This window comes from Phascolarctos cinereus, unplaced genomic scaffold, assembly GCF_003287225.1.
Source record: "Phascolarctos cinereus isolate Bilbo 61053 unplaced genomic scaffold, phaCin_HiC Scaffold_4;HRSCAF=312, whole genome shotgun sequence".
In the NCBI taxonomy this organism is placed as follows: domain Eukaryota; kingdom Metazoa; phylum Chordata; class Mammalia; order Diprotodontia; family Phascolarctidae; genus Phascolarctos; species Phascolarctos cinereus.
The window spans coordinates 523949296-524021384 of record NW_027555847.1 but is presented as its reverse complement, the minus strand read 5'-3'; the positions used below and the strand labels follow the sequence as shown (position 1 = coordinate 524021384).

At 35.4% G+C, this 72089-nt stretch overlaps 1 pseudogene; it reads left to right on the top strand.

Moving 5' to 3' along the window:
• Positions 1 to 39073: 39073 nt before the first annotated feature.
• On the top strand, positions 39074 to 46885 carry LOC110207843 (protein FRG1 pseudogene; annotated as a pseudogene).
• Positions 46886 to 72089: the final 25204 nt, after the last annotated feature.

The following is a 72089-nucleotide window of genomic DNA, read 5'->3' as shown; positions in this document are numbered from 1 at the left end:
CAGCCAAGATGTGAGAGGAATACATCATCACCATTCTTTTGAAGATGTAATTGGTCACTAGTTTGGTCAGATTTCTGAGGTTTTTCAAATATGTATCCCAAAAAGTATGATTGTTGTCATCTTACTCTGCCTGTTTCACCCTGGATCTATTCAAACAAATCTTTTCATAATCTTCCATATGTTATAGTCATCATTTCTAATGTTGCATATACCTTGTTCCATGTATCAAAATTTGTTCAGACATTCTGCAATTGAATTCAAATGATTTTATTTACAATTTTTTTAAATTTTTTAAAATTTTATTAAATTATTTTCATTCATCAATAATCACTTCCATATGCTTTTGAGTTGAAAATTTTTCTCCCCCTTCCTTCCCACCACCCTCCCCAAGACAGCACACAATCTCATGTAGGCTATACATTTACATTCCTATTAAAAGTATTTTCACATTACTGAAGTTGTAAGTAAAAATTAAAACCAATACAAGGAAACATTAGAAAGAGGAAAGAAAACTCAACAGAAGAGAAAAAAAAAATGATAGCGATTCAGCTTCCATAGTTCTTTCTTTGGACGTGGATAGCATTTTCCATCACGAGGCTTCTGGGGATGTCTTAGATCCTTGTATTACTGAGAAGGGTTAAGCTTATCCATATTAGACATTGCACAACCTGGCTGTTATTGTGTACAATGTTCCCTTGGTTCTGCTCACTTCAATCAGCATAAGACCATACAAGTCTTTCCAGGTTTTTCTGAACTCAACCTGTTCATCATTTCTTATAGCACAATAGTATTCCACTGCATTCACATACTACAACTTGCTCAGCCATTCCCCAATTGATGGGCATCCTCTCAATTTCCAATTCTTTGCCACCACAAAAAGAGCTGCTATGAATATTTTTGTACATGTGGGTCCTTTTCCCATTTGTTTGATCTCTTTGGGATATAGCCCTAGAAGTGCTATTGCTGGATCAAAGGGTATGCACATTTTTATAGCCCTTTGGGCATAGTTCCAAATTGTTCTCCAAAATGGTTGGATCATTTCACAACTCCACCAACAATGCATTAGTGTTCCAATTTTCCCACATCTTCTCCAACATTTATCATTTTCCTGTTTTGTCATGTTGGCCAATCTGATAGGTGTGATGTGGTACCTCAGAGTTGTTTTGATTTGCATTTCTCTAATCAATAATGATTTAGAGCATTTTTTCATATGACTATAGATGGCTTTAATTTCTTCATCTGAGAACTGTCTGTTCATATCCTTTGACCATTTATCAATTGGGGAATGGCTTGTGTTCTTATAAATTTGTCTTAATTCTCTATATATTTTAGAAATGAGGCCTTTATCAGAGAGACTGGTTGTAAAAATTCTTTCCCAATTTTCTACCTTCCTTCTAATCTTAGTTGCATTGGCTTTGTTTGTGCAAAAACTTTTCAATTTAATGTAATCAAAATCCATTTTGCTTTTCATAATGTTCTCTATCTCCTGTTTGGTCATGAATTCTTCTGTTCTCCATAGATCTGATAGGTAAACTATTCCTTGTTCTCCCTACTTTTATCAGCCTTTATATCTAAGTCATGAACCCATTTTGACTTTATTTTGGTATATGGTGTGAGATTTGGGTCTATGCCTAGTTTCTGCCATACTCTTTTCCAGTTTTCCCAGCAGTTTTTTTCAAAGAGTGGGTTCTTATCCCAGAAGCTGGGGTCTTTGGGTTTATCAAATAATAGATTACTATAGTCATTGACTACTGTGTCTTGCATATTTAACCTATTCCACTGATCCACCTCTATTTCTTAGCCAGTACCAAGCAGTTTTGATGATTGCTGCTTTATAATACAATTTAAGATCTGGAATTGCTAGGCCACCTTCCCCTGCATTTCTTTTCATTAGTTCCTTTGATATTCTGGACCTTTTGTTTTCCAAATGAATCTTATTATTTTTTTCTAACTCTATAAAATAATTTTTTGGTAGTTTGATTGGTATGGCACTGAATAAGTAAATTAGCTTAGGTAGGATTGTCATTTTTATTATATTAGCTCACCTACATGAGCAACTGATGTTTTTCCAATTATTTAGATCTGATTTTATTTGTGTGAAAAGTGTTTTGTAATTGTGTTCATAGAGTTCCTGGGTTTGTTTCAGGTAGACTCCTAAATATTTTATAATGTCTACAGTAAGTTTAAATGGATTTCTCTTTCTACTGTTGGGCTTTGTTGGTAATATATAGAAATGCATGATTTATGTGAGTCTATTTTATAGCCTGCAACTTTGCTAAAGTTGTTTATTATTTCAAGTAGTTTTTTACTTGATTCTCTAGGATTCTCTAAGTATATCATCATGTCATCTGCAAAGAGTGATAGCTTTGTTTCTTCTTTGCCTATTCTAATATCTTCAATTTCTTTTTCTTCTCTTATTGCTAAAGCTAATTTCCAGTACAATATTGAATAACAGTGGTGATAATGGACATCCTTGTTTCACCCCGATCTTATTGAAAATGCTTCTAGCCTGTCCCCATTACATATAATGCTTGCTGAAGGTTTTAGATAGATGCTATTTATTATTTTAAGGAAGACTCCATTTATACCTATGCTTTCTAGTGTTTTTAATAGGAATGGGTGTTGTATTTTATCAAAAGCTTTTTCTGCATCTATTGAGATGATCATGTGGTTTCTGTTGGTTTTGGTGTTGATATGCTCAATATGCTGATAGTTTTCCTAATATTGAACCAACCCTGCATTCCTGGTATAAATCCTACTTGGTCATAGTGTATTATTCTTGTGATAAGTTGCTGTAATCTATTTGCTAATATTTTGTTTAAAATTTTTGCATCTATATTCATTAGAGAAATTGGTCTATAATTTTCTTTCTCTATTTTGACTCTTCCTGGTTTAGGTATCAACACCATATTTGTATCATAAAAAGAATTTGGTAAGACTCCTTCTTCACCTATTTTCCCAAATAGTCTATATATTGGAATTAATTGTTCTTTAAATGTTTGATAGAATTCACATGTAAATCCATCTGGCCCTGGAGATTTTTTCCTAGGGAGTTCATCAATGGCTTGTTCAATTTCTTTTTCTGAGATGGGGTTATTTAAGTATTTTACTTCCTCTTCTGTTAATCTGGGCAATTTATATTTTTGTAAATATGTATCCATTTCACTAAGATTGTCAAATTTGTTGGCATATAGTTGGGCAAAATAATTCCTAATTATTGTTTTAATTTCCTCTTCCTTGGTGGTAGCTTCACCCTTTTCATTCATACTAGTAATTTGGTTTTCTTTTTCTTTTTTTTAATTAAATTAACCAAAGGTTTATCTATTTATTGTTTTTTTTCATAAAACCAGCTCTTAGTTTTATTTATTAGTTCAATAGTTTTCTTAATTTCAATTTTATTTTTCCTTTGGTTTTCAATATTTCTAATTTGGTGTTTAGTTGAGGATTTTTAATTTGTTCTTTTTCTAGTTTTTTTAGTTGTATGCCCAATTCATTGATCTCCTCTTTTTCTATTTTATTTATGTAAGCATTTAGAGATATAAAACTTCCCCTAAGAACTTTTGCTGCATCCCATAAGTTTTGGTATGTTGTCTCATTATTGTCATTCTCTTGAATGAAATTATTGATTGTTTCTATGATTTGTTGTTTGACCCAATCATTTTTTAGGATTAGATTATTTAGTTTCCAATTATTTTTTAGTCTATCTTTCCATGGCCCTTTATTACATATAATTTTTATTGCATCATGATCTGAAAAGGATGCATTTAATATTTCTGCCTTTCTGCATTGGATTGTGAGGTTTTTATGCCCTAGTACATGGTCAATTTTTGTGTATGTGCCATGTACTGCTGAGAAAAAAGTATATTCCTTTCTATCCCCATTCAGTTTTCTCCAGAGGTCTATCATACCTAACTTTTCTAATGTTCTATTCACCTCCTTAACTTCTTTCTTGTTTATTTTGTGGTTAGATTTATCTAGTACAGAGAGGAGGAGTTTCAGGTCCCCCACTAGTATACTTTTGCTGTCTATTTCTTCCTGTAACTCCCTGAACTTCTCCTCTAAGAATTTGGATGCTATACCATTTGGTGCATATATTTTTAGTAATGATATTATGTCATTGTTTATGGTGCCTTTTAGCAGGATGTAGTTTCCTTCCTTAGATCTTTTGATTAGATGTATTTTTGCTTTTGCTTTGTCTGTGATCAGGATTGCTACCACTGCTTTTTTTTACTTCAGCTGAAGCATAATTTTTCTGCTCTAGCCTTTTTACCTTTACCCTGTATGTTGAGTCACTCTTTTTCAAATGTGTTTCCTGTAGACAACATATCGTAGGATCATGGTTTTTAATCATTCTGCTATCTGCTTCTGTTTTATGGGAGAGTTCATCCCATTCACATTCACAGTTATGATTACTATCTGTGTCTTTTTCTCCATCCTTTTTTCCCCCTGTTTATGCTTGTCTTTCTCCTTTCTCCTTCCCCCCCCTCACTAGTGTTTTGCTTTTGACCACTGTTGAGCTCTGGTCTTTTTATCAGGAAGGTTAGGAAGTCCCTTATTTCATTGAATATCAGTCTCCTTCCTTGAAAACTCATGCTCATTTTTGCTGGGTAGTTGTTCCTTGGCTGCATTCCAAGCTCCTTTGCCTTATGGAATATCATGTTCCATGCCCTGCAGTCTTTTAATGTAGAAGCTGCAAGGTCCTGTGTAATCCTGACTGTGGTTCCATGATATTTAAATTGTTTCTTTCTGGCTGCTTGCAGCACCTTCTCTTTCATCTGGTAATTTTGGAGTTTTGATATTATATTCCTTGGCATTGTCTGTTTGGGTTCTCTTTCGGGTGGTGATCAGTGGATTCTTTCTATGGTTATTTTCCCTTCTGGTTCTAGGACTTCTGGCAGTTTTCCTTTATGATTTCCTGAAAGATACTGTCCAGGCTCTTTTTTTCATCATGATTTTCAGGTAGTCCAATAATTTTTAAATTGTCTCTCCTGAATTGATTTTCCAGGTCGGTTGTTTTACCATGAGGTATTTTACATTTTCATCTATTTTTTCATTTTTTTGTTTCTGTTTGACTGATTCTTGCTCTCTCATAGAGTCATTAGTTTCCATTTGTCCAATTCTAGTTTTTAAGAAATTGTTTTCTTCTGTTAGCTTTTGTACTTCCTTCTTCAATTACCCAATTGTGTTTTTTAGGGACTTGTTTTCTTCAGTGTACTTTTTTTTCCAATTGGCCAATCTTATTTTTAAAGGATTCTTCTACCTCTCTCATTTGACTTTTAAAATCCTTCTTGAGCTCTTCTGAGGAGGCTTTTTGGGCTTCCAATCAGTTCATATTTCCTTTTGTTGTTGCAAATGTGGGTTTGTTGACAATGTTGTCCTCTTCAGCATTTCTGTCTTGATCTTCACTCTTCTCATAATATGAATCTATGATACGTTTCTTTTTACTCATGGTGTTTCTTTATTCCTGGCTTTCAAAAAGATTGAGCTCTCCTGCTGGGGAATAGAGAGCACTGACCCAAGCTTCTTGTGTTGGGAGCCTAGGTCTTGGTCACTGGCTTTGTATGCTGGGGCCTCTTATGTTGGCAATTGGAGGCTATAGGGCTCTGGCAGCTTACCTGGTGTTGGGCTGGAATCAGCAAGGCTGGAACTTTCAGGCAATTCTAGGTTGCCTGCTTTTCCTTTCCTTTAGCTTTCTTCAGCTCCTTTTAGATGGGTGCTGCAGGGTGTTTATCTGCCTGGGGCCCCTTGCAGTGCTGCCTCCCTCATTTCTGCTAATGCACTGGGAGATTCCTTTGTGGTAGAATGCCCAGGCAACTGGTGGTTTTCTGAGCTGGTTTCCACAGGTTCCCCACCTCCCCCCCACACCATTCTGGGGAGGTCCAGGTGTTGGTGTTTGCCTGCTCTACCACCTGGGCTTCAGGGTTTCTTCACATTGGTGGCTGCAGGGCTCCAACACCTCATTTGGTGTTGGGCTGGAACCAGCAAGGCTGGGGCTTTAGGAAGACTTTAGGTTGCTTTCTTCAGCTCCTTTCAGAGGAGCGCCTTCTCCTCCTGGGGCCCCTTGTAGTTCTGCCTCCCTTATTTTTGCTGAGGCACTGGGAGACCCGTTTGCTGGGCTGCTGCACTGCTGCTCCCCGTCTTTCTTCTAGTTCAGCTGTTCCAAGGTTTTTTTCTGGGGTGATATTTTCTGGGTTTTCAGAGGTTGATAGGGGAGAGTGAGAGCAACTACCTTTTTACTCTGCCATCTTGACTTCCAGAAGTGGAAGTCCACAATTCTTAATTACAACAAAAAATGCTGTTAATAATATTTTTGAGGACATAGATTCTTTCTCTCAGACCTTGGCCTTTTTGGAGTAAATACCCCCTGGTAGAATCACCATTTCAAAGAGTAGGTACTATTTAGTGACTTCTGTGTTTAGTTTCCAATTATTTTTCAAAATACTGGAATTAACATACAGGTCTAGCAACAATAATTTTGTAAGCCTCTCTTCACATGACCACTCTAATAACAGCCATTTTGTTTTTCATCATTTTTGCCAATCTAATAAGTGTAAGGTCAAACCTCATGGTTACTTTAATTTATATTTCTTTTATCACTTGTGATATAGTGTATTTTTTCATATGATTGTTTTTGTGAGGATCAAAGGAGATAAAAATGAAACGTACATTGCAAACCTAATGACATCATGTAAATATTAATCATCAGCAGCAACAATTTTCCTGCAAGACTTTGTTGAATCAGTAGTTCCTTATACCAATGCTTTCTGTACTTGGATTAATTTCTTTTTTAAGCACAATACAAATATTGCTTCTGGTTCTTATTTATTTTCATCATAAAGGTATAATGTCCAAGATACATAAAGAACTAGAAACAGCTAGAATTATAGATGCTTTCTCATTCATATTGATCAAATTTTCTATTCTGTAACCAGGACCAATATATTTTGAATGATTATTCCTTAGTGTATCATTTAAATAAAATTTGGTATGGCTAAGCTATCTCCATTGTTCCTTTTCCTGAAACTCTTGACATTTTGTTTCTGCCAATAAATTTTACTTTCTTGAGCTATAAAGCAGTGAAGTTTAAAATACTAAATGTATTAATTAACTTAGGCAATATTGTCATTTGTATGATACTGGCATAGCAAAATCATTAACCATTTCTCTCCAATTATTTTGATAATTGTTTACTGTTATAAAAAGTACTTTGAGTCATATTCATATAAATCTTGAGTGTGTCTTGGTAGCTGTACTCCCAGGTGGCTTAGATATTCTGAAGATATTTTTAATGGATTTTTTGTCTTTTCTCCTGGGTTTTGTTAGCAGTAAACAAAAAAGTTGATGCTATCAGTGATGATGTTTGTTCACATCTGCTACTTTTTTTCCAAGTTAATAATTATTTTAATTAATTTTAGTCATACCTCTAGGGTTTCATGTTTCATATTATTTATAAATATCAAAAATTGTATTTCTTATGTTTCTTCCTTAATGACTTTTTTTGTCTGATTTTTATAAGTACACTTCTAGTGCTCTCTAATAATATTAAGGAAAATGGAATTATTTCTATACAGTTATCAAATGGGCCTCTGTTCTTTCTCCATTATGGATAACGCTAGTTCTTGGTTTTTGATTAACAGTGTTTACATTTTAAGAAAAGATATATTTATTCCTATGAATTCTGGTGTTTGTAATTTTTAAAATATTGTATTTTGTCAAAAGTTTTTCTTCATCTAGTAATATAGTCATGATCTTTTTGATAGCTTCTGTTACTAGTAAGATCTAGTATGTTTGTAATTTCCTTGAGTTCCTGCATTCCTTGGATGAATACAGTACAGTCATTGAATAATCTTTTGAATATATTATTTTAGGTGATTTACTAATATTTAATATTTTCATCAATAATAATTGAGATATTCTTTGTTTTATACCTCCCTGGATTTTGTTATGTTATTTGTAAGTGTGTTTATTCTGGTGTTTCAGTAAGTAACCTTCTTATCTTTACGTTGTCCTAAGGTTCCAATAGTTCTGTACAGTTTTGTTTCATGACTTCTTAACATGTGGTTTTCAGGGGTTTTTTTTGTTCAGTCCTTATGGAATCCAATGAATTTTAAATTATTCTTCTTGTTCAAATATTCCTTTTCAGTTGATTGTGAAAATAGATGCCATATTTGTTCTTCTAAATTCTCAGTCTAATATTTTGTACTGCTTCATTGAATCATTGAATCAATTACTCCATTCTAGTTTTCAGGTTATCATCTTCTTGTAAAATTGTCAACATTTTCCACTAAGTTGTTCATCCATATTTCAAGTGTTAATTCTAATTTGGTTTTGTATTCTTTCACTTCAGCTCTGTCTTGCATCCATTCTTGGAGTCCTCATGAACTTAATTTCTGGATCCATCTGTGAATATTTCAGAGTTACTTCTTTCACTGAGATTTTCCCTTGGAATTGTTTTTAATACATAGTATTTCTTAAGGAAATGGTAGGTAATGTGCTTGCATATGTGTGTATGTGTGTGTGTGTGTGTGTGTGTTAATATCTATAGCTTCAGTTCCTGAATTAAGACTATGTCAAGGCTAGAATCAGAACCCTCATGCACTGTCAGACAGATTGGCTAACTAAGGCCTGGGTATTGTCATAGTCCTATAGAGGAACAATTCAGCATCATGGTAAAGTCCTGAGTCAGAAATAGTCTGGAAGCCATTGCCCTTGTCAGGTCCTGAAATGAACCAAACAACTTAAATGAAAGAGAAAAGAAATTCATCTTTATTAAAGGTTAAAAAAAAATTGCAAACAGGGTTCACACACAAGTACATAGCACCATAGATTTCCCAAATTAGAAAAATTTTTCATGAAAAAGTTCTTTTATACTTAAGAGGGGAGGGAGAGGGAGTAGCAAGGCCCACTCATGTGATGTCACCACCCTCCCTAATCTGGGCAAAGGAAAACCAATTCACTCTGGCTGTTCTGCCCTTCATGCCACAAATTCTAATCAAAAGGCGTAAAAATATCCAGGGGGCAACCTGGCTGGAGCTGGTTTTGTTTACCAGGAAAGATTCTTAGGTAGAGACTTAAGATTCCTGGGTGGGAGCTTAAGGTGTGTCTCAGCTCATTTTAACCTCATTATCTTAAGGGCAGGCATTCAAGGACTTCACTGGAATTTTGACACTGTCATGATGACTAAGAGGTTTAGGCAGTTCATATTACAGTTCATATTAACAATTTTCCATCATTATATTAACTATTACATTAACAGTTTTGTCACCCTATAGTCCCTAGTTAGGAGGTAGCCATGGTCAGATACAGACTTCTTAGAGAGGACTTATTTTGTATCTCATCCCTGGCCTAAAGCAGGAATTTAGACTGAGATTTGGTGCCCAGAATACCACTACTGCAGTTATTGGCTTTCTTCTCTCCTCTAAGGTTACCCTTATGGGCTGGGATGGTCCTACTTCCTTGCATAGTTATTTACTAGACAGCCATAGCCTTAGCCTTTGACTCCTGCCAATCCTCAGCTCCTAGAGAAGCTCACCTGAAATAGCACTGACTATATGTTATTCTTCTAGGGCATCCTCAGTCCATGAATTAGCTCAGTTGGGCCTGATTTCTTTGTGCCATCACCTACCAGGAGTGATCCTTCCTTTGGGTACTATCTCCTTGTCCTATCCTTTATGGCACAGAGGTGCCTAACACAGTATTCATCCCTCCTCTCCCCCTACACACTTTTTTGTTTCAGACAAACACTCTTCTCTCTTGTTAATAGATATGCTTCTTAAATGGAGCTGGGTTTGCCTAGTACATAGATCTCACAAAGCCTTCTTAATGGGAAGGTTTCTTGGCCTAACTTTTAAAAACCTTTGACAAGATGCAAGGTTACACTGGATGTGTACACAGATGAATTCAAGGGTGTACTGCCTTTATGCTAGGGAAAAAATAGAAGCAGAGCTACCTTCTTTAAAACAAGAAAAACAAAAACACATAGCTTTGGACATATCACATGGTAAAGGATCATATATACCTTCTTAGGTATATCCTATCAGTTATGTCCTGATAACTCTAGACAATAAAACCTAGATGACAACTTGTACCCTTCCACATAGACTGATGAATTGATTTTGTTTCCCCTTCTCCCACTATGCCATCAGTGGCAACATTCAAGTGTTGCTCACCAGTGAAAGGACAAAGAAAGTCCTGAAAACAGGAATCAGGTTAGTTGGTTGGTAGCCAGAGAAGGGGGGGTAGAAGGTTATACCAAATAAGCATGGTTAGGAAAAACAAATCCATACAGTGGCTACGTCTGAAACTTTACATCTCTTTCTGGACCTTAAGTCCGTTACCTCTCTATCAATAGATAGATAGGTTTCATGCTTTCAGCAGCACTGGAAGAATTGCAAACTCTTACTGGTCATTTTCATGCCTTATGGTTTCCAAGAAAAGTGCTGTGGTTTTCTGCAAACTGAAGAGACATCTGCTCTCATTGCTGTGCATAAAACTTTGCAGGATACAAGTGTCTCTGGTTACTCTTTGATTATTCTTGAAGGACACTGTATTAACACTGGCTTTTTGTGTGACTCCTCTTTCCATTGTCATGTAATCTGGCTAACATTTTGTGCAGTTCTGAGGTGAAGTCCACTACTAACTGAAGATTTTTTTTATTTGAATTTCTTCATTATTGAGTTTGGCATTGTTTTTTAGTTTTTGATAAACATAAAATCGTGTAAAATAGGTGTGGTAGGTGTTCTGGAAGCAATATTGCTTGGAAAATGTCATTTTGTTTTGGCCACATTGAATTTAATGTGCCTCAGCAGTACCTAGATTAAAATGTCCATAAATAGTTCCTGACATGGGAATAAAGTTCAGGAAAAAGGTAAAGGTTATATGTATCAGAAAATATACATACATAGACATATATGTGTGTACCTGTGTCTGTGTATATGTGTCTGTGTGTATGTATAGTATATATTAACTATATATATATATATATATATATATATATATGCATACACACACACATATATAGTATATAGTATACATAAATATGGGAGCTGACAATCACAACAAACATAAGAGTAAAGACAAAAAAGAGAGGAGGTCCAAGGAGACAGGTACTGAATACAACTACAGTACAAGAGCGGGATATGGGTGATGGTCCAGTAAAGAAGCATGAAAAGAGATTTCAGATAGGTAAAAACAGGAAACAGTGTCATGAAAACCCAGAGGGAATAGTGAATTCAGATAATCAACAGTGTCAAACATCATAGAAAAGTAAAGATAAATGAAAACTGAGGAAGGCCATAAGATTTAGCCATTAATTTTCATTTGGGTTGCACTATAAGCTTCTTTGCCTTTAGGAATATACTGTTTCATTCTTTCCCATTATTTCTCATGAATACAGAATAATCTTATTACTCAAATTGCCTTTTCCTGCGTATTTGAATGCTCTTTTTTTTTCCTGGAATGCTGTAAACTACTATTACTTGTTACTGAAATTTATAGAATTTGAAGGTCAGAAGTTCTGAATGTGTGGTGGCAATCAATGATTTTTTGATATTTTGTTGTCCATATTAAAAAGTTCTGGATTTTTTGTTTTGTTTTGATTTTTTTTTCCTTCACTGAAGTGTCCAGCTGTTTTGCTTTGGCATGTTCTACTGGTAGATCTACGGTCCTTAACATATCCTTGTGAATTCTCTCTTCAAAATCTGTCACTTTGGCTAGTAAATAATTCATGTATTCTTTTAATATGTTGTCTTTTCCATCTCTACAGATAGGTTACCAAGAGAATGTTAATCTGACACAGATCCAAACCTTCAAAGAAATGGGGTTACATGAACAAAAGCTATTCTGGGCAGTTTGAGAGACAGGATTATAATATCAATGAAAAAAAATGAGAAATAGAGAAAAGGAGTTACAGCAGACACAAAGCTATGCAGAGCGACAGGGAGAAAAACAAACAAAGAAGCAAACCCAAACCCTAAGAATGGCAGAATTAGAAACTCTCTCTTAGAATTGCGCCCATCATCATAGATATCATCATCAAAATAGAAAACAAATTGCCATTTTACCAGGTAGGCATTCAGGATCAAGCAATGCCAAAGGGAAAAAAATAGATATTTTTTTGGATAATTTTTCTCCATTGAAGTTGCTTTGTGTTCCAAATCTCAGAGGTTCTACTTTTTGGAGAGCTTCTCCATCATATATTCAGTTTTTCCTATACATACATGTTTTGAAATTCTATACTGAAACATCTGGTTTCTGATCTAAATTCATTCTTGATTTCTATATTTCAAAGCTTTATTTTTTTCCTTTTTAAGTATTCTGAAATTCCATGCTACTTTTATATGTTCTCTCAGTAGTCAAAAGGATTCTCACTTTTTTTATGTTAATATTTTGTATTTGCCTTTAACTGTATACTGCATCACAAGTGCTGTATTTGTATTCATAGCAGAAGCATGGGGTAATTTAGGGCTTGTGACACTGAGTAAGAGATCTAAGTATTAAAATTGTCTGATAGTAATTTATGAGGATTGTATCTTGTCCAGGGGTCCTATCTTCTTAGCTTTATGGATTCACTGTAACTACCCTATATATGGAAATAACTCATTTTTGTTGATGTTTAGGGGATAGAAAAGTTAGTGGGAAACCACTATTCTGCCATCGTATTGGTCACATGACTCCTTTCATCAAAGCATGTTTTTTCTCTTGGATTCTTTTCCAAACAACAAGGATATAAAATCAATAGCCCAAATTATTCCACTCTAATAAATTTGTGCTAATTTGATTATTAGGCAACAAGTTCAAAACTGAATTGTAAGACATTTGACTCTCTGGAGTTGGCATTTTTTTTTAAGAGCAGATGGTACTCTATCCCTTATATCTGCTATTGAGGGACACATTTTACTGTTTTATTTTTTATGATCAGCTTCTGAAAACATGGCCTGACCTATAATCTATATTTAAGCCTTCAGTGACTTTCAGAATATTTCTGAAACATATTAATTCCTAACAAGTAAGACATTCACACTTCATTATATGGCTACGTATCACACTGCTTTGCCACACTAATTATGGAAGGCATTGCAAAGTAACTGAAATGATGACCCTGACATAATTACAATGGGCTTCATCAGCATGCATTTAAACATCAGTCAATCAAATATATACACTTTCCTTTTGTGTTGACTTTTTGTTTTTAAGAAATGCCTGGAATAACAATAAAGTGATAGTAGGGCTCCCATATCAAAACCCATTTAGGCAGCAGCTCATCTTATGGCCTAAATAATCATTCCAAAAGGACAAAAGCACCAGCATATTTACAAGTAGCATGCCAGCATAATGGTGCCGTATGAGCATTTCTTAAAAAGAAGGGCTACAATTTGTGATCAGATTACCACTGTCAGAGGCCAGCTTTGCCTCACCAAGCTTTATTTCATTTCCGGGGATATATGTGCATGGTCTCATTCACTTGATACAAAGGATAAATTATACTTTACAAGAAATGATGGTGAGGTCAGCTGAGATTTAATGGGGCTTGAACTTAGACCTATGATGTCTCAGCATATCTCCCAGAAAATGATGTAATCTTTCTATGAGGAGAGTCTGTGGCTTTTCACATGCTTCACTTGCTCCAGACCATTCCAGCGTTTTGCTGATGCTATCACTAACAACAATATGACTTGCAACAGAGAGATTGTAGCTGTTCCCAAATAGGTTATAGTTGGAACATAAGTGATCTCACCTCTATTTCTTTTTGCTAATGAGTTTGGTAATCAATTTTGTGTAGGTTGAAAAGTAAGGAAATAACACATTGGAAACGTTTTATTCATTTTATGGCATCATAGATTTAGAGCTGGGACAGACCTTGGAAACCATCTAAACCAATTATCTCATTTTAAACATAAGGAAGTGATATTCAGAGAAGTTACCTAACTTGCCCAAAGGTACACAGGTAGAAACAAAATCAGCATTCACACACAGGGCCTCTGATTCCAAAGTGAGCATTCTTTCAATTATACGACCTTTATATGTGACGAAGTGGACTATATGAATTGGTTAAATTTCCCATCAGTGGCATTCTTTGGATTCCATTTCAACATCATCATGCTCCCTCAGGAAAAAACTTACCACCAGAAAACTCATCATCAGGGAGATTACTTCAGATCTAGTACTTGCAGGTTATCAGTAGCCTCTGGCCCTTGACTGGCGCACTGGAGAGTGGAAAAAAAAACTCCTCCCAAAGCCTCCATAGAAAGAGACCTTAGAAGCCCAGGGTACTCTTCATTCTCATCTGATATATGCTTTTAATTTCATAATATCATCATCATTTGGGTACATTTCTCTCTCTCCATCCCCTAACCCTTACCCCTGCTTTTTTTTTTCTTTTTTTGTTTTCTTTTTGGTGAGGCAATTGGGGTTAAGTGACTTGTTCACGGTCAAACAGCCAGTAATTCAGGTCCGCCTGACTCCAAGGCCAGAGCTCTATCCATTGTGCCACCTACCTCCCCCAACCCCTGCTTTTTAATTTTCTTTTCCTGTGCTGTCTTCTGCTGCATGTTTAGCTTCTTGAGGTCATGGATTGTCTTTCCTTTTCTTATTTTCAACCCCAGTGCATAGCATGATGCCTGGTAAATTGTTTGTTGTTTGTCCTTCCTTCTCAAAGAGGACCGATGACATTAGGAAGATAATTTCTTCACTTTTAAGTGAATTGTATTTAAGTGAGGCAGGCCTGTGTAAAGTCATCAGCCTCACTTTCTCCTCCAGAGTCATCTGAGTCCAGTTGTAAGACATAGGTCAGGATGACTAGAGATGGCACTTGACCTTCTTAAGTTAAGGTCTTTCCCAGGTCTCAGTTTGTCTGAGGCAACACCCATTCAGTGACTTAAGGCTGGGTAAAAAATGAGGCAAAATATGGTCTACCTTGCCTACTCAAAAAAAAAAAAGTTGGCCTGGGAGAAGACCCTCTGGCCAGAACAGAAACAATTGCTATTTACACTCACTAATGCCCTGGCACATGGTAGGTGCTTAATGAATATTTATTGTACTTTATTAAATTGACTGTGTTAATAACAGGTTGAATGAAAGGGACTACTCCAGAAGGGATGTAGAGAGCTGGGCTTAGAGTCAGGAAGACCAGGGTTCAAATACTGATTTAGTCAATACCAACTAAATGATCCTAGACAATTCATTTAACCTTTCAATAGTTCTAACAGTTCTCTAAGACTGCAAGTTTCAGACACAAACCTCCATTGGTAAAGGGTTATTTTTTACTTAGGGTTTCTTGTAATGAAGAAATCACTGATTTAATAATAATAATAATTAACAACAGCAACAATGGCCAGTTAAAGACCCAGCAATACCACTATTAGGTCTATTTCTCAAGGTGATCAGATTAAAAAAAAAGAAGCCATATGTTGTAAAATATTTATAGCAGCTCTCTTTGTGGTGTCAAATAATTGGAAATTGAGGGAATGCCTATCAGTTGGGGAATGGCTAAACAAGATATGATTGTGATGGGATACTACTTTACTCTAAGAAATGATGAGTGGATTGATTTTAGAAATACATGGGAGGACTTGCATGAAATAATGAAGAGTAAAATGAGAAGAATCAAGGGAACTTTATATACAGTAATAGCAATATTGTTCGAAGAATAACTGTGAATGATGAAGCTATTTTGGATATTATAAATATTCAAATCAGCTGCAAAGGACCTATGAAGGAAGATGCTGTCCACCTCCAGAGAAATTAGAAGTATGCATTTTACATACTTGTGTGTGTATGTAATGGTGGCCTTCTCTAGTATGAGGTGGAAAAGGAGGGAAGAATACAGTTTGGAACTTAAAATGTAACAAAAAGATGAATTTAATTTAATTTAAAAATTAAAATTTAAAAAGCAGTTGCGCACAAAAAAACCACTAAGAAGATGTGGTTTCAAATCCCAACTTCCTTGCTGTAAATTGAGAGGATAAGACCCAATCTCTTTCAAAGTCACTTTAATATCAATGTCCATCATATACTCTGAGTTGTTCATATCACCTTTAAATCTATAATGCTAAATATGATTATTCTGAACTAAAAGAGATGACAGGATGTAAGTATAACATTTCTAAAGGGAATATTAGCTATCAAGATAGGAAAGAATTGGAAAGGCATAAGTGCTTCAGGGAAGGCATCATTTGACAAGCCACATCACCAAGACAGTTTTCCTATTAGTGAAGGTAGTATGATATAGTGGTATATACACTGGATTTGGACTCAAATTGCCTGATTTGGAGTCTTAGCTCTAATAACTGTTAAGGTATATGACCTTAGCATTCTACCTAACTTCCTTGAGCTTCAGTTTCCTCACATGAAAAATGGAAATGATACACAGATGCCCAACTCTCAGAGTTATTTTAAGGAAAGCATGCAAATGTGAGATCAGTTACACTTTCCCAATAGTAATTTTTCCATGATGAAATTATTTTTAATATTAGATCTTATGCATCTATACAAGTATCAAAGTAGAAAAATAAATGTTATGAAAATATTTTTTGGCCAAGGCCAAGCTGACCAGTGATTTGGCAATGCTATCAACTGGGAAATCAAGGCAGATGCTTAGGAAATAAAAGTTTGTTTTTATGGGAATGTATTTCTTTATCTTTATCCCCCCTTTTAAACTTGCATAGGGTTCTTACAATGTCAATAATAAGAACTTTGCATATATTCAAGCATATTTGAAATCACCAAGGTTAACAGCAGAAAATGTAGAACTCCCAGTTGTTGTTCTTGTTGTTATTTTGTTTTGTTTTGCTTTTGCTTATACCCAACTATATTGTTGGAAGGCACTTGTGCTTTTTTCTTTTTTTTTCATTTTAATACACAGTGTTAATTCATGTCAAACAAAACAAAATGGTTCCTAACAATGTATTAAAATTATAAAGCATTTTTTCTGATTATAAGCACCTCGTAACTGTGTAAAGTTAATTTAAGACCATATAGATAAACTCAGTGAAAATAACAAATGACTTCTACTTTATATACCAACTGGGCAGATATAAACTATATTTACAATCAAGTGTCAAACATCAGAATTTAGCTCTTTCATTGCCAAGTGGCCTTTATATACAAAGATTCCTTGAACGACCATAATAAAATTATGAGTTTGGGGCTATATTTCCCCATTAATGGTGATAGCTTTTCTCCATACTGTCTATTCTTTTTTACCTAGTCCCACGTTCTGACTAATAGTATAAGTTGTCAAGATAGGCTTAAGGGCATAGTCTGCGACCATGGAATAAAGCAAAGCTAACTGGCTAATGAGGATCCAAACCATGACTTTGACCTCATTACCACTATACTCCAAGTCTATACCACTGAACTAACCAATCACAAAATCTCAACTAATTAAAAAAATTCTGGAAATATTAGCACATTTGGACCTAGAGACTTATTCCTACCATAAATGTACACTAACCCACTTATTTAGAAAATGTCCTTTAGATTCCTTAACATCTTTTTGATGTCTGTGAAAATTCACAGCCAGACTCAGTTGCTATAGGAACCGTGAATTTCTACCCTGTCTCATCTTTAGTGTTCAGGAAGCAACTATCTGGGTAGACCATTGCTTCTGGAGACCACAGTAACCGTAGCTCCTGGACATATAACTCTATAATTGGATATCTGGGTCCATTAGTTCAGTCAGTTTTAGTATGGTATTAACGGTCAACTCTGATAACATAAATAGAAGAAGCAGAGCATAGACCCAGGTAAGAAGCCGTACCCAACTATGGCAAAATTAAGGATATTGACTAGGTGGTGAATGAGAAACCAGGTAAAGAATCAAGATTCCAGGAAGACACATGAATCACTAAAGGAGAAAAGCAGGCAGGCAGAAAGCAGAGCATACAAAGCCACTCAAGGTCACAGAAAAATGTATTGGTCAGAAACCAATTAGGTGAGAGTCAAGAGAATCCAATACTGAAATATTTCATAAAATAGATGAGCAAAAGACCAATTGGGAATCAGAAGATCCAAGGAAATCAGAGAGGCAAAATAGGAAGAACAGATGCAAACATCAAGAAGACTCATTTGGAGACAAACTTTTGCTTAAATTATGAAACAAATTACCTAGTCTGGCTTAGAAAAGAAGCAATCACAATGCCCAACTACCCAGATGAATAGATGCTTATCACACCTGGAAGATATGAATAGTAGGAAACTAGGTAGTATATCAAGTTATCTTTGTTTAATGTAAAACTTGGTTCTGCAAAAGAAAAAAAATGGCATGGTTAATATCTTCAAGTAATTTAGTTTGTACTGGGGCAAAATGGCATATATAGAGAAAAACAAAACATACAACATTGAGTGAATGGGATAAAGAGACCAAGTCACACTACTTTAAGTGGGAGGGAAAGAATCTTTCAAAAAGAGGAAGAAGAAGGGAAACCAAGGAAGTCTACATGGAGGAGCTAGTATTTGAGTTGAGCCTTGAAGGATGAATGACTTCAGAATAGCAGAGAGTAAGAGGGAATATGTTTGAAGCATATGGAATAGTTAGTGTAAATTCAGTGATGAAAGATGTGATACTATGGTACAGGAACAGCTTTCAATGTAAGCACAATGTGGAAAGGAGGGAGTGATATTAATAAAGTCTGGAAAGTCAGAAGTTAGAGAAAGATCGTGGAGAGCCTCAAATTCCATATAGAGATAGACAGAGACAGAGACAGAGATGATAGAGGTACAGATGAAGACAGAAATAGAGATGAAGATAGATGTTGACATGGACATGACATAGATGTAAATATAAAGATAAATATGGTTACAAATATTTCCTAGGGAATCACAAAAGGTTCTTGAACAAAGGGGTGATGTTATAGTCAGACCTATATCTTACAAAAAATATTTTGGCAACCATATGAAGGATGAATTTGTGAGGAGAAAAGATTGGCAATAGGTAAACAAATTAGGAGGACATTGCAATAATCTAGGTGAAAGATGATGAGGGTATGAACTAAAGTAGTGACCAAATCACATAAAAAATAAGCAGATGAAACAAAACATTAGGAGTTAGAATTTTCTGGACATGGCAACTGAATGAGAAGAAAAGGATCAGGAAGACTAAAAGATGATGGGGCAGCTAGGTGGCGCAGTGGATAGAGCACCAGCCCTGAAGTCAGGAGAACCTGAGTTCAAATCCAGCCTCAGAGCAAACACTTGACACTTACTAGCTGTGTGACCCTGGGCAAGTCACTTTACCCTAGTTACCTAAATAAATAAATAAAAGAATAAAAGATGACTCCAAGATTTTTAACAGAAGTGATGGGGAAGATGGGCATTTTTTCAATGGTAATAGAGAAATCAGTCTGTCAATAAACATGTATTAAGTGATGACTAAGTTTCAAGCACTGTGTTAAGTTCTGGGGATACAAAGAAAAGATGAAAATAGTACTTGCTCTCAAGAGGCTCACATGCAAAAATGTACAAATAAGTGTGTGTAGTACACACACGCATACACATGTGTATATGGGTGTGTGAAAAAAATGGAGATAATTAACAGAGGAAAAATACTAGCATTAAGAGGTATTAGGAAAAGCTTTTTTTGTAGAAGGTACAATTTTAGCGGAGACTTGAAGGAAGCCGGGAGGCAAAGATAAGGAATGGGAGTGGAAATCTTTGAGGTTAGGAGACACACAATCTCTTGTCTGAAGAACAACATGGAGGACACTAGATAGAAAAGTACATGAGAGTTGGATATGTACAACATGTTAGAAGACTGGAAAGGCAGGAAGGGGCCATGTTATGAAGAGCTTTCAAAGCTAAACAAAGGATTTTCAATCTGATGCTGGAAGTAAAAAGGAGTCACAGGAATTTTTTGAATAGGAGAATTATGTGGTCAGTCCTGGGCTTTAGGGAAATCAATTTAACATCTGAATGTAGGATGCACTAGATTGGGGAAAGGTTTGAGTTAGGAAGATGAAACAGAAAATTTAAACAATATGGATGATGAGTTTTATTTTAGAAATGTTGAGTGTGAGGCCTAGATTTAGAGATCTAGGATTCAATCAGTAATGAATGCCTAGAATTTAGGATATATTGGGGTTGATGTTATAGATTACAGAGCTATCAATATAAAAATGAAATCTGAACCCATCAGAGCAAATGAAATCTCTTAGAGAGAATACACACACACACACACACACACACACACAAAACAGAGAGAGAGAGAGAGAGAGAGAGAGAGAGAGAGAGAGAGAGAGAGAGAGAGAGAGAGGGGGAAATGGCCTAAATCAGAGCCCAGGAGCACATCTATGCTTCAAGATTGGAGATGAATGGTGAACCAGCAAAGGAGATGGAGAAGAAAACAGATAAACACAGAAAAGTGTCAGGACAAAAAATATGAGAAATTAGTGAACAGAGAAGTTGAATAAGAAAAGTGAAGGTTCATCTCAATCTCTGAAATTGGAGTTATGGCCAAGTGAGATTTTTATGTGTGGAGTAGAGTAGATGAGTATCTATATATCTATCTATAGCTATAGCTATAACTATATGTATACTTCATCATTTATAGCAATATTGCCTATATTTCTATCTCTATATATGTATGTGTATATATATGTATATATGTGTGTATGTGTGTGTGTGCGTGTGTGTGTATGTATATGTATGTGCGCATGTGTATTGTTCTGTCCTTCAGTCATATCTGACTCTTCATGACCCCATGGATCATGTTGTTTGTGGGATTTTCTTGATAAAGAGACTGGAGTGGTTAGCCATTTCCTTTTACAGTGGATTGTCAAACAGAGTTTAAGTGTCTGAGGCTGGATTTGAACTCAGATTTTCCTGGCTCCAGGCCAGCATTCTATCCAGTGACCTGCCTAGATGCTTAAATAGATAGATAGACAGATAGTCTGGACCATGAGAGGTACTTAATCAAAGTATGTTGATTGATTGATTGACAGTATATTTTTAAATTAATTATACAGTCATAACTCTGAAGGGAATGAAGTTTAAAATAGGAGTAGTGGGGATAATTAGAAGAAAAAGCAGTCAAAAAGAGAGGAGGATCATAGTGGAGATTAAAAACGTGTTCAGGCGAAGTTAGGTAATAAAAAATGTAGAAGCGAGACTGTTCAGAAAGATTTAAGAACATGAAAAAGTAGCATTTTAAGCTAATGGGAAGATATAAGATATAACTACCACTGTGTATGGTTGCTAATTTAGAGTGAAAATGGAAGCTCTGGGAATTAAGGTTAGTGAACAAACTGTCTAAAGTTTTTGAACAATTAAGTCAAGATTGGCATAACCAAGAATTAGGGTGAGGATTGATGTGGAAAGGATGGCTATGATCCATTTATTGAATTTACTGAGAAAATGCTCATGGCCTAACTTTTGATATATATTGCTAGAACTTGTACTCCTTTAGCATAGCATTTTGGAAACCAAGTTCAATTCATACCAAGATTTGGGATCAAATTAGGATTTATCTGGAGGATTTGGAGAATAGAAAATGTAGAAGATGTTAATTTGCATGGAAGCCATACACAAATTGTGCACTTAGGTTTTTGTTGCATATGTTTTTTTGTTTGTTTTTGTTGGTAAATTGCACAAATGAAATAGGGCAATTCAGCTAGAAAGTAGTTCATGTGGAAAAAAAAAAGAAAGAAACACCAAGGGTATTTTTTTGACTATAAGCTTAATATAAGCCAATCCTGTAATGTGACTGCTTAAAAAATAACCCCCAAAAATGAAATATTAGGCCATAGTCATTCATTCAAAACAAAAAAGAATTGAGTGTTTCCTATAGTGAAAAGCAATGTGGTAAGCACTGAAGGGGATACAAAGACAAATTCAACACAGTATGACTTCCCTAAAGGAGGTTACAATCTAGTAGGGGGCTAAGACAAATCGATGGTCTCTTAATTATTCTCCCTGTTTCCATCTTTCATTCAATTGTACTAGGCAGATGTGATGTGTCCCAATAAAGTACTATAGGAATTCAGAGAAAAGAAAGTGCATTGCGTGGTAGGCATCAGGAAAAACTTTCTGAAAGTATATTTTTATAAGTAGAATTTTAAAGAATTTCAAATATGGGACAGGGTAAGGAGGCCATTCCAGTTGGATGAAGGCAAATTTTAACTTCATATAAACACCTTACAGAGGCAAGGAAGGAAACTTTGGTTGTGATAGTTAAAAGGAAAGTTCATGACCAAAAAAGGGATAGAGAATATCACAAAAGACAAAATTAGTGATTCTAGTTACATCAAAATAGAAAAGTTTTCTTTCTTTCTGCACAAAGCCAATAAAAACTAGAAGTGAAATCATTTGCTGCAGGAAAATATTTGTATTAAGTTTATCTGATAAAGTTCTCATATCTAAGACATGTTAGGAATTAATTCAAGTATATAAAAATCTAAGCTATTTTCCCATAAATAAGTAGTCAAAAATATGAACAGGCAATTCTCAAAGGAAGAGATCAAAGCTAGCAAGAACCATATTACAAATGCTTCAAATCACAGAGATAAAATTCAAATTAAAAAAATACTGAGGCTCCATCTTGTATCAATCAGCTTAGTAAAGATGGCAAAAACAACCAAAAATGACAATATTGGAGTAGCTGAGGGAAAATAGACATACAAGTGTACTCTTGGAAGAGTTATGAAATGATTCAGGCATTCTGGTGTGCAATTTAGAATTATGTCTAAAAAGTGACTAACTGTACATATCTCCTGACCCAGATATAACAGTGGGCATACACCCCAAAGAGTCAAAGAAAGAGGAAAAGGACCAATATGTACAAAATTATTAATTGCAGCTAATTCTAAAAATGGAAATTAAGTGTGTAACTATTAATTGGAAAATATCTGAACATATGTACACGAATAGAATGTAATATTATTGATAAGATACAAAAGTTTACAAAGAAACTTAGATCTCTATGATTTGATGCATAGTTTAGTGGCCAGAACAAATTATACAATAACAGCAACACTGTGAGGGGGAAAAAAACTTTGAAAGTCTTAAGAAATCTGGTTAATGTAATAAAAAACAGTAGGGTTACAGTGGATGAATAATGAAGCATCCTACCCACCTTCTGATAGGTTATAGAGTCGAGGTACAGAATGAAGCATATTTTTGATAGATTAAATGTGGAAATGTGTTTGTCTTCGCTACAGATTTATTGTAAGTATTTTTCTTTTTTTTTTAATTTGGGTGTTGGGGGAGAAAGGAGAAAGTAATAACATCAAAAATAATCATTTAAATTTGATACATGGAAGAAATTCAAAACCAAAACGAGCTGTCTCATTTTGTGGAGGGTCACCCTTAAAACTTACTTCTTGCAAAGTCTGTAGGTTCAGTGTGCTGAAATGAAGTTTCTTCTTTATTTATGAGTTTTACTAGATGGCCTTTTGGATCTCTTGTACCACTAATATAATGAATTCTGACATTCTAGGAATTCAGAACCGAAGGAGGAGAAATACTGTTTTGAACACAAGAAGCTGTTGACATAAGCAGTGGTGAAATAAGTTTACACTCAGGTCCACTGATTAAACTAGTAAGTCATTTATGAGCAACATAAGCATAAGCAAATCAATTGCTTTGTTATTTTTTTCTTTCAAAGAGTGAGTCTGTGAATGCTTTATATATAACTCAAATGCTCAAATGAATCTATAAGATCACCAGTTTAGGAATTCCCACCAATGATGTTAGCACAGTGCCTAGCACAAAGTAGGCCATAATAAATATTGATTGACTGATACCAGATTGCAACCCATCAGTGCCTGCATGAAAAAAAAATAACATAGAGGATCCACCCCTCTTGAAGGCCTTCCTCACTTTCTCCTGACATCATGAGATTATTTTGGTTATCCACTTTTCCTCTCTTCCTGTCTTATTTTTCCTTAGATTGATTATGTGTTTAATTTGTTTATACCAATAGATAGTAAGTTCCTTGAGAGTAGGGAGTCTGCCAGCTGACAGTCAATAAAAAATTTATTAAGTGCATCTTACAGGACAGCCCTTGCTAAACACTAGCAATGCCAAAAAAAAAATTGCAAAACCAGTTCCTCTCCTCAAAAATTTCACATTCTAATAGGAGAGACAACATATAGATTAATAGGCACATTGAAAAGAGAAAAAGAGTACATAGAAAGTAATATCAGAGGAGTTTCACTTGCAGCAGGGGAACTGGGAAAGGTCTTTTTGTAGAAAGTAACATTTTAGTTGAGTATTGAAGAAATAAGGGAAAACTAAGAGGCAGAGATAAATGGATAGAGCTTTCAGGGCAAAGACAGCTAGGGCAAAGGAACAAAGATTGAAGATGTAATGTTGTATTAGAGGAGCAGAAAGGAAGCTTTTGGCTATATCATAAAGGGCAAGGATAGAAGCAAAATGAAAGAAAGCTGGAAAGGTAAAGAGAGGCCAGTTAGTGTAGTAAATCACTAAGTATAAATGCTAAACAGAAGCATTTCTATCAGAACCTAAAGATAATAAGAAACAACTGTAATTTATTGAATAGGGGTATTAGGTGAAATAATTGCACCTACAAATCAGAAAAATTAATTTGGCAACTAAGTGGATTAATGTTAGGAGACACTTCAGACCTGGCAATGAATTAGAAAATTTTTGTTGTTGTCTAAGCAATAAGTAATGAAAGCTTAAACTAGGGTGAAAATTGCGTGAGTAGAGAAAGGAAAACTACACTGGAGATATTATGAAGGTAGAAATGGGCAAAGTAAATTGAATAAATGGTATGAGTGAGTGTGAATTATTAAGGATAACACCAAGATGGTAAGTCTGGGTAACTGAGAGTACCTTGTTGTCCTTAATAGTAATAGAGACAATGAAAATAGGAAAGGATTAAGAGAAAAAATCTTGAGTTTTGTTTTGGATATGTTGAATTTTATATAGCTATATAACATTCAATTTAAAGGAAATTGATGTCATAGGACTAGAGCTCAGGAGAGATAATTAGGCTGGATATATAAATTTAAGAATCAAATTTGTATAGAGATGATGATTGAGCCTATAGGAGCTGATGAGTGAGTTCATCAAGTGACATAGTAAAATGTGAAAAGACAAGGGCTTCCAGAGTCTTAGGGGATATTCACAGTAGTAGGAATGACATAGGTGAAAAACTAGCAAAAGATATTGAGAAATGCTAAGATAGATAGGAAGAGAACCAGAAGAGAGCAACATCACAAAGTCCTAGAGGAGAATGAATATACAAGAGAAGATATTCAATAGTGTCAAATGCTGCAGAGAGATCCAGAAGGATGAAGTCTGAGAAAAGAAACTTAGGAAGACAGATTTCAAGAAGTTTAGAGGAGAGTGAGAGGAGGGGAAGTAGAGACATCAAGTGATGATGGCTTTCTCAAGGAGTTTAGCTGAGACTGGTAGAAGAGACCTAGGATTATAGCATAAAACATACAATGATGGTAGAATCTAGTGGAATTTTAAGAATAGGTGAGATGGAGGCAGGTAATCTGTAGGTAGGAAAGATGGAGGATATCTAGGTGTAGATAGAGATTTGAAAACTGTGGAAAGGGGTTGTGAGGCAGTCTGTGGAAGGAAATGGGAAGGTCTAGAACAGGGGTGGGAAACCTGCAGCCTGAAGGCCATATGTGGTCTTCTAGGTCCTCAAGTGTGGCAGTTTGACTGAATCAATATTTTACAGAACATTTTTGTTTATTTTTTATATTTTTATTTTATTTTTAAAATGAGTATATCTAAAATACCAAAGAATAAAATAAGTTTCAATGAAATAATCTTCCCAGATTGACTGGCACACTTACATTAGTAAGCCATAAGGGCTAAATTGACAGCTGCTATGCTCATGATTTAATTCTAACTTCCCCTGCCTGACTGATGCTACTACTGTACAAGGCTGGTTGGTGAGAGTTTATGGGGGTTGATCACACCAAGCTGTTTTCAGCTTCTGACAATGGTGCACTGTATTTCTGTTTGAAGTGAAATTCATGAATAGTTGCACAGCTCAAAAGTATTTTTTTTAAATTATGTCTGCTTAACAGCACATCATGTTAAAGAAGACCAAGAGAACACTGAAGAAAGAACACAGATTTTTAATGAGTATTGGGAATTGCAATATTATCTTGTTTCTGCTAAAGATAAGATGATTTGCTTGCTCTGTGATACTGCAATATCAACGTTCAAGAAATTCAATGCTCATCAGCATTATAACACTCATAAGGACCACACATATTCCAAATTGGAGGGTGAGGTGCAAAAGGTTGTATTACAAAAACTAAAAGATGAAAAGCAAAAGCAAAGACAATTCTTTCAAGCAGGAATAAGACCTGGAAATAATGAAGCTTATACATTCAGTGAAAAAGGGAAGCCATTCACTGATGTAGAAATTGTGAAAGAATGTTTTGTCAAAGTTGTAGAATGCTTAGAACCCAGTAACATTTTAAAGTACAAACAACTGCCTCTTTCAAAGAGAACCATGACTGATCAGCAGCATGAATTAGCCTTCAACTTAACAGAACAACTTCATGCAGTACTTCAAAAAGAAAATATATGTTATTCAATCGCTTTGGATGAATCAACTGATACTACTGACTCCACAGGTTTTATACAACATTTGGGTCCTAACAGAAGATTTTCTTTGCTACAAAGAGTTACTTGCTTTGGAAACTTCTGTGAAGAGAACACAGGGAATTGATATCTTCAACAATTTTCAAGATAAATGTCATGAAGTTGGACTGAATTTGGTAAATTTAGTGAGTGTGTGTACAGATGGTGCACATTCCATGACAGGAAAATGTGAAGGGCTTATGGCACAGACAAAGAAAGTATTAACTGATCCAGATGTCATTTCTTTTCATCTTGAATCTTGCATCACAAAATCTCTGTGCTAAAGCTACTATTTTAAGTGACACTTTTCAACAAGTTATAAGTATTGTTGCCTATATTCAAGCAAATGCAACACAGCATCATCAGTTTTGTAACATGCTAAAGTTGAATGATAAGGTATTCAGTGTGGATTTGCCTTATCATTCTAAAGTGCATTGGCTGTCACAGGAACAGGTGTTAGCCAAAATTTTATCTCAGCAAAAATATATTTAAATTTATGAAGAAGAGAATCAGCAAAGTGAATTATTGAAAGAAGATTTCTATAGGAATCCTGCATTTCTATGTGATATCATGTCTTGAATGTTTCTTTGAGAGGTAAAATAAATCTATTTATGATATGTAGCAAAAAAAATCCAAGCATTTTGAAAAAAATATAGCTTTTTTCAAAGCAATTCTTCTTCAAAAGGAAATTTGAAAAGACAATTTTCCCCAGTTAGCAAAGGTCACTGATGAGCAGGATGGCATATTTGAATTATTTGAAGAATATGCAGCTGTTATAGACCTATTAGTCAGAGAATACAATGAAAGGTTCAATGACTTTGAGAATCATGATATCACACTCAAATTAGCATTTCAGCTTCACCTAGTTGATATTGCCAGGGCACCTAAAGAACTGCAGATGGAATTTTCAAAATATCACTCCTGGATCTATTTTCTAGGTCAGTATTTCACATTGTCTTCTATTTTTTCATTCTTTTGGACCCAAAGAAGGCCAAAACATACAACTAGAAGAAGACAACAAAGTCAAAGCTCTTACAATTCAAAGCCTCCAAGAAAAATATGAATCAGTCCCAAGCCATAGAAGAACTCAAAAAGGATTTTGAGAAGCAAGTAAGAGAAGTAGAGGAAAAACTGGGAAGAGAAATGAGAATGAAACAAGAAAATCATGAAAAACAAGTCAACAGCTTGCTAAAGGAGACCCGAAAAAATGCTGAAGAAAATAACACCTTAAAAAATAGACTAACCCAAATGGCAAAAGAGGTCCAAAAAGCCAATGAAGAGAAAAAGCCCTTAAAAAGTAAAATTGGCCAAATCATAAAGGAAGTCCAAAAGCTCCCTGAAGAAAATAATTCCTTAAAAAGTAGAAGGGAGCAAATGAAAGCTAATGACTTTATAAGAAATCAAGAAATTATAAAACAAAACCAAAAGAATGAAAAAATAGAAAACAATGTGAAATATTTCATTGGAAAAACAACTGACATAGAAAATAGATCCATAAGAGATAATTTGAAAATTATTGGGCCTGAAAGCCATGATCAAAAAAAAAAAAAAGAGCCTATACATCATCTTTTAAGAAATTATCAAGGAAAACTGCCCTGATATTCTAGAACCAGAGGGTAAATGGAAATGGAAAGAATCTACCAATTCACTACCTCCTGAGATTCCCAAAGGAAAATTCCAAGGAATATTATGGCCAAATTTCAAAGTTCCCAGGTCACGGAGAAAATATTGCAAGCAGCCAGAAAGAAACAATCCAAGTATTGTGGAAACGCAATCAGGATAACACAAGATTTAGCAGCTTCTATATTAAAGGTTCAGAGGGCTTATAATATGATATTTTAGGGTCAAAGGAGCTAGGATTACAACCAAGAATCACCTACCCAACAAAACGGAGTATCATCCTTCAGAGGAAAAAATGAATATTCAGTGAAATAGAGGACTTTCAAGCATTCTTGATGAAAAGACCAGAACTGAATAGAAAATTTGACTTTCAAAAACAAGGCTCAAGAGAAGCATGAAAAGGTAAACAGGAAAGAGAAATCATAAGTAACTTATTAAAGTTGGACTCTTTATGTTCTTACATGGAAAGATGATATTTGTAACTCATGAGACCTTTCTCAGTATTAGGGTACTTGTAGGCAATGTATATAGACAGAGGGCACAGAGGAAGTTGAATATGAAGGGATGATATCTAAAAAAATAAAATTAAGGGGTGAGAGGGTTGTACTAGGAGAAAGGGAGAAGTAAAATGGTGTAAATTATCTCACATAAAAGAGGGAAGAAAAAACTTTTACCATGTAAGGGAAGAAGGAGGAGGTGAGAGAAAATAAATGAATCTTACTGTCATCAGATTTGGCTTAAGGAGGGAATAACATACACACTCAGTTGTTTATGAAAATCTATCTTACCCTACAGGAAAACAGGGGAAAGGGGATAAGAGAGTGGGGAGATGATAGAAGGGAAGGCAGATTGGGGGAGGGGGTAATCAGAAGCAAACACTTCTGAGAAGGAACAGGGTCAAAAAAGAGAATACAATAAATGAGGGGAGGGATAGGATGAATGGAAATGTAATTAGTTTTCCATAGCATAACTACTATGGAAGTGTTTTGCATGAGTATACAAGTATAACCTGTATTGAGTTGCTTGCCTTCTCAATGAGGGTGGGTGGGGAGGGAGGAAGGGAGAAAATTTTGACAGAAAAGCAATTTTTATTTCAGTTAATTATGTCTACATTTTAAGCATGGAACTTCAAAGCAACTAAGGTACCTACTGCCACCTGGGGATAGAAAAAAAATCTAACTCTAGGACCAACTATTTTGAGTGGTGAATGAATATCTCAAAATTAAGTCTGAAAACATAAACATATAACATAGATATGTTATAAAAATAAAATTATTTTTCTTAATACCAATAGAAAAAAAACTCATTATTTTACTGACATTTATCCTTCAATCTGCTATTATTTTGCAAGACTTTTTTTTGATAAAGAAAATTGACAATTGAAAAAAGCCTACATTAAAATTGGAAACTTCATGGAATAATTTTATGGCAATAAGATATGTGACACTAAGATTCATTTTCATGGAACAATTTTAGGATAAATTAAAAGTTGTTGAGTTAGTTCATGAAAAAATAGAATATTTTGTTCATTTTGTGTTTTTTTGGATTATTGTTATCACATAACTTTTTTTCTTTATATTTTCAAAACTGTAAACCTAGGAGAATAATCAACTTGCAAGTATTACAGATTAAATAAATTTGACAGCCAACTTTGGCCAACAGGCCAAATATTGTCCACCTCTTGTTTATTTAAAGCATTAAATGAGTATTGAATTTCCCAGAAGAGACTGTGAATGTAGGTATGATAACAACAGACAGGTCATAGCTAAACACATGGGCCATTAAACATGTAGTAGTTATGTCAGACATAAATAAACCTGGCCTAACAATGAGTAAAAATAAATAAAAGTGCTACAAGGAACTCAAATATTTGACATAGTATCGTAATTCTTTCAATCTATAATGAATGTAAAATTTTCCACTCATTCAATTCTGATTCAAGTATCTTTCACTGTATCTCAAAATGCACAAAACTTTCTTCAAGAAACATTACACTTAGAAGTAGCGCCACACTTAGGAATAAACAAAGTGATTGTCTATGTATGTGATTTGAAGGACGTGACTGTTTTATTTTTTTTACCAAAACTATCTCCTTACTCACTTGCCAGGCAGTTCTTACTGCTTGAGAATCTAACATGACCAAATCACTAATGGAGAATTTGAAGGGTTTCTTTTTACCTTAATAATTTGTTACACATGCATAATATCAGTCAGTCAATAAACATTTATTAAGTGTCTCCTGTGTTCCAGGCACTATAGTAAATTCTTGAGATACAAAGAAAGATAAACGGCAGTCACTGCTCTCAAGGAATTGCTTGCAATCTAATTGGGGATACAATATGTAAAGGATACATATAACATATAAAAGATAAATTTGAATTAACCAACAGAGGGAAGTCATTATAATTAAGGGAAATTTGAAATGACTCCCTTTAACAGGTGAGATTTTTTAATTTTTTTGCTAGGCAGTGGGATTAAGTGACCTACCAAGGGTCACACAGCTAGTAAGTGTCAAGTGTTTGAGGCCAGATTTGAACTTAGGTCCTCTTGACTCCAGGGTCGGTGTTCTATCCATTGTGCCACCTAGTTGCCCTGACAGGTGAGATTTTATATGGGACTTGAAGTAAGCTAGTGAGTGCAGGACAGAAAGATAAGGAAGGAGATAAGGAGATAAGAACTGAGAGACAGCCAAATCAGAGTTAGGGGGTGGAGTGTCTTTTGTAAGAAACAACAAGAAGACAGGTATCACTACATTGCAGAGTAGTAGTGACATGATAGGGAGGGGAGCCAGTATAAATTGGAAAGACTAAAATGGCAAGATGGGGGACAGGCTATTAAGGGCTTTGAATAAGAGAGTATTTTTATGTTCTATCCTGGAGGTGAGAGAAAGAGTCACTAGAGATTAATGAGAAGGGAGGAGTTATGATGGAATAAAGTAACCAAGTGTATCCATCCAGGCAATGATTTATTTGTTCATGCATAGTTGCAAAAACAAACTGAATTCAAGGCCATTGATCAAACTACTTAGAAGGATCATCATGAACTAATGTGAGAGAGGAGATTTAGATGTCACCAACGTAACCAAGAAAACTCAGCAAATATACATCAAGTCTCCTTGTAACCTAGAAACCAACTCCCAATGTCCATTTAATCAGAGCATTTCATCTTGAGTCCCAGAAGTCCCAGGTAGTAGTATGGTCCCTGGAAACATCTTCCCTTGGACATTCGACAGTAGGTCTTGCTCTGAAGGAGGCTACTCCTACTACATTCATTTCTGCAGTTCCAAGTCACTTGCAAATATTCCTAGATAATTCTGCTAGAGTATTCCAGTAATAAAACTCAATAATACCTAAAATTGCTTTTCCATTAACCAGTTCATGTGATGAAAACTAACTCAAGCCTTATGGATCTAATTCTATTAACAACAGAAATATAAGAAGAACACAAAATTAGGAATCCATAATTTGCCTGAAAATTCAGAGAATTCCAGTTTTACATATCACTTGTTTCTATCTTTAACTAAGCCCCATATCTGATATGAGCACTGCCACTAATAGGCTAAAAGAAAAATCTTAAAAAAGAATCCACAAGGGCCTGAATTTGAAAATGAGCCATTTTGTCTCTTAAAATTAGCAGACACTTCATAATAGGAAAATAATTTCACTTTTTTTTTACAACTATCAATGAAATTATATATGTAAAATCCAGTTCTTAGAATTTGTTACTAACACATATTCAAGCCTTGTACATCCCATTAGAAACCAATTATATATGTGTGAATGTATATGTACATATATGTGTGTGTGGGTGTGCATGAAGGTAGGCATGTACACATATATATGTGTGTGTGCATGTATGTATGTACACACACACCTATATATATACATTTTTTGTCTCATTTTCCCCTTTTGAGGATATTATCCTTACATCACTCTGAAAGAATGGAATACTTCAAGGACCTAAGCTTGCATATGAATATATAACTATTAGCAAGTAGATGACAAGCCCAAGAACTCATTTACCTAGTTGCTTAGGATATGGAATTGACTACAAATTCAGATTGAAAACATTAAGATTTTTCATAGTTACATCCTATTATAGTAATTCAGAGGTGTTTTAATACTAATTTATTAATTAATAGATTTAGTATTACAACAAAACTTCCCTTGTTTACTTGTTCTAATCATAGAACTTTGATATAAAAGGATAAAAGGGGGGGGAACATAGTTACAATAATATCAAGACTGTCCCCTCAAGGGGACTGGCTGACCTGACATAAGCCATAACAGGAGAAAAAAAAATCCCTTAGCTCTGTTTGACACCAGACAAGAGTCACAGTTAACAGTGAACCATTGAGCAAAGTTCAACATTTATTCACAGGGTATCAAAAGGCAGGGATAGAATGAAACAGGTGGGAAATTTCCTTGTTTGGAAAGGAAATATCAGCACAGAAACATGAGTCAAGAGGATCCTACCTTAGGATACACCAAGCCCTAAACTTTTCCACACACAGACATCCACCTGTAGCAGTTTTCACATTGCACTATCATTGAGCAACACATGGCATTCCCTTTGAATGGTGGATTATTGGCCTAATGATAATCCAGACAATCATACCTCAAATCAAAACTTAGAAGAGTATCAATTACAATGCTGCAAGATTCTACCTCAAATGGCAAAATTTCACTAATCACAGTTTAGGATGAGGTTATTATTATTCTCATGTTTTAATAATGAGCAAATATGACATTTTACTTATTCTTAAATAAAATTTAGAATAACCACATTCTAAACATATACAGTGAATATTTGTTAGTTGACTCAAAAACCCCAGAAAAATGCTGACTATAGTAAGGCTCCAATCTGTATTGCCTATTTACTTCTAATACAAGACTGAAATCTTTGAATCTAATAACTATTGTTACTAAATTGGTTCAAAGGTACAACTCTGATACATACTATTTACTAACAGATACAATTTCCTAATTTTCATGAATCATAGCCAAATAATCTCAGATGAAGCTTACCTTTTACTACAGGCATATGCAAACTTACAAGCTTCCACACTTTGGCTTGAGCTAGTACTTTAGAATTTTATCACATGCTATCAGCAGGACTGATAAGATATTATAACCTCACAAAAGTATAAAGTCCTAAGGAATCTCACAGTTAAGCACAACTAAAAAAGGACTTTTCTACTTTTCTCTCAACAGTAACTTATTACTTCAAAGCAAATGTGCACCATTATTTAACTATGTGACTCTGGGCAAGTAACTTAACCCTGTTTGCCTCAGTTTCTTCATCTGTAAAATGAGCTGGAGAAGGAAATGATAAACCACTTTAGTATCTTTGCCAAGAAGACCTCGAAAGTGGTCACAAAGAGTTAGATTAGACTGAAAAATGACTAAAAAACAACTTTTCTAACATCTCTGAAACAATAATTTCTCAAATTTCACAATATAAGAAAATTTTTAGAAACAAAACAATATCATAGATGATATCATGTATTTAAATAATGAAATATACTTATTACCAGGTGGTGACACCAATTCAAGTGAATGAAATTCTAAATTATCTTGCATAGAAAATCATTCAATTGATCAATTTTGGCATTCTACGTTAATCACATCTAAAACCCAGTATAGAGCAATCTAATATGGAGTAATTACATACAATTAAAGAAAAAATAATAATAAGAGTTAACATTTATATAGTTCTTATAATAGGCCAGGCCTTTGTCCAATCTATGAATGTTTTATACAAATCCCTGTTCTGCTCCTGGCATTTCTTCTGGAGTTGTTGGGCAGCAAAAGCCATATCAACAGCTCCTTGGCCTTTTCTGAAGCCACATTGTCCCTCAGGTTGATGATCATCTTCCAGCTGAAGGATTAGCCTATTAAGGAGAACTCTGGTAACAATATTGACAGCAATAACTAAGAGAAAGTCCCCCCATGATTGTCACAGAACAATCTATTTCCTTTACCTTTTTAGAGATGGACAATGGAGGCATCCTTGAACTCCTGGGGGATAACCTCTCCTTGCCATACAACCTAGAAAATTTCAGTCAGCTTTTGTATGAGCAATGGACCCCCTACTTCTAAATCTCAGTTAGTATAGGATCAGCACCAGGTGCTTTGTTAAATTAAAGGAGCCTAATGGTATTCAAAACCTCTTCTTTGGTTGGAACTTCAGCTAGAAAAGGATTTACTTCAAGCTGAGGTAAATATTGTCAGTGGTTTCAGCACTGATTGATGATGGTCTGTTGGGAACATTATGGAAACGTTCAGCCCACTTCTTTAGGATCATACCCTTATCACTAATCAATGTGACTCTATCAGCACTGAGTTGTTGAGGTGCACCATAGGTTTTGACCCATAAATAGCCTTCAGGGCATCATAAAAGTGCTTAGGATTGTTACTACCAGCATAAAACTGAATTTCATCTGCCTTCTTACTAAGCTAAGAATCCTGCATCTCTCTAAGTTTCACTGTACTTTACTTTTGGTAGACTCAAATGCTGCCTGCATAGAGATGGATGAACTATCCTGCTGGATAATCCTGTGCAGTTCTAATTTTTCATTTAGCAGCTTCTGAATATCCCCATCATTCTCACCAAACCAGTCTTGATGTTTGTGAGTGTTCTGACTCAGATGAGCAAATGCTGTTTTATACACCCAATCTCTGAAAGTTGCCCACTTCTTTTCTGCTCCACTGTTGCCAACTATATTTTAGCTCTACTTTCTCTCCAAGTTAGCAAACAAACTTCTAAAAGAAGCACTCTAATCTGTTGACATTAATTCTTCAAGTAGTCATTTTGCCCTGGGGCCTCAGCTTTTGATGAATGCAAATATTTAGTTTGGAAAGGATAAGTCTATGATCAGGCCTGCACTTTGCACCACACATTGCTTTGTCACTCTCACATCCTGTCCTTCTCTTCTTCTTGCAATCACATAGTCTGTTCAACACCAATGTTTGCTGTGAGGTTGCATCCATGAAGTTTTATTGCATTTAGGTAAACAGAAGACAGTGTTGGTGATGAGAAACTCATGAGATGCACAATCTTCTGTATTAAGTGACCACTACTGTTGCTGTTTCCAACTCCATTCCTCCCTTGGACTCCCTACCAAATCTGGTAGCATTAAGGTCACCCAGAATTATAAGCTTGTCCTCTTTTGGCACATCGATGATAAGGGTATTCAGGTCTTCTAAAATTTTTATTTGATCTAAGCAGGGTTCATCATGGTGGTGTGGCACTTTCCTGTAAATGGCAATCACATTGGCATGAGCCTGTCATTTATTCCTTTTGGTAGGCACAAAAGCTTATTGACTAGATTAGTTTTCATTGCAAAACATATGCCAGCTTCGTGGCACTCCCCTTCACTGTGGCCACTCCAGAAAAACATGGATCCTGCTCTGACTTCTGTAAAATGGCCTTCATTTGCCAGCCTTGTTTCATTCAGGCCTGTATTTAGATATACCTGTTGAGTTCTCTTGAAACAAGAGCTGTTTGTCTTTCAAATCTACTGGATTTTGTGTCGTCTGTAAGTGTGTGCACATTCCATGTGCCCATGGTGAGTGGAATCATCTTTGCAGACATATTTGTACTTTTTTTTTCATTTTTCAACCGCAATTCACAATTATGTGATCCTTCCAACAACCCTGGGAGGTGCGTGTTATTATTATTCTCCTTAAATATTAGGAAACTGAAGTAAACGGAAGTGAAATAAATTACTTAAAGTTACATAGATAATAAATTTCTGGGACAAGATTTTAACTCAGGTCTTCTTGACCCATGCATTTTCTAGCATATTGCTTTAATACTAGATAGGAAATATGATTTGTATTAAGTTCTGATTTACCACAATTACCCTTAAAGGAGAACATCTTTGTAGAAATTTGACCACACTATATTTAAGTTTCAGAACAAAATTTCAACTAAACAAAATGTGGATTTATAATCACTAATAGTAACATTTAAATCTCAATTTTCCCAAGGACCTGCTATTTTCAATTAACTCATGCTCAAAAAATTCATGGTAGCACTACTAGTTCTCAATAACTTTTAATTCATTTCTTTTAAAATGTCATGAATTCTTTTGTCTTCTTAGTCTAGCCCCACCTGTCCCCAAAGTGTTTCAGTTATGACTCCAGAAAGGTCAAAAAAAACAGGGCACACAGGCAGGAAAAGCTACTTAATAAAAAAAAGAAAAAATGATGCTATCCTCAAATAATTCAATGCTGCAAACATATTTCTGCATTTTCCAAATCATAAAGAATAACCAAATAAAGATTCTTCTACCCTTCTTATCTCAATGGGATTAAAACCTCTTTCCCAAAATTTCAAAATCTTTTACTTTCAAACCCTTCATTCACACTCAATGTAAACAAACTACAACTTTCTTCAATTTTTCTACATGTTGTCCTTTCATTGCTACTTGCTCAAACTTTATTTTCTCCTTTCTTTTTCTATTTTTCTGTGGACTTGGATAAAATGCTTAAAAACTTCATTTTTTCCTTTCCATATTCTGATCTGCTATCTTCTTCTTGTTTAATTTCTCTAGTCTTTATTTCCTAATTTTATCCCAGGTTATCTGTAGAACTAATGCTCACCTTACTGAATTATTTTTATAATTTAACACGTTTTTCTTAAAAAAAAAAACAATAAATTGGAAGATTTTTGCTTTTGCGGTTCTCAAAAGCTTAAAAAACATGGTCTATTCCAATATCTTTTAGTGATTTTGCCACTAATTTAAATAAACAATTAAGTTCTGTTATATTATTCACAGAAGATATACAATTATTCTAAATTAAACATTATTCTAAATTAAATTTTACTTAATTTTTTAAGTTGCTTCTTGATTTAACCAAGCTTCTCTCCTTTCATGGTCAAGAAAGAGTTAATAATAAGATGTTCTTAAGTACCAGATAAATTTAAACTACAAATTGAAAAATTATTTTCTTATGCTTTTGCATCATTATGGATACTATTTTCAAACTACCTCCATTTCTTTTTCCCCAATCAATGAACTCATCTTTGTCCCTTGAATTAAAGCAATATATCAATCACTTTTCTGGGATAAGCGATCTAAGCACTGTTTCTGTCTAATTTTCATGGAGCTTTATTCTTTTTTTTTTAAACAAATGCACAGAGTGGTACTTCAAAACTCATTAAGACATTTGAGCATTTATAGAAACATTCAACCCACAATTTGGAAATGTGCAGTAGAGAAAACAAATTTAGCTTCTAATTAATTTTACAATGCTCTGCAGACTGGGAACAAAGATTCGCTCCCCCCCAACCCTTTTAAACCCGTGTCTCTTGTCTGTCTCCCCAACTTGGCTAGAATTAGCAAAGCAGAGAGACACTTTCTTTCTGAAGACTTAAAAAAGTTTCTCAGAAAGGATTTTACTTTTTGCATTCTTTTTGCTTTTAGCTGATCAAGGTACATAAAAACAGACAACATGACAAAAGTGACACATATAAGAAAGTCTAATAAAAAAAATTATGCCCAATTATGTAAAAGTAATCTCAAAGCCTTTGATCTGCAGTAATTAAAAGCCCCTTTATCGGGAGAAATTTTGGATCCATCGAAATACACACACACACACACACACACACACACACACACACACACGTATATACACGTACATGTACGTGTGTATACACATATAGATATATAGATATTACAGCCTGAATAAGCTGAGAGCTCTATTCTTAGTCATTCCCTTCTGAATGGGAAGTTCTCCCTGTTCCCAGCCCAAACTTCTCTAAGGAAGTATCTATCAGTTTACACAGGGATCACTCACTTAATATTTGGATGTTTATTTAAGAGGATACAGAGGTCCAGGGACAGGTGGTACTTTGCTGAGGAAGACCATTGGTAGAAATATTACCAGACTACTCAAGGTGTTCGTTAGGCTAAGGTCCCATTAGCACACAGAATCTCATGGTCTCAGTCCCTTCCTGGTCACCACAACTGTTATGTTGGAATAAAGACACCAAGTAATGACATCTAAGGAGTAATTTATCTGGCAATACATAAGGTTGGAAAAAAAAATGGGTCAAAGGCTATCAGTAGGCAAGGACTGAGAAGCTTTGTTTCTCACAGTAAATACAAAATTTAGAGGGAGTGTAAAACAAGAAACTGGATTATAGGGATTGAGACATCTGGTTTCTCATTGGTGGAGGAAGTTTCTCACTGAGGTGAGAGGGAGAGTGGTATGCTTATAATGTTTTTTAAATCAGGTGACAGTAGGGAAGAGAAGGAATTTTATGAAATCTAAACCAGGTGACTTACATAGAGTTGAAACCTAATTTCACAAAATGGTGGATAAAAGCAAAATGGAGTCACTAAGGCTAATTTTTAATGTAACAGTAGGTAATATCATCAGACTTGCACTCTAGGAAGGTTACTTTGACAGATGAGTTGAGGAAGACTTGGAATGGGGCTGGGGGAGGGAAAAAGACTTGTGTCAGGGAAACCAACCAGCAGGCTATTGCAATAGTCCAGGAATTAGGTGATGAGGGCATGCATCAGGGTGTTGGCAATGTCAAAGGAGAGAAAGGAACATGTGTGAGAGATGAGACAAAGGTAAAAATCAATTAGCCTTGGCAATAGATTCAATACTGGGCTGGTAAGAGAAAGAAAGAAGTTGAGGGGGGGAGTAGGGAGTCCAGATAGAGTAAAGGCAGGGACTTGTCTGAGCTCTGCCCCAAACCACACCAATTACCTTTTAAAAATGACTCTAAACTAATTCTAGGGCAGCAGAATCCACAAAAGGATAGGATGAAACAAACTCCTGGCCCAAGACAACTTGAAAGGTTAGCATAAAAGGTCTGTTGCACCAGAGTAAGAGAGGAGTTCAGTGCAGGTCATTATAGCATGGCCCCAGCCACAGCAAACCAGGAGCAGGTCTTGGGAATGACTGAATCAGCATCAGCAGCTGTTGCTTCCAGGGTTCTTAGCCCACAGATGGTAAGGGGGCTAAACATCTGACCAAAAGGAGACTACAGGGGTCTTTTTTGCTAGCATTAAGGCACTACTGTTGCTTTGCCCATACTTGGATCCAAGTCACAATTCTGGGTGACAGGAGGAGCACTAGCATAGCAGAGCTTGTGCCCACAGTGGAGGGGGACACTCTTTGCAGTTACAGGGCAGAAAAGAGTGCTTATGGTTGCTCACAGACCAAAGCACAGGGCAGGAGAGTAGAAAACATCTCTCCTTAGATCATAATGTCTTGGAAGAACTGAAAAATTATAGGTCCCTAGAAGTATCTCTGATACAGCTACACAAAACCCCTGAAGCTTGGGAGAGTGTGCCCTCTACCCTGGAAGCAGAACCTTACTTTAACAAAGACTTAAAAGTCAAGTAATAGGCTGGTAATATGAGCAAACAATGGGAAAAACTCTAACTATGGAAAGTTACTATGGTAACAAGGAAGATCAAAAGACACACTTCAGAAGAAGACAACAAAGCCCTACACCAAAGCATCTAAGAAAAGTATAAATTGATCTCAAACCATGGGAGAGCTCCAAAAGGATTTTGAAAACCAAGTAAGAGAGGAAGAGGAACAACTGGCAAGAAAAATGAGAGTGATGCAAGAAAATCATGAAAAACTAGTCAACAGCTTGGTGAAGGAGACACACAAAAAAATTCTGAAAAAAATAACATCTTAAAAAAACAAAGTTAAAAAAAAAACAGAGTAGGCCAAATGGTAAAAGGGTTCCAAAAGCTAACTAAAGAAAACAATTCCTTAAAAATTGGAATGGAATACATAGAAGCTAGTGAATTTACGAGAAATTAAGAAACAATCAAACAAAACCAAAAGAATGAAAAAAAATAGAAGAAAATGAAATATCTCATTGGAAAAACTGACCTGGAAAATAGATCCATGTGAGATAAACTTTAAAAAGTTGACTTCCTGAAAGCCATCATCAAAAAAAAAAGCCTAAAAATCATCTTTCAAGAAATCTTCAAGAAAATTTCCCCTATATTCTAGAACTAGAGGGTAAAATAGTCATTGAAAGAATCAACTGATCACCTCCTAAAAGACATCCCAAAATGAAAAATTCCAGAAATGTTATAGCCAAATTCCAGAGTTCTCAGGTCAAGGACAAAATATTGCAAGTAACCAGAAAGTAACAATTCTAGTATTGTGGAGTGTCAGGATAGCACAAGATTTAGCAGCTTCTACCCTAAAGGATCAGAGGGCTTGGAATATGATATTCCAGAGACCAAAGGAGCTAGAATTACAACCAAGAATCACCCACCCAGCAAAACTGAGTATTATCTTTCAGGGGGAAAAAATGGATATTCACTGAGATAGAAGACTTTCAAGCAGTCTTAATGAAAACACCAGAGCTGAACAGAAATTTTGACTTTAAAATACAAGACTCAAGAGAAGCATAAAAAGATAAACAGGAAAGGGAAATTGTAAGGGACTTAATAAGTTTAAATTGTTTACATTCCTACATGGGAAGATGATATTTGTTACTCAGATTTTTCTCATTATTAAGGTAGTTAGGAGTTTGTATAGACAGAGGTGACAGGTATGAGTTGAATATGAAGGGATGATGTCTAAAGAATAAAATTAAGAGGTGAGAGAGGAATGTACTTGGAGGAAAAGAAAGGGAGAGGTCAAATGGGGTAAATTATCTCATATAAAAGAGGCAAGGAAAAGTATTTTTACCATGGAAGAGAAGAGAGGGTAGGTGAAAGGGAGTGAGTGAAACTTACTCTGATCAAATTGGCCCAAAGAGGGAATAATATACACACTCAATTAGGTATAGATATCAATCTTGCCCTACAGGAAAGGAGGAAAGGAAGGGGCATGATAGAAGGGAGGGCAGATTTGGGGAAAGCTTGTCAGAAGCAAAACACTTTTGTGGAGGGACAGAGTGAAAGGAGAGAGAGAATAGAATAAACAGGCAGGAAATTAGATGGAGGGAAATACAGTTAGCAATATAACTGTGAAAAAAAATTGTAGCAATTTTCTCTGATAAACATATAGAGAACTGATTCATATTTATAAAAATAAGAGCCATTACCCAATTGATAAATGATCAAAAGATATGATCAGTTTTCAGATAAAGTAATCAAAGCTATCTACAGCCACATGAAAAAAATACTCACTGTCTATCTAAGTGTAATACTCTTAAAAGTATGTCAGTCTCCATAAGAATCCCAGGTTGTGATTACCTGTCACTATCTACATTTTATAAATGAGAAAACCTACAGTAGTAAATGAGCATTATCTACTATTTGCAAGGCACTGTGTTAAGCACTGGGGATACATATAAATAAAAAGAAAGGCAGTCCCTCCTTTCGAGGAGCTTACAATATGACAAACAAAAAGAAGCTAAAAAGGTGGGAAGAGGAAAAGGGGCATGGTAGAGAAGTTAGTCAGAGACATCCTAGGTGAGGAATGAGCACAGTACATAGTTATCACCTCTTATTTGGAGATTAGTTAAAATAATCAGTGTAGAAACATCCCTGAAACTTAACTAAAGTGAGTGGTGGCAAAACTATAACACTTGGAACTTTTCTTTTTGTTTGCTTATTCTGAGGATACCTTCATACTCAAAATATCCATGTGAAAGAAACAAAAGATGGAATAAGTTCTTCACTTTCCTTATTTCACTCACAAAACCCAAAAGATTCAAGAATTTTGGCATCTCTTATGGTACATGATTTTTTAAAAAGTTTGTCTATGTGAACTACATAGCATTTGCCACTTACTCTGTGGCTACAGCAAAATAACTATGGATGAATACTTCTATGTGCCAAAGTAAAGATATCTGATTTTACAAAATTTAATCTTCATATTTGTAAATTGTTTTGTTGTGCTTGGATTCAGGTGAACTTTAAAATGTGAAATCAGTTCTAGGGTACAAAAACCTCAATGAAGTGAAAAAGAATTTGTATTCCATTCTATTCTGTTCCCCCAAATGACTCTTCTCCATACACCTCTATCTAGATCCCTCTTCATTCCATCAGCCCCTTAGGGGTAAAAAGTTACTGAGCTGATGATGTAAGTGGGAGCTTGGGGCTTGGAGTAGGTGGAAATTGAATCATAGTAGGCTTTTGAACATAATCATGCATTAATCAGGCAAATGTTGTCCTTGATGGCTACACTGAGGCTGCTTTTGCACAATTTCTCTTGCACTACAAGGCATAACATATAATAATGTGTGCATATCTATAGTACAGTGTCACTGCCAGAACCTTCTTAGAAAATTTTATTTAGAAATAGACATGAATGTAGATGAATCTCAGCAACAAATATTCTAATAATATATTTACATAAAATATATTTTATGTAAATCTACCAGCTGCATTGTAAAAATACGCTATTACTACATCATAAGGAGTGCAAAGACATTAAAAATAACATGATTTTAAACAGGCCTGAATTCTAAGCAAAAGTCTTTATGAAGTGGATAGTTACTATCAATATAAGTTCCCCTGACCTCCTTAGTATGCTCCTTTGCCAACTAGATTCCCATAGTGACTACTTATTGGTACCAACAATGTGTAAAGCACATAGGAGAGAAATGTTCAGCAAGAAAAATAAAATTATAGAATCACAAACTCAGAGGAAAGACCAAGGATTTTTCTAGTCTGGCCTATTCTTTCATAGAGGGGGACAGAGAGGTTCTTTAATGGTCATTTGACTTACCCAAAGTCATACAGGTAATGGGAGAGCAAAACCTGGGTCTCCTAGACTCCAGCACATGTTTCTTTCCGCTACACAACACTGTTTCTCTCTAAATACCTTATGTTATATGGATAGAGAGTAAATCCTGGAAACTGGATTACCTGAGGTCTAGTCCTGCCTCTAATAAATACTGGCTTTATGATCCAGGATGGTGTTAATTCTATGAATTGCAGAGGAGGTATCTATTTGTGTTAGTGGAAAAAATTTCTCTCCCAGAGCTCCCTTTACCAATGAAAGCAAAAATCTAGTGCCAACAACAAAAACTATCTTTATAACAAGATTTAAATTGAATAGTTCTTTTGCTATAAAATCTTTTCTGAATACCCAACTCTAAACTGGCATCTTCCTTTTCTGAAATCCTATAATTCTTTCTACTCCAACTATTCATCTGACAATTAATGTCGTGGCCTTAAGAAGCAGCCCTTTTTGCCATCTTGTGACCTCCAATCTTATTGTTGTCTTAAAGTGATATTAAAATATTATTATTATCTAAATTGTATGTGTTATAAAATGAAAAGAGCTAGCATTCAGAGGACTTAGAATCCAGTCCTAGGTTGGCCCCTAATATGTAGAATCTTCACCTTTCTGGCCTTAGTTTCCTCATATGTAAAATAAGGACTGAATTAGATGAATTCTAAGGTACCTACTGGTCTGAACTGATGAATCTGTGTTTCTGTCTTGTATTTCTATGTTATGTGCTCTTTGAAGTCAGAGACTATATCTCTGTATCCTCCACAGTCCCTTGCATAATATTATATTGAGAGTGGCCACCCAAACATTTATTGATTTCATCAAAAAGAAATTTAAAATCTATTTCATATATATTCAATATGTTATTTTTCTCGAACAAATCTTCATTAGAAGAAGATTAACCAGAATGGACTCCTGCTACTACATGGAGGTTAAAGCTTGATTTACCGGAATCAGGAGAAATGAGGACTATCTCCAGAAACCTAGAGAGTAGAGGAATTGACATTTCAAAGAAAATACTTGCCAAAATTCGGTAGCACCTTAAGAGAATGAGGAGGAAAATTAGAGGCTGATCTCTAGGAGAACCTTCTATGGGATTTAGTTGCATTTGCATTAGTACATTAAAGGAGTGTCTTCACTGAAGGCCCTGGTGAAGCTGTCTCTTTCCAGGCATAAATTTCTTGTGAGTGGCTGATAATGTGTGGAGGACCAATCACACCACCAGCATTTAACTCCACCTCCTTAGAAGTTGTTGTAGAGCAGAATTTTATAGACAATTACAATAACCACAACAATCGAATAGTAAAGCCACTTAGCTCAATTTCTGGAGGGAATTCAACAGTAGTACTTCCTGGGAAAATGTATTTCTGTCTGTACTCTGAAACACACATATGCACATACATGCACACACATGCACACACGTACATGCATACATCATACAGATATTTGAGCCATGAAATATTCTTTCCTTTTCCCCCCCAATTTATGCTCCTCCACTGTGGCATAGTAAAAAGAGCACTGAACTCAGAGTAATAACAATTTGTTCAAATAAATCATTGTTCTCTCTTTTGGTAGCTGTGTGATCATGGATAAGGCACGTAATTTGTCCCTGTCTCAGTTTCCTTATAGGCAAATGATATTTGAACTACAAATGTCACACATAGCAAGAGTTCCAACTCTGCCTCTTGAACAATAAAGTCACCTGAGATTAAATCACTTATCCTCTTTATGCTACAGTTCTTTCACCTGTAGAATCTAGAGAATAATATTTATGTTAAAATAAGAAACTGTGAAGACCTGGATAAACTGGATTTATCACTTGCTTGTTACGGGGGAAGGATAACTGGTGAACAACCCACATGTTTTACTAGTATCCTCACAAAGTTAATTCCTAATAGCTGAACATAAATGTGTCCAATGGGTTTTCCTTATAAGAAAAAAGGGACTAATGCCATTTTTAATAGAGTTAACCAATGCATTTTAGCTATTTTTCAAAAGTTTATCTTTTTTGAATCTTGGGACATAAAAATTGTCTTTTTAAATATCGAAACGGTACCCTTAAGATGAAGCTGAACATTTTTTATGCCAGTTTGAAATCTGCTGGAAATATTGTATTTGTGCCCTCTTCAATGTCTGTTTCCTAAAAACAACAAACTTCTTTTCATTCTAAACCTTTTTCTCTTTTATCTTCTAGCTATACTTGAACCCTGACTCTACCCTGATGACAAAACTTCCTTGGCCACCCTTTCCTAGTGTACTTCCCAGTATAGTTTACTCATTCCTTTCAGCTTACTGGTTGAGGTGAGGAGTTAGAATGTGCCTTGCTCCCCATTACTACTTCCAAGTCTTCCCTTACCACCATCATTCAGTAACTTCTCTTTTGAAGCCTACATTATTCATATGTATCACACAATCAAAATCCTGGTAGCTGTTGTTGCATATCTCCAGGTCACTCCCCTTCCTTCCTCATTGGGTTCAGCACCTGGCTCACAATTTTCTCTCCTCCTCAACTCCTTCCTTCATAATTGGGGACTTCAACGAATAAATTGACTCTCCCTCAAACATCCTAACCACTCAGGTCCTTAACCTACTCACTTCCCAAGACTTATTCTTCCATCCCTCTTCAGTAACACATAAAAGTTGTCATCCTTTTGATATTTCCATAAATCACAAATGCACCACCTCTGTGTTCAAGAATAGTGAAATCCCCTTATCTAACTATAATCTATTGGCTTTCCACCTCTCCTTCTGACTTCTCCTGCCAAGACCTACTCTCTGTCCACACCATGGTCTCTAATCTCTCAATTCCACAGTACTCTCCCAGGCCATCTCCCCTAGTCTGGGCATTCTCTGCAATTTTCCCCATCTTTACCCCTCAGTAAAACTGTCCAACTCTATTCTGTCCTCTTCTCTTGAATTCCTAACCCTGCTTTCATACCATTGATTGCACTGCCTTTTGCCTCTTTTTATATCCTCAATTCTCAGCACAGTGCCTGGAACATATTAGGCATTTAGCAAATGTTTATTTACTGACTACCTTCTTTGACCACCAAATCGAATTGTTTGCCTATACAGAATTTTTAATCTTTAGGAACCTTGAGATATTTTTCATATCATTTTATCTCTATCAGTTCTATCTTTTGCTAAAGAAGTTACTTTTTAGAAAGTAATATTTTATCTGTATTAAAATTCATCTTATGTAGATTTGACCTAACTTTCTAAACTGTTGAAATCTTTTGGAATAATAGCCTTATTATCCAGTCTCTTGTTTATCCCTCCTAATTTTGTACTGTGTAAATTTGAAGACTGTGCCATCTCTTTATTCAAGTCACTGATAAAGGTGCTAGGAGGCACAGAGCCAACCAAGTATCCCTAGACAATTAATCACTTAATATTGGTCCTGTATTAGCTTCAATCTTGCCAGATTGGCAGCCCAAAGTTTTGGCTAAGTAGGTTTGGTCAAGTCTACCAATCTGATGCTGAAGGTCATGAAGGCCAATAGAAAGAAGAAAAACAAAGAAAAGAAAAGAAAGATGGAAAAGGATAAAGAAAGCCAGCTTGACTCTGCTAGAAACTAATAGAAAACCAGACATTTTGGTAAAACATCTGGTACCATAACAATTGGAACAGATAAAGAAATCTATGTTCACACCCTTGATAATGGCCTTTTAACCTTTAAAGCTACACATGAAGGAGATGATGAAGACCCCAGTTTCACAAAACAGCTTACAGCAGTTAAATTATTAAATTCCAGAATTGCCTTCAAGTCTGGCTATGAAAAATATCTAGGAATTAACTTAAATGGTCTTCTTGTGGGATAATATATTTATAGTATGTAATGAAGGAGGAGATATAAAAGCCAAGAGAAAAATTGTAGGAGAACATTACCAAGTTTCATTCTTGCACAAAAAAAGAAACCAAGAGTAAAGAAGATATTCTAGAAGACAGAGGGAATGTGAAGCAACATTACATAAGCTATGTAAAAAAAAAAAAGCCAGAGTTCCTAAGGCCATACACTTTAAATAAGCTTAGAAAATAATAAGGTTCTTTAAAAGGGCTGGATAGATGGATCTTTTCATTAGATACTCCTGGACAGCACAATAAAATTGAAAGCAGGTATATACTGCCAATGAGGGAGAAGAATCAAGCAAAAAAGAAAAAAATCTAGGCACAAAGAATGGGATGGGAAAATAAGTTCCAAAGGAAGAAGAGGCAAGATTTTAAAAGTAAGAGGGTTTCATATTTTGGTTTTTAGAATCACAGATTGTCAAAGTTTGAAGGACTCACAGGACCACAAATTTTACCTGACCAAGACTCCACTCTACTGCATTCCCAATCAATGATAATTCAGGTAATAATAGTCATTAATATCTTAGCACAGATTAGTTCATGAGATTAAAAAAAGGCAGAACAGAATCACGTAAGAATGAGAAACATCAGGTGTGAATTGAAAGTCAACAGAAGTCAGGAAAGTAAAACTTTGTGGGAGTTTCAGTGTCTCAGTCAAGGATGTTATGAACATTTTAAAGGGTGGTTCCAGAAAGGAAAGCTGGGAGATGTGAGCAAAAACATAATCACAATCTTACCTAGGACAAGCCTTGTTTACTCTTCTTGACGGATTCTGAATTTTCAATATTTCATCCATATAAAGTTGGTACTCATATCTTTGCCCTCAATTTTGTATTTCATGTTAAACCTCATTGGTTGTACTGTTCATTTCTCAGGACTCTCTCCACGTTGTGTGGGCCTTAACAGGTGTGAAAATCAAAGGACAAAATTATACTCTCTAAAGAGCAAACAATCCCAGAATGCACTTGGCTCAATTTACCAAAGCACAAAGTATTGAATTATATCTCCAACTGGGACAGCACCATTAGACATGATAAAAGAAATAAAAGGGGCAGCAGCTGGGGAGACTCATTCATTCCCCTTAACAATTTTTACATTAATCATGACATAACATATTTTCTCCAAGAAACTGAAAATGCACATTTTTGATGAAGGAAGAATATTTATTTTTGAACTCCATAATGGATTCACTGTTTGACAATAGTTCATCTTTGTCAAAATTTCAATCCCAGAATTCCACTGAGGTCAGTGTCTATATGATCCATCTGCTGCTGCCTTAGCCCTGGCTGACTAAGTTAAAGTTGCCTGGGGGAAAATCAGCATATGTGCCAGACTTCTCAAAATATATAGCTTTTCAGTTATGAATTGGGATTCTTTTTTCTTTTGTACAAATTTCATCAACCACTTCATTTCCTTAATGTGCTTTTTAAAATATGTATAAAACTTTGGCAAATTCTGAAGATTTCTCTGTGGATTTCCTTTGGATAAGGTATGAAGTGATTTTTAATTCAATTTATGTAAAAGCATAATTAATGCAAAGCATGAAAAATATACTTCTTGTTATCCTCCTAATTGTGATTTTCCTTTAAATGTTGAAATATAATAAGTTTGATATGTACAGAGATGCCTCAATTACCATAGGCTTTGGGAGTAAAGCTTCCTTGAATACATCCAGTCCAGACACAGAGAAGGACTGAATAATGTCCATTCTTCTTAGTACTTGCTAAATTGAAGAATAGCAAGGAGTCAACGATTCTCACTTTGGTATAGGCATCTTGAGTACAGTCCAGGATCACCAAATTAAATTAAATTATCACACTCTAGCACAACAGTACTATAGATGTAGGAAAAAAATAGGATAAATTAAACACTAAATATGTAGTATTCTAATGCTTAAAATGTGCTCTCATGATTGTAGATATGCCTTCATTGGTTGGCAGGTCACAACCCGTACTCATCTTGCATGATTCTTGTGCACATCCTCCCACAATTCTTTCAAAGATGATATACTGTACATATTAGAATCTATTCTCTCTAATTCTTATAAAATTTTTGTTTATCAGTTCAGGACTCCTGTATTATCTCTGACTCCCAATAAGCCACCTACCTTTCTAATTCCATATTCCCTTTATTGTAGGAGACCATGAAATGTTGTTTCTGGTTGCTTTTGATTGTATTATGAAACCAAATCTACCAACTCATTTACTCTCTTTTCTAAGAATTGCAGAATGATCTTTCCAGTTAGCCACATTTTAGTCTTCTGCATTGCTTTATAGGGAGAAAGTCAATATTGTCCATGCTTCATTAAAACTAATGCCCTGATAAACATTTGCAAGTTTTATGATTTTTGCTTTTCATAAGTCTTTACCACAAGCTTATTTTATTGTCATTTATATATTTTTCCTAAAATTGAAAAAGTAAATTATGGCTAATCAAGTTTAGGTTAGTAGAATTCTTATTACATTAGGCCAAAGGTCGGTCTCTAGATATTAATAAAAAGGAGCACCTGTCATTAGCTTTGGGCATGAAGAAGTACTGAAGGAATTTTAGAATTGAGTGGATGAAAATAGCAATGAGTGATGATGATGATGATAAAGATGATAATGACCTACATTTTGTTATACTTTGTTAATACATATATGTATACATATACAAGATACACACATATGTATGCATGCATGTATGTGTGTACTTTCCTTCAACCCTCCCAACCCTTATCAGGAAGATAATGCAAACAATATTACCTCCAATTAATGTGGGAGTGAATACTGTAACCAAAGTAGCACAACTAATGTGTGGCAGAGAAAGGATGCTTACCCAACTCTTCTAACTCCAAGTATAGGAATCTTTCTTCAGCAGCATGCCTGTCTTCTTGTAGGTACCTGATGGAAATAATTCATTGAATGAAGATCAGACTCATTAGTATGGGCAGGGAACTCTTCAAAGAGAAATATAATTATAAGGAAAGTGTAATTATAAAATAACATCAGCGTTTAATGATAACCTGTGGTTTATGTCATGGCTATAGCAGTAAGTGTGTCACCAAAGTTATGAAGGGGCTATTTGGATAACTTGACTATTTGAGTAAAAGGTTACTAAGAGAGGAAAATAGTACTATGTAGGAGTTGCTGTAGTAACTTTATCTTAATTTGTCAGTCTGATATTTAGTGTTGATGAAAAAATTGCAGGTGTGATTATTTATTATCCAACCAAATGGTTTAAAATTAATAATAGGGCATTATTATATTTTGTTCAATTGTTAATTGATATTTAGAGCATGACTGTTAATGTTCATGTTTTGTATTTAATCAAAATATAAATGCTGATTAAATTAATTTGAGGTCTTTGTTATCTGAGTGAAGTACACAGACTTTTCAAAGTTCACTCCCATTCTTTAAAAAATAATCAGTTAGGATAAATTAGAATAATAAAGCATTACTATTTTCACTGTCCCAGGAGATTTTTACTAACAATATCTGGAGAGTAACCTTTCCTATAATTGTCAAGATCCTACTTTGCCAAGTATATCAGGTGGTTTTATGATGCCTAAATTGTGTACCTGCTGAAAGAATTTGTGAAGGCTCTATTATTTCCACAGAACAGGAATAGTATGGGAATAGTATGAATAATACAAGAATTCCTTAATCTACAGATAACATACTGGAACTTGTTCCTAACTTAGTACATAAATCCTAGGGATTTAATTAAGACTCACAGAGGTTAAATGACTTACCCAGATACAAGTACCCTTCATGTCACATACCCTCCTGCTTTCCAGCTATGGAGCTATAACGGAATGAATATAGTGATTACTACTAGAACAAGTACATTAATCTGCTCCCTAAAAGTTCTGTATACCACTATTATAATTTTCAAAACCAAAATGGACACCATTGGACTCACTGTCCACTACTCCCTTATTTACATTGGCTCTGCTATTAGAATATATGCTTCTTGAAGGAAAAGACTTCTTTGTTTCTATGTTTATATATCCATACATATTTGTTATGTAAGAGTACATAGCAGATGCTTAACAAATACTTCTTCATTCATTCATCCATTCATGTATAAAATCATTAAATATTTATTATATGCAACCATTCATTCATTTATTAACTATCTACTTTCTTTAAGATTCTGTGTTGTGCCTGAGCATTCACAAAGGTAAATAAGGCTGTCTCTGCAAAAAAAAAAAAGTTTATTTTCCAATAACAGAAATGATATACACAAATGTAGATCATATAATATAATGAATTTTTGAGAAATGTATTAAGAAGGTAAAAGGAAGTTTCATAGGCACAAGTGGTCAATGTCAGATATGGAAATTAAAGACATAATGGGGAGATGATATTTGAGTTAGGACTTGAAGGTCAGGTCAAATTGCCATAGGTTGTGATGGGGTCAAGGATGATAATGATGAAGATGATGATGATGATGATGATAACTAGCATTTATACTGTGCTTTAAGTTTTGCTAAGTGCTTTACAATATTATCTCATTTTATCCTCACAGCAATCCTACAAGGTAGATATTATTATCATACCCATTTTACAGATGAGGCAATTGAAGTTTTAAGGGGTTAAGTGACCTGCCCAGTATCATAGAGCTAAGTAAACATCTGAGAAGGACTTGAACTCAGGTCTTCCTCACTCCAAGTCCAGCACTCTTACACACTACACCACCTAGGAGGGAATACCCTGCAAAGGAAATGGTACGAATACTTTCCAGTTTACTCTTTATCTGCTCTATTGTCTCTGTATCTTTTCTTGTATTTTCTAAGTGGATAATGTATACGGGTTTCTGTTCTCTTGGAATAATGATTCCAATTTATTTTCTTTCACCTTCCCAACTCAAGACTATTTTCTCTTTCCCAGTACTCTCATTGATATCAGTGTAATGGATCAAGACCAAAAGTTCATGTTAGCTATGTAATCTCCTAGGAATTTTCATTTCTAATTAATGTTCTACTACAGCCTCTTCTAGTGTGCCAGTCAAGACCCAGATCAAATGTCACATCCTCCATGAAGTCATTCTTGATCACTCGTGCAAAAGTGATTCTTCCATCCTCTAAAGGAGAGGTCTCAAATACCCACCGTACTAGATCATTGTTGCCTGAATCAATTAAAATATAATTGGGAAATATTTAAGAAAACAAATAAAATTATAACAAAATAGATCATGTTAATATATGATTTTCTAAGTCAGTATTTGGCTAGTAGGGATACTCACATATACTTTAGTGGCCCTATTTCTACTTCAGTTTGATACTGCAGCTATAAAATAACAACACATTTTTTGCCCCCTCTATGGATCTCATCAAATTCTACCTAATATTTGAGGTATTTTTATAGATTTCTTATCTCCCTTGCTAGATTACAAGCTCAATGAAGATAGGGACTGTGTCTTTTTTTTTTCCTTTTTATACCCCATTTTGCAATTGTAGCTGTTCAATAAATTTTGGTTGAATTGAAGCTAATGGGAAGAAAGTCAAGTAGGCTAGGATATAATTTCTAATACTTGGCTTGTGAATGTCTTCTCAGAAAGCTACATCTGCAGAAGAAGGAAACAGGATTTCCATCTGCCCTTGAAGCATTAAACAAGCAATGTCATCAAGACTTGGAGTCATTCACTGATTTTGCAATTTGTACACAGCTCATAAAATCAGTATTGTACCACGGCCATTGCAGCAGTCTCCTTTGCTTTCCAATTCAGTTTACATTTTTCAAGCACCGTCAACATGGAGCAGGAATATGGCACAAAAAAGCCAAATAAAATTCCAGTTACATCAACAAATAATGTTACAATAGGTTGAATCACAACATATTGAGGGGTAATGACTAATTCTGTGATAAATCCTCTTGAGTGTATAAAAAAAAATTAACACTGAGGAAACTGTTTGTATGCATATAAATTTGCTAAATACTATAAATTTATTCTTTTCTTTCCTGAGAACAACTGGCCATCATATTTTGCACATTACCAAACACTGAAAAGTGCTTACAAAATATTGACAATTTCCCTTATGCTGATTAACATTTCCCATCCCTATTCTTTTTCTGCGGAAAATAATAATGCTGCTTATAAGTTTTCATTTTCCATTTCTATAAAAGTTATAAGATGTGATCAGATTGTCTTTGCCTATTTCTTATCCTTTATAGGATAAGGATGAAGCATATATTAAAATCTTATTGTCTTAAGGAAGATATTAGGCCTTGGAGATACCATGAGAAAAATTTAACACACACATGTGTATATAACTTGAAAGTATAAAAGCTGTACAAAACTAGAGTTAGAAAATAATAGCTAGCATTTGTACAGCATTTTAGGGTTTGCAAACCACTTCATAAATATTATATTCTTTTATATACACAACAACCCTGGAAGGTAGATGATTGTCCCCATTTTACAGATGAGGAAACTTAGGCAGGCAGAGGCAAATCAGCAAAGGTATTTACCAAGAGTTGCATAGGTTATAAGCTTCTGAGGCCAGAAATGAACTCAGGTCTTCCTGACTCCAGTCCTAGGATCTACCAACTGTGCCACCTTAGAGAGCACTAACAATAAGGCAAGAAGGAAGAACAATAAAAATACTAAAGCCAGAAAGGTCATAAACATTACTTTGAAGGACATTAGGGCTCTAAGAAATGGAGGTGAGGAAGGAGTGTATTCCAGATAGAGGAGAAAAGAAATGAAGTGTTGTGTGTGAGGAACAGAAATATTGTTGGATCACAAAGGGTGAGAGTGGGCACAATATAAAATGAAACTGAAAAAATATGTTGAGGCTAAGTTGTGAATAATTTTAAAATTGAAAATATAAGTTCAAATCTTATCCTAGAGGAAATAGGGAGCTACTAGAGTCTATCAAGTAGGGGAGTGATGTGAATAGTCCTAAGCTTAAGGAAAACATTTTGGCAGGAGTGAGAAAGAGAATAAATTTAGGAGAGATTTGAGTCAGGGAGATAGATTAAGAGGCCATGGAAATAATCTAGTTAAAAAGCGATGAGGTCTATGTGAGCAGAGAAAATGGAGAGGATGAGATAGATATTGTGGAGATAGAAACAACAAGATTTGACAACTGAATGGATATTAAAGGAAAGGGAGAACAGGGAATAACATTAAAGTTATGAACCTAGGAAACTAGAAGAATTGTGGTATTTTCAAGAGGAATAGAAAAGTTTGAAAGATAGTGAGTTTGGGCAAAAAGAAAATGGGTTATTTGTTGGACATGTTTGAGATATCTCCAAGACATCTATTTTGAATTATCCATTAGGAAATTGGTGATATAGGATATATTTCAAAGGAAAGACCAGGGCTGGATATACAGTTCTGTGAGTCATACATACTTCTGGGAATGAGAACTCCTAATAAATTGTCCCATTTTGCGGACAAGGAGCCAGAACTTTAAGTATTCAAGTAGCTTGTTCATAGTTATTCAGATCATGCGTTTGATATGGACTTTGAAATCAGGTCTCAATTTCAAGTCCAGCACCATTTTCCCTATGCCAAGAGGCCTCAAAAATTAAAAAGATGGGCCTGAATATATGTATTAAACCTGCTGATAGCAGGTTAGTTTTAGTGAATTTGAGTGGCTACAAAGTACATATTTTATGAGTTTTCCTGTCAAGTTGATTGACTCTTCATGTAACAAGAGTTTCATATGAGATAGAGTGCTGGACATGAAGCTAGAAATGACTAGGTTCAATCCTCACCTCCATCACTTGGTAGCTTTGAGATTCTAAGCCAGTCACAATCTCCCTCTGAGTATCAGTTTTCTGATCTATAAAATAAGAATAATAATAGCACCTATCTTATGGAGTTTTCATGACTTATATGATACAATGTCTGTAAAGTATTTGTAAACCTTAAAAGGCTTTTCTAATGTCAGTAATTACTACTAGTAATACTGTCACAACTACTGCTACTACAACTACTGCTACCTACTGCTACTACTACCACAACTACTGCTACCACTAGTACTGCTGCTGCTGCTGCTGCTAACCACAAAAACCTACAATGCTTGAAAACTTTCTAGAAGCTCCAACAGTGCTGAATCTTGTGGACATTGTATTTAGTAGTTTGAGCACATGTGCTATTGTTAAGCCATGAATTTGATAACAATAACAATAATAATAGATAAAATACTTATTATTCAGCTTGCAAAGACATGCAAAGTGGGAATATATGTCCATTAATTGTGATATCTGGTAATCTATGTGATGGTAAATTTGGAATCAGCGAAAACTATCCAAAAGATGTTCTACTGCTGGGAAATCTTTGAGCGTTTTAGGTTCTTGCAGTTGTTGTAAATAATGATGAATTTACACTTCCTGAAGATGATGTCTCTGTGCTCCAAATTTGTGGTGTAAATAAAACAGTAGCCATATCCACAATGAGCTGCTGCTGGAAATCTTTAATAAAAATAGAAGTCTTCTAGTGCAGCATTACCTCCATTTAATGTAGAACCATATGGTCTTCTTTATGGCCAATGAAATGCCTTAGCAATTCCATCTCTTCCTTCTCAATTGGGCATTTCTCTAATTTGGAAAATAGCTACTGTTGGCATATTGGCTAGAATATAGTTCCAACTAATTTGTCAAGTTGTGACAAGCTCAAGGAGTAGATGAGGATATCATCAGACTAGACAAATATTCCACATTCCAACAAGTCTTGAAACAACAATTTTATAAACCTTTTAAAAATCTAAGTGGACATTTCACAAACCAAATGTCATGATCTAAATTAATTCACACTGGCCATACAAGTTCTGAAAGGCCATTGTTTTTATTCCTTACCTTTGCAATTCCATAACAAATCAGAAAATCTCAGATTCTGAAAATTAGAAGAAAACACAGTGGTTTTATTTTTGAGAAAAGGTTATCCAAATTTGCTTGAATATCTCTAATGAAAAGAAACTCACCATCCCTTGAGATAGCCCATTATATTTTTGGATAGATTTAATTGTTTTGGAGGATGAATACAAAAGTGTAGCCTTGTCATATAAAAATATCACCTGCAGTGTTATGTAGAGAATGAGTTGAGGCTAGAAAGGTAAATTAAGTGCAATTTTTGGTTTTGTTGTTATGTTTGTTTGTTTTATTTCAAGGAAAAGAGAAGGATCAAAGAGAAAAAGAAGATCTCTTCTCATGGTGGACATAAGTGATAAAAAGATGGAGCTGTTTAATTCCCTTTGTGTTTTAGTTGTTGCAATCAAGAAGATGATTTTTGGATGGAATGAAAATGTAGTATAGTGAGTTGAAAGCCAAGGTAATTGATGATCTCAAATCAAATGGCAAAAGTAAATTATATTTCAAATTATTGAGGAAAAAACTGGCAGATGATCTTACTGAGGCATTATTGGTAATCTTTGAAAGATCATGGAGAAGGAAATAAGTACTGTAGAATGAGTATAATCCTATGCTATTTTGAAAAAACAAATAATACTTGGTTAAATCTTGACTCAAATTCCAGAGTATACTATGAAAAGGATGTTGGTTAATTAATAGTTAGAAAAGGAAGTAATAATCTAGGGCCTATAAAAGTTTAACAGGTCCTTATTTGTTCACACAGTCTGAGAGACCAAAGGATAAAATTTGAAGGCATTGAAGATTCCTTAGGATCTTGAAGGTGGAGACATTTCCAGGTTAAGGCCAACCTTTCAACAGGGACTAGGGTGTTGTTTCATTTTCCCCACATTGCTCCACCTGAAAGACTTCTACTCTATTTAGGCAGGGAGGGAGTGTCTTTCCAGACTGCCACTGATTCCTGGAATGCCAGGAAACTGTTCTGCTCTCTCAAATGGGGTTTCAAGCTGTGCTAGAAAAGAGTCTCTGAAGGAATACTGCTAGTGACACAGGCAGGATAAAACAGGGGGCCAATCATGGTCCTCCCTCTCCAATTCTGGCCTGTAGCAGAGCTCAGGTCCCACCACCTAGATACAATCTCTACACCTGTCATGTTCCTGTGGGACTCTATTTCCATTTCTATACTTATGATACTGTCACCTTGTTCAGAATGGTCAAGCTCCACCCCAAACCCATCTTGGTCCTTTACCACTATCTTCACCCCCCATGATCCCAACACAAAATTTATTCCTTAGAGATTAACTTCATGTAGCTATTTAAATTTTCCATTCTGAGGCAAGTTCCCTCCCCCTGGGTAAATCTTACCTAAAAACAAAGACCAAATCATCTCACCGTTTTTATGGATCTGAGGAGAGATGGCTGAGGTAGATTGTTGCAAAGTAGACATACTTTATCTGTGGCTGGCATGTATAGGAAGATGAGTAGGTTTGTGTAAGCAGCAAAATAAAAGAGTACTTTTAAGTAAGTGACTGTATAAATTGTAATAGGAGTAGTTTTGAGTAAGACTGAACTGTTAAAAATAAAACAAGGATAAGGATCTTCCAGATGTGATAAGGAGCATGGGAGTCAAGTTGCTCATATTTCTTTACCCTGAAAAACCTCAAAAGAAGAAATTATGCAACAAATATGGAGTACACAAATCTAAATTCACAATCACACAAAGGCCTCATGAAATAAGACCCAAGCATTTCTCAAAAGATATGTAGTCAAAGGATGTAAATAGGCAGTTTTCAAAGGAATATATCCAAGCAATAGTTACATGAAAAAAAAATGCTACAAATCACTAATAAAGAAATGCAAATTAAAGAAACACTGAGATTCCACCTCATTCCAAACATATTGGCAAAGACTGTAAATGAAGAAAATGACAGATATTGGAGGGGATATAACAGGCATGTTAATGCATTGTTGGTGAAAATTTTTATTGGTCTAACCATTTTGTAAAACAGTGTGGAATTATGTCCCAAAATTTGCTAAGCTAGGCATATCATTTGACCCAACTATATTGCTTCTAGGCCTATCCCTCAAAAATATCAAAGAAAGAGGAAGCATATTCATAGCAGCTCATTTCCTGGTAGACCAAAACTGGAAATAAAGTGTTGTCCATCTCCTAAGGCATAACTAAAAAACTGTGGTACATGAATGTAATGGAATAGTGTTATATCATACGAAATGATGGAATGAACAATTTCAGAAGAAATTGTGAAGAACTTTATGATCTGATGCATGGTAAAATAAACAGAACCAGTAGATCAATGTATACAATGATAATAGCTCCATAAAGAAAAACAACTTTGAAAGATTTTAGAACTCTGATTAATGCAATCATAAATCAGGAGTCCAGAGTACTGAAAATAAATCATGTCATCTACCTTCTTCTTGAGAGGTAATGGATTTAAAATCCAGAATGAGACTTGTAAACTTGGATATGGCCAATATGGGGTTTTGTTTTGCTAGACCATGCATAGTGGTTGTGAAGATTTTTTTTTAATTGTTCATTTGGTATGAGGGTGGGCAGTGGGAAGGAGAGATGAAAAAAAAATTAAGCAATTTGTGAAGTGCTATAAAAATGTAAAGTTGTATCATGAGACCAAATGAGATAATGCATAAATAGCACTTTTTAAAAAGTGAATGGGAATGAGGTTTATTGCTAGAGATAGCAAATTTTCATTGTCTCTATTTATGAATAGACAAATATCTATAAATTTAAATATAAATAGTTGTAAAACACCCTTAATTGGTGATACTGATGTTTAATATTATTCAAAATAAGTATTTTTAGATTACAAAAATGAAGGCAAATTTGATTCAACATTTGAAAAATAATTAGTATAATTATTCATACTACATAGGTATTTATTGAGCATAACATGTTATGCTAAAATTATAACTTGCTCTGGTCCCCTTGGCTGCTTACCCTTCTTCTTGTTAATGTGGTAAGTTTATAAGCAGTCAGAACAAAGTAACAATAGCTTGAACTAAGATTGCAAAAGGGAACCTAGAAATCCTGTACAGACTGTTCCAAAAATGAAAGATCATAATCTGCAAAGTGTACCATATATTAACCATAAATCACATCCTGAGACTATGTGCTAAATCAGGAAATGTTATTTAGGCCTTGCTGTCAGAACCTTTTGGTCCTTTGATATGTAAATCTCCGTAAATTCCAGACATCCCCAGTAAAACCATCAAAACCTCAAATGATGCTGATAACTTTGGATCTGTTAATCTGTTAATGGAGTTGTTAATTTTAAAGTTTTACTAAAAACTCTGAGATGATTTGGAAATGTTAATGAATTAACTCCAAAGTGACACAGATCAAAGTTAGTCTGTCCTCCACAAAAACCTAGAAAAATGAGACCTCAAACTCCTCTCCCTGAGCACTCTTCCGTCTCCATCTGGGTCCATGTTGCCAAGTGCTACCAACTCTAATCCATGGTTACACGAGATAAGCTCTGTGACTTTCTGCCTTCTCATTCTTTTCTCCATGCTGCCTACCTTCCTCAACCTCCCCAATCTCTGTCCTCACATCATCTGCCTTTGTACACCCCCTCCCCCTTTCTGACTTATCTCTGTACTTTCTTTGCTAATTCTCCTCTGAACTCTCTGTGCTTAATTAAAGTATGATTATAGCCTCACTTCCCACTGTCATATGGTCTTCTTTCCTTTCTAGTACCAAACAAGCATGCCTGCCCCTTTTAATAATTTCATAAATTAATTAGCAATTCAAGTTACACTATTCCATGATGTACTAACCCTGAACCTTGGCTGTTTCCAGGTGGCTAAGTGGTGAGGAACTTGGCATTTGGGGATGATACAAAATCACTTTGTTCCTATGAGACAACAGGAGGAAGTGGTTGCTTTAGAGAATATAATCTACTGAGCCAAGGATTGCTGTTTGCTTTTTAGGTTTTAAGGGAGTGATCTCGCCTTCTAAAACAGATAAACTTGTTTGTAAAACTAAAAATGTAGCATCTTATTATAGTTATTTAGTTATCTATGCTAAGAGAAGAAATGCAAAGCAAAAGAGACATCTAGAACTTTTAGATCCAATCTGAGATTGACAAACTAGCCCATGTGTTTTCCATTTCTGCTGAGGTGATGAAGTGATTACTGAGCATGTGTGGAGAGGGAAGCCTTACTGTTCTTACTCCATAGTGGTAGAGGGCCCAGTCCCTTGGTAATGGGGATAGGCTGCACTTAATATTCATCTCTTCCGATTTATTTCACATTAAAATAACGGAACCTGAATAGGGAGCCCTGCGTGATACTTAAGCATTCAGTACAACTTCATTCTTGGGTAAAGGTAGGACTCAATATTCTTTCCTGAAAATAGACCTCCACCTCACTACCTGGTCAGCAGCAACATTCTGCCATATTCTGCCATTGAATTTCTCTTTATATATTGTCATTCCCCATTAGAGTATAAGTACCTTCTTCAGGCAAGCCCTGTCTTGCTTGCTTGCATTTGCATAGTAGTGGCTGCCATTTCTTTCTTTAGCTCATTTTAGTAAATAATAAATGCTTTACCATCTATCTGTTCATCTATCTACCTTTCTATTTTTTTTATCTAGTGCACACTAATTGCCAGATAATATAGGCAAAAGATTAGTCATACCATTTTGGGTTAATTTATCATATATGGGTGGATTCAAACCCTCCTAACATTGTTCTACTACCAGGATTGTGCCATTCCAAGTTCTAACAATGTCTAGAGGCAGTTGACATTGATAACAATATACCTTTACAACTGGAATAAGTAGCAAATAAGTTGGCTGGCAATCTTGTAGCTAAGAAGGTGATAGGTAGAGGGGATGAAGAAGGGTGATACTTAAAAATATCCTTGGTTTCCCAAAGGAAAAATTTCACATTATGTTATAGAAGGATGTTTCTTGTGATATTGGGATTTCCAGTAGGGTTAACCAAGCAGAGTTCTGGAAAGACCAACTTTGCGAATGTCCCTAAATGACTTTCACTATCCTAGGAAAACAGCAAGATCTACTGCCTGCCTCATGACATAGTCTGAGGGAAATAATGTGATTGTTTGGCACAGCAACTGCCTTTGACTGCTGCCAGAACCACCTCTTCCTTCCTTACATGGTTATAAATGCCTCTTTATGTGTAATCCCTTTCATGAAGCTCTGCTCCCATTGTTCCTGAAGTTATAAAATATCTGATGTCCCTAATGGAAACTATCAAGGCAATGAGAGGTAATTTTATTGTCCAGGCCACAGGTGTATATTATTTAATATTGATGATATTCTACACAGGCAGACTTATGCATGGCAGTTAAGGAAATCTATAGACCTTAGGGGAAGACCTTTCTATGAGAGGAAAAAGTCTAAGTCAAAATACAAGAGAACAAAACTCAGAGGGAGGGTTGGATTAAGAACTAAGAGGGGTTTTTTTTAGAATGTCAAAATCCAAGGAGCTGAAACAGAAGGAAATCCAGAGGACAGAAAGAAATTTTCACATCAAAAGAGATCTATTGATGACGATAATGATGATGACAATGACAACAGCAACACATTTTAAGGACTGGAAAACACTTTTAAAATAACTTGGGTTTTTTTTCTCACAACAATCTAATTATTATCCCCATTTTACAGATAAGGAAACTCAAGCAGATGCAGGTTTTAAACATCTTGCCCAGGGTCATGTAGCTAGTAAATGTTCAAAGTAGCATTTGAACTCTGGTCTTCCTGACTACAGATATGGTGCTTCATCACCTACTTACCTATATGGAAATAAGAGGCATATTACTAGGAATATTGGCACAAATACTTTTCCCTGATATAAACTGCCTCTGCAAAACTTTCACCACTTATTTCACCAGAATACGGTCCCTGCTTTCTCCTTGCAGTTATGTGTAAACATGGTCATGGACTGAGTACATTGTGCCCCTCTTCAATCCAACCACATCTGTAAGACTATGGGCTTGGATACTCCATAATGCATGTGTTGGTACTAAGATTTTAGAAATGTCTCATAATATTACAGAAGAATGGCATAGTAATCTACATTATGTGGAGTGGAGAGTTTAAATAATTTCTAAATTACAATGAAAGCTTTCTTGGAGATCATCAATATTCAAAGTGCTGTCAAAACATAGTACTATTTTTCCAACCAATAGATAATGTGGATTTTTTTCATCTTAAAACTTAAGAACTAAGTACTTACTAGATATTTTCAAGATTTAGTAAGTTCCTGTATGACTACATGTATCTCCAAAATTACAAGTAACTAAAATTAATAATTTAATACTTTGAGATGCTAAATATTTTATATATTCCATTTATATTATTAGACAGCACTAAGCATTTTAGTATTGAATTCAACAAGAATTGTAATTTAAGTCGCTAGAGAAGACTAGAATCTAAAAGTTAATTTCATTAATTCTTCTAATACTCATTATGTATCATAACATATAGTGCATGTTTCTAGTATGAGAAGCAAAGGTAGATTATGCATGTTTTAGTTATGATCTATGCATTTTTAAAAGATTACCTACATACAAAAGTAGTAGGAAGGATCACATCAAGGAAAGGTATGATACAAAAAGAAAGCAGGCTGGTCATGTAGAAAAATTCAGAGATATGAGATCAACACCTTGGGGAGACCCCTTGAAATATAAGATGTAATAAAACCTAAAGGCATCCAAAAACTTAGGTGGGTCCTTTCTGGAAGTTTTATGGGAAAATACAGACATGAATCACAAAGGATGAAAAAGTAGGATAGGATAGGATAGGATAGGATAGGATAGGATAGGATAGGACAGTAGTTTGCACTGGCGGGGGGAATATCTGCACTGAAAAAACAGATGAAGTAAAAGATGGCAATTTATACATTATGTCAACTAATAATGAGATTTCTAAAATGTCATTTTTGTAAAAGAATTATCAGATAGCAATAAAGACACAGAGAAAAATATATTCTTATAACTTAATAAAGACTCCAATACTCCTCTAGTCTTGTGTTCTAATAATTGTGGATACTCCCTCCAACAATTTAGACTTCATCCCTTCCATACTTGCCCATCTCATGAAATATTTGTCTATGTCCATCAAATAAATTGTCATAAGCATCCTCTTAATGTGCTTGTGAACTTATTTGAATTCTCCCAACAGTGTAGAAATGCAAGAGAAGCATGTAGGGTTTCCATCAGTTGTCTTTCACTCTTACTATGATCAGCCCATTTTTAGCCACAAATTTCTCTAATCACCACATAATTTACATTTTTTCCTCCATAATTTTTCATAAGCCTCATTTGTAATGTGTTTTGAATTGCTCACACTCTCCATGTAACTCTCCATTAACCTTGGGATGAATCTCAACTTCAACTCTTTGTAGTCTGTGCTATTCCATGACTAGCAGCCTTATAACATTATCAGAATAATTTTGTTATAAATAATTATTTCACAGAGATGTTATATGTTGCTAAAAATTACTCTGTAATTTCCCAAGGATGATCTATTCTTTTCTTCTCATATTCAATTTTAGGCACAACTCAATCTCCACATACAGTTTCTGTCTCAGAAATACATACTCATTGATCTCCATAGTAGTTTTCTCCAGTGGAATACTACAATCAGGACAATAGACTTCCTCTGTCTGCTTAATTTTATTTTACCTGTCTGACTAACTAAGCCAAACTTTGTTGAGTGTTTATGCATCTCATGTAGGAGGTTTGCAATATTGAGGGACTTGGTGCAATCAACACAATTTTACCTACAAGAAGGGAATGTTTGAAGGACCTTTCTTGATTTGCACTCTTCACTAAATCACCGTTACGGAAGTTGCTAACAATTTTGATGAGCTATATCTTTTGTTTTATACAATACTTTTATATTAGTTGTCAAAATATTGTTGAATTAAATTATTATTATTTTTGTTGGTGTATGTTCTTCTTTAATTTTTTTAGAATAACCTCTTTTGTCTATCCTTTTTTCTTTTTATAGAAAAATATTCCCAACATCCAAGTGGGACCAAAAAATCATACCACAGATTTATTGAATGATGAAATTTAAAGACTTTCCAAGCAAAAAGTAGAATAGAAAAAATTTTTCCTGGCATTTTCTACCATGTGTATTCTCTAAATGACAGCTATTCAATCCAACTTTTCTTGGCTCTCAGAATGACTTTGATTCATCAAGTTTAAACATACCCTCCCTTCTACTATTTTGCACTGCTTTAAGAGATGATAACTTTCAATTATTTCCAATTTTATTTTTCCATAAAATTTGTAAAACATTCTGTTTTGAATTGCTATTGCCCTTTGCTGTCAAATATCCTTGCCTTTCCTCTTTTTGGCAAGGAAATCAAGCATTTGCTGGTTGAACTTGTTTCTAAGTTCTTTCATTTTCCTTGTTATGAGAACTGGTTTACATTGGTTAGATTGTATATGAAATTCTGAAAGCTATTGTCAATGTCCTTTTCTCTATCAATTTATCCATTTTCAGCTTTAATGATGTGTCCAACTAGGTCGGGTTGGGTTGTTTTAGTTGCACATCATAACATCTATCTCATTTTTATTCCTATAGTTTGTATTATTTTCATATAGGCTGTAACAATTCCATGGCTTGATTGTACAGACAAGCGATTCAGTAATGACTCCCACATCATTAGTGATTCACTTCCCATCTATTAAAATGTAATCAGTTTTCACTTTTGAGATATTATGTGGCATTTTCTATTTCCAGAGACTTTTAATTATATTCTTGGAGAAAATATTAATGATGAATATTTGCAAAGTATCTGTGTAACCTATAAACTTTCAGCATTTCTAATTTCTTACTCCTGAAGCATAATTTTAAACAGATTTTTTGCTGTTTTTTTATGTACACTTTAACAATGAATTCACTGACAATCAATATGTGTTGTTTCAATTTGAAAGCATTAATCAAATTCTTCATATACACTATAATAATTTTCTAATAGTTTTTACCCAAATAATTACCAGACAATCTGACCAAATAATCCATTACAACAAAATCAACTCTACCGAATCTTTCTTTGTTTCTACATGTAGAATATGTGAGCCATACATCCTTTTAGATACAACTCCTAGTTTCATATATAGTGAGAATAGTAAGATTGATAGTTCACATCCTCTAATAATTCCCTATTCACTGGTCATTAGACAAGCATGTCCTATATAGAATACCAACAAATGAATTAATTATTATAGAGTGCCTAACAACTGTTACTCAGCATCTTCTGCAAAGAAAGAGGCCTAATAGTACCAGCTGTTAAAGTATACTACAAAGTAGCTTGGTGGTACAGTAAATAGAAAAGCTAGGACTAGAGTCAGAAAAACCTCAGCTCAAAGCTGAACTCAGAATGTGTTACCCTCAGCAAATTACTTAACCCCTGTGTACCTCAGTTTCTTCATCTGTAAAGTGGGGGTAACAATAGCACTTAATTCCCAGACTTGTAAGACAAAATGGGACTACAATGCTTTGCAAACCTTGAAGTGTAATAAAAGATGATTATGATTATAATTAATAATAAAAATAACCATTTATTTTTGCTTTCTTCCTATTTTGCATCCCTTTCAAGTTCTTTGTCTTTGGAAAGGTCAGATAGTCAAGGTAAAATGTAGAATGAAGGAAATGGGGGAAAATACCTTTATGTATAGCCCAACTTTAATTCGGCATTCAAGAAAATACCTAGAGGCATTTGAGAAATATTTGATGGAACTAATATATCATGTTAGAAAAGCATTGAAAGTGAGAACTCTTCAGTTTTGGTGTCTACTCCTCCACTTACTGTTTATATGACCTTAGGCACATCTCTTCATCTCAGATGTCACATTTATAAAATGGGAACAATATTATCATTACTATTTATTTCAGAGGATTGTTGAGAGAATAAAATGAGATGGCACACATTGTGTTTTGTAGACAGAAAACTCTAGATAGCTTCCATTTGTCAGTTACTAATCAAAAGTACTATAAATTTTGTTGGTTTTGTAACATATAATTTGTAATATAAATGAATTACCGTAACTTAGGAAAAGTATAGCATTTTTCAATAATAATATGAAGTTCTATTATAAATTACTAGATATGGTAGATTTATTTTGAAAAGAGGTGAGGAAAATTCAGGCTACAAGTTCACAAATACCCTTTGACAACTGCCATTTACTTTCAATTACTATCGATGCTGAGTAAAATCCTAGTAACTCACCATGACTGTATTTCATACCAAAAAAGAATTTATCCTATCAAGACACCTCATCATGGCAGGTTGTCTGCTATCAAATATTTTCTTGGAACAGAGGTAAGACTGCAATGATAGAACTTATAGACTAATGAAGTAAAAGTTCTGGATATGTCTAATAAATGATTAATGATTAAGAACTGAAAGGTCTTTCTCAGTTTATCACATTAGGAAGATTATGCAATCTTTATAAAGAATAATTCATTTAAATCCCTGTGTTTACCAACTCTCAACACTAAATAAAAAGAACATTTTGGAATCCATTCCTGATTTTCCATTAAAGCAGCATGCCACAAATTGATCACACCTCCCAAAAAGGAGGAGTCCTAAGATCATTTTCATATAACTATTCTAATTACCATGTCAGCTGCATAAAATATAAAGTCAGCATAATATGTGCAAACAGCCCCTGAGGCAGTGTGCTACTATCTGCCTTAGGGGAAAGTAGTCCATTATTTTGTTGCTCTATCTTACTAATACTCTTTTCCTAAGCTGTCATGTAAAAAGATTGTCAAAGTAGCTTACTAAAACTACGGCCAAATGGTCAGATTCTAATTGAAGGGAAGCTAAGCATGAGATTTTTACCAAATGAAAAAGTGAAAAAAGGATCCATTTCTCCAATTTTAGTCCTGTGGCCTTTGCTTGATTTCTATTTCTTCCTATATGGAGAAACAGTGTAGACAAATCTGATTCAATAGCTAAAGGATTTAAGATGGAAGAAAGTTATGGGAAGATGCAGGGGGGAATCTTTAGGCTTAAAGAACTGAAGTTTATTAAAAGAGAACTGACCCAGGGTGAAGCTGGTGAGGAAGCTAGGATGGGGAAAGAGCAGGGGAGGCAGGAAAGTGGAAAGAGGGAAGGGAAATATGAGAGTACTATTGAAAAATGTCTTCTCAGCCTGACTCTTTGACAGGAGACAAATTTCATCCCAGAATAAACAGTTTACAAAAGATCACTTAATCCTGTTTTCTTCAAGAAGTTCTAAAGCTCGAATATTTAGCGAAAGGCCATAACAAACATTGATCTAAGAGTACCTTTGAGAGACAAAATTCTGAATTCTGTTAAGTGCTAATCTAGCAGCACTGTGGCTAGCTAAATGTTACATGGTTGAGGCCACAGGGTCTAGAAACTAGTTGCCATACCCATACCCACCCATGACTTTATAAGCCATTTCTAGTTTGTCAATGGTTTAAATCTTGGCAAAGTCCAGTTTCTTCATAAGGGAAGTAGTCTCCCCAATTCTCATAGTCTTTGACTCATCATTTTACCTTCTCCCCTAAGGAAAGTTGTTCAGTATAATACAGTAGTGTTATATTTACCTATATTCTAAGGTTCCCTCAAAAGTTATTAGAGAGGGAGTAAAAAATGCACTCAATATAGAAATATGAATCAAGTGTAGAATAGGAACAGGTTTATTCTCACTCAGAAAAGGGAATACTAAGCATAAAAGAATCATGCATTACAGAATGATTAGAACAGAATTTAGCAACCTATCATTACTAGTACAATTAGTTGAGAGGTTAATATTTAAAGCTCATAGGGGCTTAAACAGCTTTTTTTTCAATGCTGCTAATAAGCTATTTTACATTTATCTCTACTGAGCACTGTCTAATCAAACACCAAGTGTTATTTTTATTGTGATGGCCCAATCTTTTCAATGCCAACTCTTCCTGGGCAATAACCAGACTTCTTTCTATTGACAATACAGTGGCAAATGTTCTGGTAGATGGTGCTGTTTCTTGTCAGTATTGACAGGCCTGCCAGGACTTTTAAATTCTCATGTCAAAGATAAAGGAAGAAGACATAAAAGAAATGAAGCAGATCCAGGAGCCCTGGTTAGCTCTGCTAGTTGAGTCTACATTATACATTGGCAAATATCTTATTATTTCACGTAATAGAAGAGTTATCCTTCTCCACCCCTTGCTGAAATCATGTCTTGTCACCTAGAAAACTATAGACAAAGAAGGACAAAGCTAGAAGCCTTTATTTTATCACATGTAGAATTCTGTTACCTTTCCACTATCATGGTATGATGGGAGAGGGAAGAAATGAAGAAAGAACTAGTCAGAGGCTATTAAGAACACCAAAAAAAAAGTCATTTTGACCAATATACTACAAGAAGTTTGTGATCCCCAAAGGCCCACATATTGAATTGCCTTGTCCTTGGAGTCCCTGAAAGTTTTCATAGGAGTTCTGGGTCAATTATTTCAATGATCTCATTCATCCTTGCTGTACTAAGAAAAAAAGCTTGAACTCTGAAATCAGGTTAATCTCAACTAGCTCAGTCCTTTTCAAACTAACAATTAGACACCTGTAATTAAAGAAATACATTAGAGAAATGGAGAGTTTGAATAGAATAAATAAGTCCTTGAATTCCTGAGTCATTCTCACCTTCTGGCTTCGTGAGAAAATTTTTGAAAACAGCGATACTGAAAATGATATTCAAATGATACCACATTCCCCATGGATGAGGACTGAGGAAAGACCAGAATTAAAGAAAATAAAGTAAAAAATGTTTACCTAATTCTCACACCATCTGAAGACCCATTGATCTTTGTATGCAAAACATTTTAAGTCAGTAGAACACACTATATAAAAAGAGATGTAAGCCCACTGCCAAAGATGAGAACAGAACTATTTACAAAAGCAGCTGTAGCAGCATTTATATTAATGCTGAGTATTTTGTCCTGTGAATTCCAAGTATAAACATAGGATATGTTGTGAGGACTTCTGAGAGCCAAGATGGAGGACTAATCAGTAAATCACGATGATTCTCCCATATTCATCTCCAAACAACCATAAAATAGTGCCCCAAAAGAAATCCTGGAACAGGAGAACCAGCAAAAAGATGAGGTGAAGCAATCTTTTAGTTCCCAAAACTTGAAAGATTGTCCAGAAAGGTCTGCCTCACTCAGGCAAAAGGGGAATACATCCCAGTAAGCCAGTGGGCGATTTTGAGGCCCAGTGAGGAAGAGCAGGAAAATCCAACACCAGGACCTCCACATGCCACAGCACAGCCAGGGAAACAGGCAGACTCCAGCTCTGAGAACTGCCACAGTGCTTCCACAGCCCAGGGCAAGCAGGTAAGCCCCAGCATCCAGACCACCATGTGCTTCACTGTAGCCCCTGGGAAATGCAGAAACACGCCACCAGTCTCAGCACATGCCGGACATATATAGCCTCCAGCAGTGCTGGCCACCTCCATCCTCTCCCTTCAGTAGAACATCAAAGGCTAAGATCCCCTGTGAGCCTCAGGGCAACATTAGTGCAGCACAATGTAAACAGTCAGGGCTTGCAGGCCCTGGCACAAGAAACCTGAGGCAGTACCCCTTCCACCCTGGGAGTACAGCTCAAATTTAAAAGAAAGGAAAAAGACCAAAAAAGATGAGCAAAAACCGACAAGAATCAGACCATAGAAAATTATAATGGTAATAAGGAAGATCAAGACACAAATTCAGAAGAGGACAATAGTATCAAAACACATATGGGCAAAACTGCCCCCCCCAAAAAATGGGAAGTGGTCTCAAGCCCAAAGAGAATTCATGAAGAGCTCAAAAAGAAGCTTAAAAGTCATATAAGAGAAGCAGAAGAAAAAGTGGGAAAAGAAATGAGCGGGATGCAAGAGAATTATGAAAAAAAGAGTCAACAGCTACGGAAAAGAAAACAACTGCTTAAAAACTAGAAGTGGCCAAAAGTAAAAGGAGATTTAAAAAAATCCACTGAAAAGAACAACTCCTTCAAAAGTACAGTTGGCCAAATGGAAAAGGAAGTACAAGAGCTAACTGAGCAAAATAACTCCTGAAAAGTTACAATTGGACAAATGGAAGCTAATGACTCTATGAGACATCAAGAATCTGTCAAACAAAATCAAAAAATGAAAAAAAAAATTGAAGGAAATGTAAAATACCTTATTGGAAAAACAACTAACCTAGAAAATAGATCCAGGAGACACAATATCAGAATCATTGGACTACCTGAAAGCCATAATCAAAAGGAGGACCTGAATAGCATCTTTTTTTTTTCAGCCAAAGACAAGGTTTATTAGAACATCCATAATATTGGGCAGACTCTTAAGGAATCTGAACATTAGTAAGCTAGATTTTAAGAATTTAAGCATCTTAATGGAGACAAGATGGATCTTATATACAAAAAGACTGTGGGAGGGATCTAGGAGTGGCCAAGTAGTTTGGGGTGACTGAAGGAGGAAGATCTGAATGGGAGTGGCCAGTGAGCTGGAGTGAACAGGACTCCTGGGACCTGGACCACATGGCCAAGGGAGAAGGGAACCTAGCTAGGACTGAGGGTGGGAAATGGCTGGGGGCCATAGGACAGTAAGACAATGGAGGGCTAGGCTAGGTTAAGGGTAACAGAATTGGGAGACTGGGTATAGCCACAATGAAAGGCCAGTTGATGGGATTATAACCTCAGGGTAACACCAGAGATTTGGGCATGTGGGAAAGTCCAGAGTTTTTCCTTTCTGGGGTCTAGATTCCATCCTCATCATTCTCCCTTCAAACAAATGGGACCAAATTGTTTTGGAGTAAAGGGAGAAGGTCTTGACTTCTGAAACTGCCTCCTGCTGGCAAGGGGCATAGAGCTGTCCCTGCCTCCAGGGTGTCCCAAAGAGGAGGTTGACTGGAACCAAGCACAGACTGCATACAGGGAACTATGGGGGTACATTGGCTGGTACCTGTTGTTTGATACCAACTGTAGGCAAATGGCCTGCAGTCTGGAAGACACAAATCTGACAGAAAAGACTACAGGGCCCAGATATCACAGGATAAAACACCCTTAGCTCTGTTTGGATTCAGATAACTCAGTTTTCCAACCATGCAGTATCAAATCCACCTCATAGCCAGACTCAGGAATAGCCAGGTGGGTAACCTTCCTTTTCAAAGGAACATAATGGTGAAACTGAGCCAGGAGGATCTCATCTTAGACTAAGGCTAAAATTATCCTCTCAACTTTTTCCCCATGCTGACTTCCCACAAGTATCACATTCTCTGAGTAGCTTGTGGCATTTCTCAGATGGTGGATTATTGATTATCAATGGATTATTATGATCAATCAGACAACTCAAAATAAAATCCTATGAGCTTTTACGTCAAACAGCAAGTTTCATTAATTACAGCTTAGGAAAATCTTTTCCAGGATTTACATCTCAAACTGAAATTTGTCCTGGTATAAAAAGCCAATTATTAGAGATTTCTATATACTTGCAAATTATCAGCAAGCCATACATAACCCAAACAAGCTTTTTGACAAGTTTACACATTAAAACAATAACCAACAATAGCCAAATTATTTTAGCAGTAACCAAATTGTGAAAAGTTGTTTGAGATGACTGATACAAAAAGTTCACCTACTTGACACTTGAAACAAACCCATTATCAATCAGGTGACTTCAGTTTTGTTAAATGCATTTCCAAATTACTTTACACAGAGAATCAACATCTCATCATTACCAGTTAAAACGACAAATTTAAAAGAGAGTGCTTACCCAATTTTGGAGGCTAGCTTCTTTACCTTGAGCAGGATGTTCTGAACCTGGGTGATGCTTCCAGGCAAAAGTTGCCCCAGGGCCCAAGGCCATTGCCAGGAGGGGCCCATGCTGTAGAAGGTGAATTCAGAGGTGGAAGTGGGGAGGGTGAAACTCTCTTCTGCTATGAAAAGGATTAACAGATACCCTCCTGACTCAAGGGAAAGGAGTGGGAGAAGGGAGTGAAGAGGATTGTAAGGAATATCCCTTAATGATTGATTACAAAACCTCCAAAATCTGTTAAGATTTTTCAGCTGTTCTAACTTTCCCCTGTAATTTCCATGAAGGAGGATTCAAGGACGTAGAGGGAAGGAAGGAAGTAAGCCTCAGGGAACCAAAAAGCACCTGCAGTTTTCCCAAATCCCTAGCACTGAGAGAATTGACAGAATTGGGCATATGCTTACAGTTAGGGAGTCTGTCCTTGGCCTCTATGAAACCAAACCACTGGACTGAGAGCCTGAGAGTGTCAGGCTAAGTGTGAGACAGTCTTGTAAATATCTCCCTGAAAAGCACCTCCAAGCCTTCCTAGCTGCTTGGAGAGCAACCCCAACTGCAGGGCAAGAAAGGGGGGGGGAGCGGAGACTTGCATACCTTCCACTCTTGGCTGGAAAAGAGTTTAGGATTAGGCAGTTCTTCCTGGTTAGCAGGGAACCATATAATGAGGTCTAGAGGTTTAGGGGTGCTGGAACCCCAAAATCACGACACATGGGTCCTTCCTGCATGAATTTGACCCAAGCCTTC